Below are 72,089 nucleotides of genomic sequence, written 5' to 3'. Positions count from 1 at the left end.
CCAACAATCATACATCAAAGCACTACTGTGCAGTGTAATGGTGTTTGGAGACTGAGCCTTTGGGAGATAGCTAGGTTGAGATGAGGTTATGAGGGTGTGGCCCTCATGACGGGATGAGCGCCCTTATAAAAAGAGACACCAGAGAGCTTGCACCTCAATCTCTCTCTGCCATGTGAGCACACAGAAAGAAGGCTACCATCTGCAAGCCAGGAAGAAAGCCCTCACCAGAACCCAAGCATACTGGCATCCTGATCTTGGACTTCCAGCCTCCAGAACCATGACAAAATAAGTTTCTGTTGTTTAAGCTACCCAGTCTATGGTATTTTGTTATGGCAGCCCAAGCTAAGACAAAGAGTTTATCAATTTTATTAATATTTTCAAAGTATTAAACTTTGGCTTTGTTTGATTTTCTCTGTTAGTTGCCTTCTACTTCGTTGATTTTTTATATTTGTTATTTCCTTTCTGTACATACATTGAGTTTCATTTGTTCTTTTTTCAAACTTCTTAAGGTGGAAACGTAGATAGTCAATTCTAAATTTTTCTTCTTTTTCTAATATTTATTTTTAATATTTAAGGCAAAAATTTCTCTGTTAGCACTGCTTCAGATACATACCCCAAATTTTAATATTTGTGTTTTCATTTTCATTGATTTTAAACATTTCAAATGTCTCAAAATTCCTTCTTTTACTCATGCATTATTTGTTATTTAATTTCCAAATGTTTGGTATTTTCTAGATATTCATATATCTAGTTTAATTCTGTAGCAGTCAGAGAATATACTCTGTGAGATTTCTATTCCTTGGAATTTATTGAGACATTTCATAGTTCAGCACGTCTTTTCTCAACAAATATTTCACATGCACTTGAAAACAATGTGTATTATGCAGTTGCTAAACTTGGTGTTCTATAAATGTAAGTGAGATCAAATTAGCTGATAATATTCGTTAGATCTTCTATATCCTTACTGATTTTTATTATATACATGCTCTGTCAATTACTCAGTTATTGTAACTATGAATATGGATTTATCATTTTTCCCTTTGGTGTTCTTAATATTGCTTTGTGTATTTTGGATCTCTGTTACTTAGGGAATACACATTTAAGATTGATATCTTCTTTTTTTTTTTCTTTTTTTGAGATGGAGTCTCGCCCAGTTGCCCAGACTGGAGTGCAATGGTGCGATCTCAGCTCACTGCAACCTCCACCTCCTGGGTTCAAATGAATCTCCCTGTCTAGCTGGGATTACTGGCGCCCACCACCACGCCCAGCTAATTTTTTGTATTTTTAGTATAGACGGGGTTTTGCTATGTTAGCCAGGCTGGTCTCAAACTCCTGACCTCAGGCGATGCGCCTGCCTGGGCCTCCCAAAGTGCTGGGATTACTGGTGTGAGCCACTGCGCCTGGCCAAGATTGATGTCTTCCTGATGAAAAGACCCTTTTATTATTTGAAATGTCTTTTTAACTCTGGTAGTTTCCTTGTTTTGAAGTATATTTTGTACAGTAAAGCCACCCCAGCCTCCCTATAATTTAAGTTTGCATTGTATATGTACATTTTCCCGTACTTTTATTTTCAATATGTAGAGTATCTACTTCTATTGACTGTTTATTTTTCCTCCTGATTATGGATCTCATTTTCCTATTTCCTCACGTCTTGTGATGTTTTTACTGAAGGTTAGACATTGCATATAAAAGACTACCCAGGAGTGTTTTGTTTTTGTTTTTTCTAGTGAGTGCAAGTCCTTTTCTCTCTGCCAGGTGGCTGGAATGAGAATCTGATCAGATTTCATCAAGAGTCAGGTTGAGCTGAGACTGAGCTGTAGTGTTCACTAAATTGAGTGCACCACTGATATCTAATGGAAACAAGGACATTTTACTTTGCTCCTTAGCCTAACCTGAATTTTCTATGCTGCCATTGTATAATGGCTAGTTTCTTTGGTTTTACTACTGTTTGAGCCAGAAGCAGGTTGAGACATAGATTTCATATCATTTTGGCTTACCTTGCATCTAACATGGCTCCAAAATCCAAGCACTATGAAATTGTTTAACTGTTTTCCAGCCTTGCCTCCACTGCCACTTTTGCAGTAAAATCAGGGACAGGGGGTGACTGTTGAGCCAAACTCTTTTTGCATTTGGTGGACTTCTAAATTCCAAACCATCTCCAAATCTTTTGGCAGATTTTTCTTAAAGGTACAAAGTCTCTTCATTGATAGAGGCCTGCTTCTCCACCTTCCCACACAGAAATCAGGTACTTTCCCTCAAGTATGAAAGAAGCTGTGGGCTCTCTGCTCACCATCACGCGCAGTAATTCAGCTCATCAAAGCTTACCCTCTCCACTGTTCTTTGGTAATTGCCACAAAAAAAGTATGATTTTCATTTTATCAGGGTTTTTTGTTATTGTTATCATACGAATAATGGTATTTTGCATTCTATATTTTAATTGGAAGCAGAAGCCGTATTGTTGTTTGTAATAGCGAAATATTAGAAATAATCCAAACACCCATCAAGAAAGGGTTTCTAATTAAATGATTACATAATCATATAAAGGAATACTATGAAACTGTGCGAAAGAATGAAGAAACTCTTTGTTCACTTATATAAAAAGATCCCATGATATCTTAAGAAAAGCAAAGTGTAGAATAGTAGGTAAAATATTCTATCTTATGTGCAAAAGGGGGAATAAAAGTCATCGATATTCATGTAGATTCAATTCACATATAGATTCATATCACATTCCTATATCTATAGAAATTCTGGAAAGACACAAAGTAAATTAATAAAAGTTGTTACTTCATTGTAGTTTTTAAAGTTTTTTGAGTCTTAAGACTCAGTTTCCACTTCTGTAGAATGGGATTAAAAATCCTTTCTTTATAGAGCTATGTGATAAAATAAACATAAAGCATTTGGCACACTTCAGGGTAGCAACTTGTGGATTAATGATTAACACAGTCACCTTTGCGCCAGATTACACCCAGAGATTCCTTCATTTATATTTATGTGGTTTTGTGTGTCAGTTATGCAGTCTAACTCAATCATTCAATTATGTTACAGCTGCAACACTCCATTTTTTTCTTTGGTACAGGAGTCGCCCTCTTATCCACTGTTTTACTTTTTGTGGTTCCAGTTACCTGTAGTCAACCACAGTTGGAAAATATGATAGCGTTTTGAGAGAGAGACTGCATCCAAAAAATTGTATTACAATATATTGTTATACAATACATTGTTATAGGTGTTCTATTATTACTTATTGTTAATCTCTTACTATTAAGCTTTACGGTAGGTTTGTATGTATAGGAAAAAACAGATTGTATAGAGGGTTCAGTACCATCTGAGGTTTCAGGCATCACTGGGGCCTCGGAATGTACCCCTCATGGATAATGGGGAACTACTGTAAATTGTAAGCAGAGGCTGTGTCTTTCTAAAGCCCAGCCACCTAATTACCTACGTGCAGTATCACGTAGCCTGTAAGAATAAGTGAATGTTTCCCATCAGATGGTGACTGAGATGACCAATACCATCTTCACCCATGAAAGCTATGTGTACAGCAATAGTCTAATACGCTAAATTCCCCGCCATCATTGATTCATTTCAAAGCCAATAAAGAGACAATATAAACCATTATGTTTACTGCCTCCTCTTTTCCAAAGCATAATTGTTCAATGCATACGTTTGGCATTAAAAGTCTCTATCTGGTTCTTTAAATATGTAACCCATTAAAATGACTGATTCATGATTTCTGAGCATACTACATATCAAAGTATTATTCCTATCCTTTTTTAGATAAATAATTATATTAAGTTAGTAAAAGACCTAACTAAATGTTGCTATTGCTTCTCAGATCACAAAGAGGAGCCCTGGGAACGTCCTTTTCCAAACTGAAATGATGGTCCTAAGCAGCCCATCCACAAATAAATCTCATCAACCTGGGGTTCCTGGGATCAATGGACTGTGAACTTCAGGCACAGCAGAGCTAGGGCTGCTCTTAAGGCCCTGCTGTCTCTCCTCTTAGTAACAACACCATTTCACATGAGGTGACAGTGGTATCTTTTGTTGCCCTGGAAGTGGAATACAACAGTGGCTTTCCAACTTTTCTGTGGCAGAGACCTACAGACAGAAGTACATTTTACACTGGATCCAGGACACACATCAGTCTGAAAGCACACACATGAACCAAATGTTTCCTAAAGCATTACTTATCCTTGCTAATAGCAACACATTCTCATATTCTTTTATACTTCATTTAATTTCATATAAAAAAGAAAAGGAAAGGAAAGAAATCTATTTCTCAGCCCATTAATAAGGTCAGGAGCAGCAACACTAGACTAGAAGAAAAGCTTACCTACCGATTTTTCTGCCACCTCCTGAGTGCGCCCAGTTTTCCGACAAGTCTCAGTGCCATCTACTGTGCGCTCTGGGTATTGCAATTGCTTTTCTTTTTTTTTTTTTTTTTTTTTTTTTTTTAGAATGAGACTAAGTCAGAGAACACAAAGAACTTCTTTCCCCACAGTGGAGATGGCTCTGAAAGCGTTTAAGGAATAGCTTAGATGAGTGGCTAACACATTATCCCAGTTCTGAATTCTAAGACCACAGACTCCATGTCCAGTCCCCAAAGAGAGGCTTTGCAAGCTACAGAATACCCCTCTGACTGGGACCTCAGGAGCCAAACTGACCACATAATTGGTTCTAGAAAGTGAAACGTTTTAATTTGAAACATCCAAATGAGCATTTTGTGAAAAGCTACTGTCGTCCATCAAATACAACACAGCCAGGGAGTCATCGCTCTATTGCACTTGTCAATCCTACGTCTATAGTTTTTTTTTTGCTACAGCAGCTCATGAGTGTTGACTCTATTCTAACTTGTTCCAGAAGCCCTTCAAGATGATAGATAGCACAATATTTTTGTAGCCAGAACTAGAATGTAGAGCTCTTTTTTGCTTCCTTGTGAATGATCCAGAATTTCCATGTTGGCAAGCCACCATAATTTACAGAATTTGCTTTTTATATTCATAGAAGTAAAAAAAAAAAAATACCTATTTAGGGAGTTATAGCTCGATTCATTTCTGACCAAAATGTGCTTTTTGACACAAATACAATTGGAAATGTCTTTGTAATTTCTCCACAGTCTGCCTAGATAATCGTAAAAGAACTGCATGGATATATTTGTAAGAGCACGTGTCCATTCAGCAAAACCAAGGAGATCAACTAATTCTACCATTGCCTTGAAACGGAGACAAATCTAGCAGTTTGAATTTCCCCCAAAAGATTGTATGTGTGAAAATAAGAATAGAATGAGGAAAATTTAAAAGCCTATAATAATTTTAGTCACAACTTGGCAATTAGAATTTTATGAGATGTCTTTAATTTGGAAGCAAAGAACAATTAAATTATTGAAGGCTGGAATTTTTTTTAACTCTTTGAATGGAACAACTGATTTTCCCCAAAAGATTTGACTTTAACAATTTTCAGAAAACATAAGTCAGGGTGTGGTTCAATTACACAGAGAGAAATTGTAGTGAAATAGTCTTCCCTGTGATAATTACCCACAAAGGATCACAGTGGAGCCACTCCTGCATTAAAATTACAGTATCATATGTAAGTTATTATGAATTAACCAGAGATGCCAGGAGCTTGTCAGTTTCCAACTGCTATTTTGAGGAGAGCTAAAGTTTCTCTCTTTTTTTGTCAGTTACTATTATCATTAATATTTCAACAGCAAGGCAAGAAAAGGGAATGTGGTCCATTAACTAATGGCTCTTGAAGAAACACTCAATGAATCCAACTTGCCCTAAAACTGTCAAGTGGTAGGGCAGTCTCTTCACGTCTTGCATCATTTTCTGCCATCACCTACGTGTGATTCGTGAGTCGGAAATTCAACCAAGACATGTTTAATGTATATTTAGGGCATACTTCCCAGCGGGAATTCACGGTGCCGTTCCATCAGGCAGTTGGCAAGCAGTCACTTGAAATATTAAGAAATATGATTTGTCTCACACTGATTTATTCCACAATCGCAACTTCTTTCTTTTGGTTCATTTATAAAACAACTGTCAAATTAAAATGCCAAATAGCTTTAAACATTAGCATTTTCACCTTATAACCTTACAAGTGCATCACTTTAAACATCTGCATAAAAGTTCAGCTCCACGACAATCACCTGGGATTTACCTGCATGGTACTAAGCATATATGTAAAAATATTACTGATAGGTATCTCTGGCACTCTGAAGTGACAAAGTGTAGCCTTCACAGATCCTTGTCAGTTAATCATCAATAATTACCTGGAAAGTGCCCACTTGCCATCATTCAAGATCAACCAGGCAGACACCACAGTGAGTTTTCCATCAAAAAACCTTCTCTATCTGGTCAGTCTCTGCAGGTCAATGAGACAAAGGTGTGTGCTGCACGCAGCAGGACTATCCTAAGCTCCCTGTGTTCTCACCATGGGGCTGGGTGGCTGGGGTGGAGGAACACAGCATTGGGCTTCAGCTTCTCTAGGAACTGGTACATTAAGAGATGAAGACACAAAAGGTGAGAAAATCATGGTTTATTTCCAATGTTTCCATTTCTGTTAAAAGTAATGCTTTCAACAGAAAAAAAAATGCAGCAATGTAAGTGTGTAATTTACAAAATAATTTCAGGATTTCTTTAATCATTAATTTGTGGTGTGATCTGTTAATTGGATTTCTGTCTAAGCTCATTTGTAAATAACTTCAAATATCCAAGCCTTCCCTCACCCTCTTCCCACCTCACCTCTCCTCCTTCTCCTCCCCTACACTGGAAGACACTATGTACACGCATATAATGTCCTGCCCTAGAGGAGTCCTGAGCCTACTTGGGAAGGAAACACCAACTCACAAGAAAAGAGCAGAAATCACACAAAACGGAATAAAAGCAAGCGCTGATCTGTAAGTGAAGACTTAAGTGCTATAGGGCTTCCAGCTACAAATCCTGAAAACACGGAGTGGCTGTGATAATACGACTAGCCAACATCACACAGTAATTTTGCACATAAGGAGAACTAAATCTAAGAAAACAAGGAAAAGAAAGTTGAGCCTATAATCGTGATACAGGCACTAAAATCTCAGGTGACATTTTTCAATGGGGGAAAGTCAGTCAACTTCCGATCTCCAAACCAGAAGATCGTCCCACAATGGTTCTAGAACCTTCCTTCATTCCAACCCAACCAGGACTCCAACAGACTCATTAACAGCACAGCCCTTGAGAAATTAAAGGGAGAACCCACCAACCGGCGCCCCACTCCCCACCCCAAGTCACCTCTGGCTCAACCAAGATGTGCTCAGGCCAAGAAAGCTGCCCCACCCCGCAGGCTTTGCCTGTCATTTTTAACAAGCCGACTCAGCACATCTCTCAGATGGGCCATGCAAGGCTTTTTGCGGCTCTTGGGGCTTTGCCTCTTCATGAGCAGACACTCCCTCTTAGACTAAGACCTGGAGCTGGAAAGTAGGTGGTAACCGCGGTACAAAACTCACGCTCGTCCCTGCAGAAACTGCCTAGGTCGGCCCATGGCCACGGGGCGCCAGTTTTTCAAGGAAAAGTCAATGCTAATAATGGTGGCAATCACGGGAAATCCATTCTGAGGCCAGATCTGACTTGTCAGGATTAATCACCATTTCCACTGAACTTCGAACTGACCTGGGTAAAAACTTGAGCGCGAGGGGACCAGGCTGCACCTCTGACCTGGCTCCCCTCTGCAAAAATCGCGAAGTGGGTGCCCGAGGTGGGGCGGGGGTTGGGGGAGACCTCCCAGGGGTCCCTACCCGGCCTGCTCTGCACATCTTAGTCCCTCACCCGCTTGCGCTGTGCAGATCTGTCTTCTGTCATTTGTACCTCAAGACATCAAAATCCCCAACCAAATGCAAATACTGAGACCTAATAATCTGAGATAAAGCTTCGCGGTATCCAGAAAGCCCCCAGCGGGTGTGCAGTGCAGAGCCAGCCGCCCAGCTGTCTTCCGCAGAATCCTATCAGTTTCCCCCTTTCGTGCTGTGTGCATCGGGCGGGAAGGGGCTTGGCAGATTTTACCTGCCCTCTTTCCTTTCTGAAAAATCTGGGCCTCCTCACCCCAAAACGAGTCACCTCCTTGTAGTTCCCCAGTTGCGAAAAGAGGAGGAAGCTGGCTGGGCCGGGGGCCGCGGGGGGCACCCTCCGCAGATGGCGGGACCCCCCCTGCCGGCCATGGCAAAAGCGAGGCTTGTCTCCCGCACCGCCCCCAACCTTAGTCCTTGGCACATCGTTGAAAGTAACTGAATAAAATCGGAAATTCGAGAAGGTGTTAGTTCGGCTTGGTGAGATTTTGAGGGGAGAAAGAAGCGGGGACTTCGCCAACACCGGCGGCGCCCCCTCCTCGGCCACCGTTAACCCCCATTCCAGAGGGCACCGCCCCGTGGCCCAACCTAGTTCCCCCTGCGGGAGCCTCGCGGGCCCGCGCAGCCTCCGCGACTCGAACAGATCTTCAGTCCTTGGAGGAATGCCTGTTTCTCTAACAATAAAAAATTAAAGAAGCGCTCATAAATGCTAAGTCCTCTCGCACTAGGCGGAGTAGAGAGGACAACGACCACAGCCATCCCTGAACCCCGCCCACTGCACAGCGCCGGAGCCGGGGCCTGGGGCGCCGCTTCTTGGGGGGGTCCCGACGCTCAGCCGCCCCCGCTCCACCCGGGCCGCCAAGGGGCTGGGGGAGGCGGCGCTCGGGATAACCGGGGGGAGACTCAGGGCGCTCGGGGCACTTGGGGAACTCATGGGGGCTCAAAGGAACTCGGAGACTCGGGGCCTCGAAGGAGACTCGGGGGGTTCGGGGCTCTCGGGGGGCGGTCGGAGGTTCGCGGACCCGGGAAGCTCTGAGGGCCCGGAGGCCGGGCGCGCTCCGCCCGCGGCGCCGCCCCCTTCGTAACTTTCCCAGTCTCCGGGGGAAGAGGCGGGGTGTGGGGTGCGGTTAAAAGGCGCCGCGGCGGGAGACAGGTGTTGCGGACTCGCAGCGCCCGCGCGCTCCTTTCCCCGACTCGGAGCCCCTCGGCGGCGCCCGGCCCAGGACCCGCCTAGGAGCGCAGGAGCCCCAGCGCAGAGACCCCAACGCCGAGACCCCCGCCTCGGCCCCGCCGCGCGCTGCCTCCGGACGCAGGTGAGCCCGCCGGCCCCGGACTGCCCGGCCAGGAACCCGGCGCGGGGAGGGACCGCGAGACCCAGAGGGGTTGCCCGGCCGCGTGGGTCTCGGGGAACCGGGGGGCTGGACCAACACACGTCCTCGGGCCGGGGGGCGGGGGCCGCCCTCTGGAGCGGGCGTTTCTGCGGCCGAACTCCGGAGCTGGAATGGGGCGGCCGGGCCGGACTGGCCGCGGCGCGCCGGGGAAGTGGACGCGATGGCACCGCCCGGGGTGCGAGTGGGGCCGGGCGCGCGCGGGAGGGGAAGAAAGCAGGGGCGAGCCGCCAGCGCGAGGTTTGTGGTGTCGCCGATGTCCCTTCGGGGTACTCTAGCGCAGCCGCCTGGCTACTTGACCCGCTGCCACCAAACGTTTTAAATTGACCGAAAGCTTAGCTTCGAAGCAAAGCTCCGTTTCGCCGGTGAAGCAGGAAGCCTCCGCTGCAGGAACTGACCTTTACCTCCTGGAGCGGCTTCTGCAGAAAAAGCGCCCGGGCAGAGGTTTGGGCGGAGTTTGCCTAGAACTAACGCGGAGCCAGCCGACCCCGGCCTACCCCGGGGCCAAGATTTCAGTGGCTTCCCTTTTTCCTAAACACTTAACGAGCGTTTGTTTCCGGGCTGTGCTCCCCGGCTAGAAGGAAAATTTTTAGGACCCTTGTTCGCGAAGAGGTGGTGTGCGGCTGAGACCCGCGTCCTCAGGACGGTTGCATCAGTGCCTCCATCCTGCCCCACTGGAGGAGGAAGGCGGCCGGAACAGCGCTCACCTAACAACTGCTGAGAGCTGGGTTCCGTGGCCATGCAGCTGGGACTGCCTTGAGAAGCGTGGTACGGCCGTGTCCCCATGTGACCTTAGAGTCCCTTTCCAAACTGCTGTGCACAGTCGGTCACAATTTCAGACACTGGTGAGAAGGGTGGAGGAACCCTCTGGGGGCAGCCAGGCAAGGTCGACCACCCATCACCTAAGGGTAGAGAAATTAAGGGGTGAAGAGTCCCTTTTGCCTTTTCTGGAACCTGGTGATCCACCTAGTGTCTTCCCTAAGGAACTGAACCAACTCCTCCGCTAGCCTCTGGCAGCTCTCCAGGCGGTGCAGGGTGGCGTGGGCCCGGTAGGAAGCTGCATGTAACCGCCCAGGGTCGGGAGGCCAGGAGGGCAGCTCCTCCTCTGACTTGAATATTGAAAACAACTTCATCCTGCTTGTGAGCCCCTCTTAACCCATGACCCCCTAGCCCACTGGGGAGTAAATCTTAATTTACTCCTCTTCCTGAAAAAGGATCTTTAAAACAGCTAGCTTCAGCTCAAGCTTTATAAAATAACATAGGGTTTCTTGGAACTGTATTTTTCTCAGCTGATGGTAACTGGACAGGTCTGTAGACGGGTGTATGACCTGGGTTGGGCAGGTGGAAGAGGGCAAAGGATAAACCCCTCCTCCCGCAGCCCCATATTCTTGGCCAGGTGTATTATTGTAAACCAAGAGAGAGTTTACTTCGGGGAGTATCCTGTTTTCCACTCAGTGAGGGCCAGTGAAGAATGTCTAATTCCATAAGATGCTTTTGTTAAAATCGGAATGTTGCTGCCCTCGGTGGTTCTGCTGTTGGGACGGGACTGGCCCGTGCTTTAGCAGGACAACCAGCTCACCTAAGGGCCTCCCAGTCTGGATTATGGGTCAGTGCTGAACCTGGGCTAAAATATTGTTTTTTCCAATGATGTTTGCTTTCCCAAGCTCAGTGAGGCTAAATGTTTCACGGGCCTATGTCAATCTGATGTAACTTTCGTGGCCACCTCTCTCCTGTTAGCCTCTGACCAAGGTGGCACTGGATGGTTTCTGCCTGACCTTGTTGCCCCATGGCAGCGACTGTGGGTCATGAAAGACATTCACTACGAGCCTGCTTCCAGAGTCCATCAGAAAACAGGATACAACTTGCCTAAAATCAGGAGAGGAGGATGCTTTTAAGTAAAAGAAGGAGGAGGATTCACTACCAGCTCTGAAGGGTGCAAAAGAGATGATTCATCCGGATTGTGGAGAGGGTGGAATCTTGTTTAGGAGAGCGTTGGTTGTGGCAGGCAGGGTGTAACTATGAATCAGTGAAGACAGTTCACATCCTGGGATGAAAAGAAGGCCACGGGCTCACAGGAGATTATCCACTGGCCTCTCCACATCCACTTGCAGTAAGGAGTGTGGGACTCCCCCCAAGCTTCAGCGCTGAACTGCAATGCAGTGATGTCGCTTAGTTGGGCCAGTAACAGAGGGAGTTGAATTTTCTGTCATTTTAAAATACTGTGTCTTTTAAGAAACACTTTGAAATTAAAACCACAGCCCACAATTATAATGCACTGTTGCAGCACTTACCAAAACAGATATGCTAACTGAGCTGTCAATGCTAGCCTGGCAGTGAGGCCACCAAGCCATCCACAAAGCCTACACGAAATTCTGTGCTCACAGTGGCTTTTCTCCATGAAGAGGGCATTCCTAACCTCTTCCTTTCATGTAGAAGGAAGCAAAGTCCTTTGTAAAATTTTAACTCGGGTTGCCTCAAGTGTAAACTTCACCACTGGTAACAACAGTTTCACTGCTACATGCCACATCTGTGAAAATTCCTTCAAGACGTTAAGGAAAGTGGCTCAGCAGAGAGACTAGATAGGGGAGCTGTAAGTTACATCTTATCCTCACGGTTCTCCTGTGCTTGGCCTGTCAGCCTTTGAGCAAGGTTGGCCCAAGCTAATATCGGCCCCAGTGTTACAGCCAAAACTTGAGACTGCAAATGGATGCAGCTGTTGAACGCCGAGTAACTTCTGCAGAGTCAGGAAGACCCAAGGAAGCTCTGCAGAGGATGCAGGGGTACGGTCAGAACCCACGAGTGCCTTTCAGCTAACGAGTACTTTATGACACTCCCCAACACAGCAAATTTTTATGATGTGTTTAAAGATTCGGTGAATTACTCAGGTGAACAAGCTACTCTTTATCAGAGAACACCTAAAAACATGTTCAAGAGGGTTTGGGAACTATACATTTAGTCCTACGACAAACTAAGTTGGTTCTGTCTTCACCTGTTTTGGTGCGGTTGTGTAAGAGTTGGTGTTTGCTCAGGAAGAGATTTAAGCATGCTTGCTTACCCAGACTCAGAGAAGTCTCCCTGTTCTGTCCTAACTAGTGATTCCTGTGTTGTGTGCATTCGTCTTTTCCAGAGCAAACCGCCCAGAGTAGAAGATGGATTGGGGCACGCTGCAGACCATCCTGGGGGGTGTGAACAAACACTCCACCAGCATTGGAAAGATCTGGCTCACTGTCCTCTTCATTTTTCGCATTATGATCCTCGTTGTGGCTGCAAAGGAGGTGTGGGGAGATGAGCAGGCCGACTTTGTCTGCAACACCCTGCAGCCAGGCTGCAAGAATGTGTGCTACGATCACTACTTCCCCATCTCCCACATCCGGCTGTGGGCCCTGCAGCTGATCTTCGTGTCCACGCCAGCGCTCCTAGTGGCCATGCACGTGGCCTACCGGAGACATGAGAAGAAGAGGAAGTTCATCAAGGGGGAGATAAAGAGTGAATTTAAGGACATCGAGGAGATCAAAACCCAGAAGGTCCGCATCGAAGGCTCCCTGTGGTGGACCTACACAAGCAGCATCTTCTTCCGGGTCATCTTCGAAGCCGCCTTCATGTACGTCTTCTATGTCATGTACGACGGCTTCTCCATGCAGCGGCTGGTGAAGTGCAATGCCTGGCCTTGTCCCAACACTGTGGACTGCTTTGTGTCTCGGCCCACGGAGAAGACTGTCTTCACAGTGTTCATGATTGCAGTGTCTGGAATTTGCATCCTGCTGAATGTCACTGAATTGTGTTACTTGCTAATTAGATATTGTTCTGGGAAGTCAAAAAAGCCAGTTTAACGCATTGCCCAGTTGTTAGATTAAGAAATAGCATGAGAGGGTTGAGGCAACCTGTGCTCAGCTGTCAAGGCTCAGTCGCCAGCATTTCCCAACACAAAGATTCTGATCTTAAACGCAACCATTTGAAACCCCTGTAGGCCTCACGTGAAACTCCGGATGCCACAATGGAGCTCTGCTCCCCTAAAGCCTCAAAACAAAGGCCTAATTCTATGCCTGTCTTAATTTTCTTTCACTTAAGTTAGTTCCACTGAGACCCCGGGCCGTTAGGGGTTATTGGTGTAAGGTACTTTCATATTTTAAACAGAGGATATCGGCATTTGTTTCTTTCTCTGAGGACAAGAGAAAAAGGCCAGGTTCCACAGAGGACACAGAGAAGGTTTGGGTGTCCTCCTGGGGTTCTTTTTGCCAACTTTCACAACATTAAAGGTGAACATTGGTTCTTTTATTTGCTTTGGAAGTTTTAATCTCTAACAGTGGACAAAGTTACCAGTGCCTTAAACTCTGTTACACTTTTTGTAAGTGAAAACTTTATAGTATGATAGATTATTTTGATGTAAAGATGTTCTGGATACCATTATATGTTCCCCCTGTTTCAGAGGCTCAGATTGTGATATGTAAATGGTATGTCATTCGCTACTATGATTTAATTTGAAATATGGTCTTTTGGTTATGAATACTTTGCAGCACAGCTGAGAGGCTGTCTGTTGTATTCACTGTGGTCGTAGCACCTAACATTGTAGCGTCAATCGAGTGAGACAGACTAGAAGTTCCTAGTGATGGTTTATGATAGCAAATGGCCTCATGTCAAATATTTAGATGTAATTTTGTGTAAGAAATACAGACTGGATGTACCACCCACTACTACCTGTAATGACAGGCCTGTCCAACACATCTCCCTTTTCCATGACTGCGGTAGCCAGCATCGGAAGGAACGCTGATTTAAAGAGGTCACTTGGGAATTTTATTGACACAGTACCATTTAATGGGGAGGACAAAATGGGGCAGGGGAGGGAGAAGTTTCTGTTGTTAAGAACAGATTTGGAAAGACTGGACTCTAAATTCTGTTGATTAAAGATGAGCTTTGTCTACTTCAAAAGTTTGTTTGCTTACCCCTTCAGCCTCCCAATTTTTTAAGTGAAAATATAACTAATAATGTGAAAAGAATAGAAGCTAAGGTTTAGATAAATATTGAGCAGATTTGTAGGAAGATCGAACCTGAATATTGCCATTATGCTTGACATGGTTTCCAAAAAATGGTACTCCACATACTTCAGTGATGGTACGTATTTTCCTGTTGTCAAGAATAGCATTGTAAAAGCATTTTGTAATAATAAAGAATAGCTTTAACGATATACTTATAACTAAAATAATTTTGTAATGTATCAAATACATTTAAAACATTATAATCTCTATAATAATTTAAAATCTAATATAGTTTTAATAGAACAGCAAATTTTAATTTCATCTATCACTTTTTATATAAATATATTAATGTTTTATAGTTCATAACACCAATGGGTAAATTGCCAGGGTGTCTGACCCCATTCTGCCCCAGTTACAGAAAAGCTTCTGTCACCAGAAAGATTGGTGGGGAAGGAAGGGAGGAAGATGATTTCTACCTAACCCCGTGCCCACCTCTACCAGGTTTTTGAGGCATATCAGTCTACAATGTGGTGTGCGGACTGGAAACGTACCTTGGGGAATGCTGAGTTGGCTGGACATGACCCATTTAGCTCCTAGATGAATCCCAGAAGTGGACCTTCAAAATGTCACTCATAGCATGACCTTGGCTCACTGCAACCTCTGCCTCCCAGGCTCAAGCGATCCTCCCACCTCAGCGTCCCAAGTAGCTGGGACCACTGGAGTGTGCCACCACGCTCCACTAATTTTTTCATTTTTTGTAGAAACGAGGTCCCACTATATTGCCCAGTCTGGTCTCGAACTCCTGGGCTCAAGGGATCCCCCTGCCTCAGCCTCCTAAAGTGCAAAGATTACAGGCATGGGCCACCGCACCTGGCCTGAAACTGCTTTTTATTCCTCAGTGCCCACTTCCATGGGAAATAAGCTGGCCAGGTCAGCCTGTCCCCATGGGAGTGACTGCCTGCTACCCCCACAGGCTTCCCTGGCCCTCACAAGCCTCTCCCAGAGACACCACCCACAGTTCTCTTCTTAAATGATACAAGATTTCCTTCCAAGGATTTCAGAGCATTTCACACATCAATAATTAGAAGTATTTTCATAGAGGACCATACACTTTTAAAATGGATTTCAAAGAACAAAAACCAATCAACTATCACCCAGGTAATAGAAAATGGGAAATGGTTTCTACCTGACTTCCAAAATGCTCTGCACATAGACTGTGAAAATAGGACTTTTTAAGCTGGGTGCAGAGGCTTACACCTATAATCCCAACACTTCGGGAGGCTGAGACAAGAGGCTCACTTGAGCCCAGGAGTTCAAAACCAGCCTGGGCAATATAGGGAGACATTGTTTCTACAAAAAATAAAAATGTTAGCCAGGCAGGCGTGGTGAGATGCGCCTGTAGTCTCAGCTACTCAGGAGGCTGAGGTGGGAAGATTGTTTGAACCTGGGAGGTCCATGCTGCAGTGAGCTATGATTGTGCCACTGCACTCCAGCCTAGGCGACAACAAGATCCTGTCTCCAACAACAACAGCATCAAAAAACACAGAACTTTTAAAACAAGTACATTCACGTCTACAAGCTATGTAGATTATTACTCTCAAGCTATTAAAAAACTGAGCCAAAATAATTATGGGCTACTCTGGACCACTTGTAGGAATGGATAGAGAGGTCTGGTCACATGCCTGGATATTAGAGCTTGAGCTCTGAAGATGATAATCCGGGCTATATCTCAAAGCATCAGTCTGCACTCTGTAGGGAGCAAGAAAAAGCCTTGTGGAAGCGGCCTCCCACCCAGCCGAGCCCTCGGCGTGGACAAGCTCTGCTTTTTATGAGCAGTGGGTGCAGCCTCCCTGCTCCCTCCTCCTGTCAAAAGACAGTCACAGCTGGGGTGAGCAGGTTGGGCCCACTTGGGAGGCCCCAAGGAATATGCTGCAGGGGTCGGGCCTAAGCCACCCCCTCGGGTTGGTCTCTGACAACTAGAGAGCAGCTGAGAGGTGGGTAAAAGCTCACTCACTTACCCTGACCTCAGTGTCCTCATCTTAAAATGGGTTTCCTGAATCTTTCCCAAGCTTAGTGGCAATGAAATAAGATAATTTATGTAAACGTTCTCCACATAGTAAAGCACTAAGTAACATATGACTGTCATCTGTTTTCCACTAGACAGATCCCAACCTGGAAGAGTGACGGATGGTATTTCAGATACAAGTGACTCAAGCAAAACTTGATAAACTAGGGGCTGGAAAAAAATGCACATTTACACAAAGCCTGGAGTAACTGCAGCACAGGCAGGTGAGTCTAGCCACATACGCCGGGAGAGGAATGGCTGGGGGCAAATATAGCAGCACAAAAGGATAAGGTGGTGACAGCTATGCGACTCTGCAATTAAAGGTCAACAGAGTAACAAAGAAGGCCATTGACTCATCTGGTCAGGGTCTCTACACTTCCCATACATCTCACCAAATGCTTTTCCCATATTACCTCATTTGCACCTCACAGCAGTGCTCTGAAGTCCTAGGCTGTCAGAGAGTGTTATTCCTGCTGAGGGCAACAGGAAGGCGCTGCTCAGAAGGGTAACAGATCCTGCTCAGAGGCCAACAGCAGCTGGTCCTACCACACGGAGGATGTGGACTGCACTTCTACAATTCTCTAGTGCATTTGATTCCTGAAGCCAATAACAAGCACAGTAGGAACACCCCAACTGCCCCAGTGTTCACAGGGTCCGGGGCAACCCCAACTTGGTGAGACGCTGTTCCATTTCTGCACATGGCTAATGATTCATTTTCCCAGGCAATATTTACTGACTGCTACCAACTGTTAGGGGCTGGGGCCGTAGCTGTGAACAAAACAAAACATCAGACTTCACATTGAAGGAGGCCTACTCTCAACAGATCCCTGTAGGTGGTACCTGCTGCAGGTAATTTAAATGGAGGAAAATAAGACGTCATGAGGGAAACGGGAAATTGCAATGTAACTAACGTAGGGTGGTCAGGGAGGGCCTCTGCTAAGAGATCCGGAGGATACAGGGCAGCAAACCACACAAGTCTCTATGGGAAGCATCCCAGTGAGAGGGAGAGGCCAGGATGCCAAAGAGCCAGGGCGAGAAAGGGGGAGAGGGGGCCAAGGAGGCGTGGCTGGGACAGATGGCGCAGGCCACGCGGGCCGCTCTGAGGAGTCATGGTTTTAAGATGGAACTCTAGCATCTGCTCTCCAGCATTTGTTCTGCCCTCTGGTGGACCCAAAGTCAGTCTATTTTCCCCTTGAGAAAGCTTCGAATAGCTGAGAACAACAGGTCCAGGTTCAGACTTTATCCTCCTGCTCCACAGCCCCACATTCCTTCACACATTCAGCATTAAGCAACTACTGCATACCGCCCTACTAGATATAGGCTGCCTTCAACTTCCCTAAGAAAACACACGCTCTAACAGTCAAGCAGCAGTAACTGTGCTGGGAGACTCCTCCTCAAGGCAGGAACAATATTCCAGTCCACAGTGTCCTCCTAGAAGTCAGATGGCCCCCTGTCCTCAGTGCAGCCCCCGACATGGCTGAGCCATGGAACCACTGTTCTGGACACCACGTTATTGCTCAAGTGACTTAGCTTTTTAACAGCCCTATCACTTTTGCTCATTTCAAAATGAAAAGGCAACCAATGTGATTTTTGTAATTATAGAATATATAAATACATTTTCACTTAAATAATACAGGAGTATACGAAGTCAAAAGTGAAAGTCTCATTTCACTCCCCTGCTTGGAAGTTTCAGTATTAACATCTGGATTACATCCTCCAGTCTCCCCCTGTGCAATTGAATATACTAATACTTATAGACACACAACACATACATGACCATGTTGGTTTGCATTTCTTACATCATTTTTTCTATGATTGTTTCCCATTTAGTAATATGTCTTAGAAATCCTTCTAGGTCTGGCCGGGTGTGGTGGCTCATGCCTGTAATCCCAGCATTTTGAGAGGCCGAGGCAGGTGGATCACTTGAGGTTAGGGGTTCGAGACCAGCCTGGCCAACATGGTGAAACCCCATCTCTACTAAAAAAAATACAAAAGTTAGCTGGGCATGGTGGCGCATGCCTGTGGTCCCAGCTACTTGGGAGACTGAGGCAGGAGAATCTCTTGAATCCAGGAGGTGGAGGTTGCAGTGAGCCAAGACTGCACCATTGCACTCCAGCCTGAGCAACAGAGGGAGACTCCATCTCAAAAAAACAAAACAAACAAGAAAACCCACAAACAAAAACAAAAAGGAAATCCTTTCATGTCAGCATGTATAGGAATTTGTTCTTTTAACAATGTACACTGTCCCATCGAATGTTACTGAACCATCTCCCTGTTAAGAGACAGTAGCATTGTCTCCCATTTTTCACAAAGTCTACCCTTCCCCCCATTTTTCTTTCTTTTTTTTTTTTTTGAGACGGAGTCTCACTCTGTGGCCCAGGTGCCGCCCCCCTCCATTCTTCTAACCTAAATTCAGGGCTTTGCATTTTCCCTGTTACATTTCATCTTGCTGGTTTGGGCTCATCCTTCTGGTCCATCCAGATCTTTTTGAACCCTGTCTTCAGTTTATTAGCAATTCATTCCAACTTTATGTCATCTGTCAGTTTAATGAGCGTGTTTGCTCTATGGTCACTTAAGCCAATAAAAATATTGAATAAGGAATGCCACCAACAATTTCCTGCTAGCTTAACATCAGTTCACTTACCAACATGATTCAAGTTTGGAGTTTTATGGATAAATGTACTTAGCCACATCTCATTCACAAGTTTCCATCTCACAGTAGGGATATTATGGAAGGTTGTCAAGTGTTTTTGCAAAAATACCTAAGGGTATCCATTATTTGATTAGCCATTTCAAAAACACATTTACGGAGATCTTCATTTGGGCAGAGCATGATTCCAGGCCTCTGAAGAACCGAAGATGATTTTGAAAGGAGGTCACAGTGCAGACAACAAGTGTGTATATAAGGTGGTTACTTTACAAAACAGGGCATGGCAAGCTGGACATGACAGACACAGCAAAGTCTCTGAACAGAGTTCGGGCCATGAAATTGTTTCTTTTGGGGGTCTTCAGGAACAATTTCATGAAAGCTAAATCATGAAAGATAGCAGGCTTTTGCCAGGAAAAAAAAAACGAGACTAGTGATTAGTTTGGCGTTTTCGGTTTCTTTGAGAAGCGAAATAATTTATCAAGGACCCTTTTTGCCACTTGATGCTCTAATTGGTTGATAGGTCTCTCAGAAGCCCTTTGTGCAAACTAGAACCTGCAGGGATGTGCAAAGCCTCTCTCTGCTGCCATCTGCTGTCTTACAAGCGGTAACTGCAAGAGGTTGAATCCTCCAATGCCCTGGGGATTCCCATTGCAGGGCAGGGGCACCAGCCTGTGTTAATAACCACCCGAGCAGCCACATGTACCCCTCCACAAAAGTGTCACTGTTTCCATTGCTCTGAGTTTGTATTCCCAATTTGTAGTCTCTGTTAGGGCACTCATAAAAAATATAAAAACAAAAATTCACACAAACGTACACTACTTTCATTCATAAACAACACAATAACCAAACTGAGAACAATATGAGCAAACATCTATAATCTCGTGGTTGTAGTTAGTAGCTTTTTACAGGTCTTTATTTAGGTTTTTCTCAGGTTTCTCTAACTATTCTGTCCCTTGGATTTTGAATTTTACTCTCCAGGACTCTAAATGCTATGACGTGGGATTATTTTTTGACACTCATCCACGAGGGGAAAATCTCTTATTTAGAAAAATGTTTAAATCAACATCTAATATAAACATGGAAGCGCTCTAAAGATTCAGCATCATTTTATTTTACTTCTTTTATATTCTTACGAAGGGAAATCACCTAACATATTTCACTCAAAATTTTCAGGATTTTTACTAATTGTGACATCTACTTTTCAAAAATAAGAAGTAGGTTTGGGAAATTTTGAATCACAATAAATCAGGAAAGCATGATTTTTTTTTTTTTTCGCATTTGCCCTGCCTTTTCCAAAGGAGAGAGATCTCAATGTGAACAGATATTTGTACATCCATGTTCATTGCAGCTCTATTCACAACAGCCAAGAGGTGGAAGGAGCCCAAGTGCCCATCAGTGAATGGATAGAGAAGCAAAATGTAGTCTATCCATGCAATGGAATGTTATTCAGCCTTAAAAAGGAAGGAATTTCTGACACATGCTACAACATGGATGAACCTTGAGGACATCATGCTAAGTTAAATAAGCCAGACACAAAAGGACAAATATGTATAATTCCACTTACTCACAGCAGTCCAATTCATAGAGGCAGAGAATGCAGTGGTTGCCAGGGGCTGGGAGGAGAGGAGACTGGGAGTTGTTTAATGAGTACAGCGTTTCTATTTGGGAAGTTGGCAACGTTCTGGAGACGTGTGGTGGTAATGGTTGCACAGCAGTGTGAATGTACTTAATGCCACTGAACTATACACCTAAAAATAGTTAAGATGGTAAATTTTATGTTATATATGTGTGCACATGTGCATTTACTACAATTTTTAATGAAAAAAGATCTTCTTTTAACACAAGAGACAATGGGTGGGCTGTATTGAAAGACACTGATTGCGATCAAGCATGTTAAGATGTGTTCTGAACTCAGACACACATCAAACCCTGTTAATGTCTCTATCCTATTTTATTAGCACTATAATGCACTAAAATACACTCCTAAGCCCATGCACATTAACCATAAACACTAAACTAAGAGGACAGGTCTGAGCACACAGCGGGGCCTTGCCCTTCCTTGTGAAAAACAATCACATTCAAGTCTGGTCAAGTTATTTAGGGAAGAAGGACCAGAAAATTATTCTGCCTCAAATTCAAATGGCATGCTAGAACTGCCCTTTCCTAATCTCAAAAAAATGTATAGTACTCTCTATAGCTCATACTAGGTAGAATATTATGCATTAAAATTATTCTCCAGAAAAATTAGCTGGGTGTGGTGGAACACACCTGTAGTCCTAGCTACTCAGGAGGCTGAGATGGGAGGATCACCTGAGCCGGGGGAGGTTAAGGCTGCAGTGACTGGACTCCAGTGTGGGAGACAGAGTGAGACTCTGTCTCAAGAAAAGAAAAGTATTCTCAGGAATGGTGATAAAAGGAAGAGGCACCCATGTCAAGCTTTGAAAACCTCACATTTCTCTAAATCTAAATCTCTGTGTGGTTAAGCACCTTGGCAACTTACTTCCCAAAGCTGGTGTGAATTATAATTCATTTAGTAATCTAGTCTAGCAGTTTTCATCCGTATTCCAAACAGAAGCAGAAGTTTTAATAATACTCATCATCTATATCCAGAAGCACATAAGAACTTGGAAGAATTTGTTCTCCCCAGCCAGCAAACTTCTAGTTGTATAAATGGTAGGAAAAATTCAAAGTCACAAAGAGAGAATATTTTCATAGGATTTTCATCCTCCAGAGCCTTTGACAACCTTTGGGTTCCCAAAAACATACTCCAATGCTCTAGGAAGCAGCAAGCAAAATCAGTCCTTATGGGAAACAGGAAATCAGTCCTTATGGGAAACACTTTATTGCTATTATTGTTTTAATGATTTCTTCTTGGCTTACTCTGTTCATTCTGAATGGGAAAATAGCTATGTTTATGGGCCTGGGAGAGTGAAGATGTGGTCACAAAGGAGAAAGAAAGGCTAGAAATTACAAATGTCCAGCACTTTGACTCTATGTGTTAGTTATGTGTGTTCAGAATTTTGTAAAATGACTTAATTTTGTTCATCCAGAGAATAGCACAGGAAAGTCCAGAGGTTTATGAGAAAACTCAGGTGAATTCAAGGATGGCCTAACTGAAAGAACACCACATAATTCCAGACTCACAAACTCAGTCCAGCGAGGCTCCAGGGGAGTTATAAAGTCCTCTGGAACTCGGTTCTTGGCTCTCAGACCTTGCAGGAGAGGACAGCAAAGGAAGGTAAGATAGCTCACATTGACAAGAGTGAGCGAAGGGCGCACTCTTGAAGGGGAGAGAAGTCTCACTTACTGAGGGTGGAGCAAGGAAGGCCCCTAAGCAGAAAGAGAGAGGACAGAGTTTGCTTGCTGGACAATGGGAAGCCCTGGAGTGTTTCGCAGCTGGAAATCCACACAGTCAGAGCTGCACTCCAGAAACATAACCCTGAGGCAGTACAGTAGCATGTGGCCAAATAAATTTGGTGGCAGAAATGGAAAAATACATATTAAATATCTTAACAATAATCATGGGCTTTGTAGCTGCCAATGTCCCCAGGATCCCCTGCCACCAGCCATGGTCAATTCTGCCATGTTTTATGACATTGCTGAGCCCTTAAGCCACATCTCTTTTGAGCTAGTTGCAGACAAAGTTCCAAAGATAGCAGGAAACATTCATGCTGTGAGGTCTGGAGAGAACGGATTTGGCTATAAGGGCTCCTGCTTTCACAGAATTATTCCAGGGCTTATGGGCCAGGGTGGTGACTTCACACGCCATCATGACACCGGTGGCAATTCCATCTATGGGCAGAAATTTGATGATGAGAACTTCATCCTGAAGCATTCAGGTCCTGGCATCTTGTGCATGGCAAATGCTGGACCTGACACAAATGGTTCCCAGGTTTTCATCTGCACTGCCAAAACTGAGTGGTGGGCCAGCAGTCTTTGCAAGATGCAAGGAGGCATGAATATCATGGAAGCCATGGAGCGCTTTGGGTCCAGGAAGAGCAAGACCAGCAAGATCTCCATTGCCAAATGTGGACAACTCCAATAAATTTGACTTGTGTTTCTCTTAATCACCAGAGCATTCCTTCTGTAGCTCAGGAGAGCACACTTCCACCCATTTGTTCATAATATCCTATAATTTTCATGCTCTTGCTGAAGTTTTTGGAGCTTCATTTTCTTATTCTCCTTCATTTCTAGCCAGATTGAAGAGTTAAGTTTATGATTATGAAATAAAAACTAAATAACAAAAAAATCATGACTTGTCAATAGATAAGTTATAAAGGGTGAGAGAGAGAGAGGAAAGACTCCTAGGTGACTACATTTTTATATCTGTTCAGTGGGAAATAAAAACAAGTAAGTCCCCAGACCGGGCACCATGGCTCATGCCTGTAATCTCAGTACTTTGGGAGGCTGAGGTGGGAGAATCACTCAAGCCTAGGAATTTGAGACCAGCCTGGGCAATACAGCGAAACTCCAGCTCTACAAAAATGGGTCCAGAAATCAGTCAGACATGATGTCTCATGCCTGTAGTCCCAGCTACTCAGGAGGCTGAGGTGGGAGGATCACCTGAGCCCAGGGAGATTGAGATTGAGGATGCAGTGAGCCATGATTGCGCCACTGCACTCCAGCCTGGGTGGCAGAGTGAAACCCTCTAAAAAAAAAAAAAAAAAAAAAGCCCCAGGGCAACGCATCTGTGTCATGAGGGGAGAGGATAGGCTGATTTAAAACTTGTTGAGTAGGAGGCAAGAAGCGCTTGCAAGGTGGGAAAATGAAGCAGGCTAGAAAGGCTTGTCTAAAACTCATGCCAAACACAGGCTAGAAATATTCGTGTGGGCTATGTCCTTGCATCCCTGATGGCTGAGGTCACCAGAGGAGGCAAAGTACTCCAGGGAAGGAGCAGGGGGACAGCCGGCATGGAAGACCTTCCAGGGTGCCAGGGCCGAGGAGTAGGGAGGGCCTCGAAGGCGCAGAGGAGGATTCGCCCATGAGGAGTCGGGATGGTCACAGATGTAGACCTGGGCAGAACTGCATGCCTGCGTGCCAGTGGAAGATGCAGCGAGCACTGGCAGGGAGCAGGGACGATCCAGGCGAGGGAGGTCTCGGATAAGGGGGCCTCATTAAGCCAGCTACAGTGGACGACAGCGGCTCCATCCTGCAGGGAAGCTCGCAGGGAGGCCTTATGTGCTAGGGTGGTCACTCATGTGCCCATCCTAGCTGGGGAGCAGGGCGCGGCCGTGTCGTCAGGCCCGACCTGGCAGGGCCGACCAGGCTCAAAGGCGCAGCCCCACGGAAGGGCAGGCGCTGCTGGGCAGCGTGGCCTGGGCACGGTCACGGGGCCTTGGGGTGTTTCGGACAGAGCTCAGCAGCTGCTGCCGCACAAGGGATGAAATCAAAAGTTCTGCTGAGGAGGAGGCACAGCCGCCCTGTTAGGACCTGGGACCACCAGGGAGGTGCCGTAGAATCCGGGCGCGAGTGAGGGAGGCGGCGCGGTGGCCGCGGGGCGAAAAGAAACGGGGCGCACCAGAAGAGAGGGAGGAGTGGGGAGGCGCGGCGCGCGGGCGGCAGGCGACGGTCCCTCCTCACCGCCCGGCTGTGCTCGGGGCCAGGGTCCCGTCTGCGCCCCTGCGGGAGGCGGCGCGGCGCCCACTGTTCTCTGGGCCCGGCCAGGGCTCTCGCTCTCCCCCGGCTCTTCCCGCCAGGGACTTTGCCGCCGGCGCCGCCCTTCACGGCTCCACGATGTGTCCCTGCTTCCGGCACGTGCCCGCGCGAGGGGGCCACATTGGGGCGTGTCTCCAAAGAGGGGGTCTCCGAGGGGAGGGCGGCAACCAGGTGGCATGTAAGACGGAGGCTCCCCAGACCTCCCGTCTCAGCCAGACTTCCCCATGGGGCGCGTACCCGCCCGCTCAGCGTCTTTCCTGAGCCCTGAGCAGCAGTTTCTCAAAGGACTGGAAACATGACAAGACCTTCCCAGATCCCTGTCAGGTGCTTGAACCAGACAAAAGCCAGGTAACTGAACAATGGTCCGGCCTTGTGGCCTGAAAACAGCTGCTCTGAGAGCAGTAGCTGTCTACCCCAGAGCGCATGCAGCGTGCAGTGATTGTTTTGGGCCAGGGTCTCTCGCTCAGTCTCCATCAGAGTTCAGATCGCTTGACATCTTCAGTTTTTACCTTGCTACCAAAAGCATGGTGGTTTTTGTACCTACACACATCTCTGTGTGGCCGAACACCATATTATTCACTGTCACATTAGGCCTGGACCTACTTCGTGCAACCTCAGCTTATCCAGTAGACAGGCCAGCGGAGAGGGACCTGGGGGCCAGGATGAAGGCAGGCCTTTGCAACAACACACGATGCTTTTCGGGGTCCTTCCTGAAGACAGTGATGACCCCAGCAGCTGGAAAACGGGAAGCTCCTCTTCTCAGCTTCATTTGTTCCGTGAGTGAGGCCCTCGGACTGGGGCGGATGGGGCTGGCTTTTCCTGAACATGCAAGGAGCAAACCAGATGAGGCAGTTTCGCACCAGCATTCCCTTTCCAGGATGTCACCTGTGTGGGCCCTCTCTCCTCTTCCTCCTCCAGACACTCTCCTCTTCCTTGGCTAGGAAGCCTCCCTGTGTACCAGGTCTCAGGTAGGCTGAAGCAATTTACAGTCTCTTGAGCTGACTCCACGTGGGAGAAACTATTCACAGCAGAATGAGAGTCACTTGAACAGTGGCTTACTTCAGTTTCTTTCACAACGATTAGGATTCTTAAGATAAAAGATCCCAAAACACGTTTTGTCTTTAAAACAAACAAACACCGTAGAAAACCGTTGTGCCTATTTCTGCAGACGAGAGCCCCACCTCCAGAGGATGGGAGGCAGCCCCGGAGAACTCACTAACAAGTGTTGATTTTGGCTCTGAGCCCTTTTTCAAATTGATAGTGTGATGTAATCAGAGGGTGTGTTTAAAGTCTGGAGCGGATAAAAGGAGACATAGATATCCTGGCACATTGTCATTAACTGTTGCTGCCCAGATTGGAAAGTGGAAAGATAGACCCCTTCAGGAAGACTGTACAGCTCATTGGCAAGCAGTGATTCAAGAAACGTATCATAGCCACCCATCATAATATCTAAGATCTGTAAGCGGTTTTATAGCTTTCACCTGATACCTGCACCTCTATAGTTAATTCTGACAGCCACCCTTGGAGTTTGAAGGTGTTCTTTCAGGTTCACAGATAAAGAAACTGAGTTCAAAGAGATTAACTGACTTCCCCCAAGGTAATACAACCTAGATTAATAACCAACATTTGCATAAGTTTTTAAGTATTCAGATGAATTTTAGAAGATCCCAAGAAAAGAAAGCATTTGGTGGAGTCACTGGCATATGGTAGGCTTCTGAAGATTTCGTTGTCCTTTGGCTTTGCAAATGTTTTCATCTGCCGAACACCATTAAAACAGAGGGCCCCTACCCAGGGCGAACAAAGTACGCTTCAGAGGACCAGACAGCTTGTTCACAGTCAGAGAGCTAACAGAGAGCTAATCGGGTCAGGATTTGAAAGACCTTAGCTTTGTGTGACCTTCAATTTTATCATTCAGTTTGAATATGTGCCCCAGAAAACCTTTATGTAATTCCCTAATATTTCAATAACTAGCATGCAACATACGAGAAGCACATTCTCTGTTTTTAGAATGGTGTCTGGCTGATGACTTTCACAACAGCTCACATGAGAGGGAAGTGTTTTAGCACTCAGACTGAAGGAGAATCCAAAAATCCCACCATTGCAGGGTCAACAGTGCAGGTGTTTGAATTCTGAAAGATGTAAGCCAAGGCAAATAGAAGGAAATGATCTTCCACTAATCCCTGCATTTACTTCCTCCTCTCTGGAGGGGATGGCCACACACACAGAGCCCTGTGCTCTGAGTTCTCATGAAAGGGACACAGCTGGGCTCACTCAGCGTCACCTCGCCCCTGGGGTGTGTCCTGGTTTCAGATCTCAGGCTGGAGTGATTCACGTGTGGCAGGGAGGCCGTCATTAATGAAAATGCGAGGGTGTCGCAGGAGTGTTGATGACTCAGCAGGCCTTTCTACTTCTCTGAGTCAGTGCCCATTGCACCCAAGCCTGGGGCAGAACAGGTTTTCTTAAAAGAGCATGGGGGCCTCATCTTCAACAACCAATTAGGAAGCAGAAAAGCCGTCAGTGAGGAAGGAATAATGACATGTTGGAGCTAAGATGATGGTGCTCAAGCCCGAGAGGCCCAGCCACCTTCCAGATGCCAGGCCTGCATAGACAAGGTGCGTCTCTCCAGCTGAGGCCAGGGGGCAGCGGGGGCACCAAGTACAGGGTGGACCAGACTGCCGGGGCCAGGCCACATGGAGCTTGAAGCCAGAAACAGCCCAGGCCATGAGGCCACGAGGAATTCCCTGGAGTAGGAGGAAAGCATGCCACCGTGCAGGTGCGAGGGTGGGGGATGGCGCTCCATTCCACCTTCGCCCAAGCAGTCAGTGAAATCCAGGAGTCATCAAACCTAAGTTTTGGAAAGAGGTGTCCTGTTCCCTTCCCATGCCACTTAAGCAAACAACACCTCCCAAGAACTTTCCAAGCCCCTCTTAATAGCTGGAGCACAAAAGCAAATATGGCAATTTTTACTGCTGGCAAAAGTGTACATTCAGATAAAAAAGAGACAGAAAAACAACCATCGTGCAATGTAAGGTGTGCCCCGGGGTGGGGGGGGGGGGTGTCCCACCCCTGCTTTCATATTTCTATGAGGATGCCCTGGTCGAATTCCACCTCAGTGTGCCCTCTCTTTCTCTCTCTCTCTCACTCCATCATTTCCTCCTCTCTAGAGGAGGAGAGACATAACTCTTCCATGAGTCTGGGGGATGGAATCGGCCCTTTGAGGCCCGATGCCCTCGGCCCCCCTCTCCAGTGTGGCACTGCCTGAAGGCCTGGGGGTGGTGGGGTGTCCTGGTTCACCCTTGGCTGCAGCCGAAGCTGCAGGTTATGCAGCTTGGGGCAGGTTATGCCACCAAGAAAGAGGCTAACAGCTGTGAGTAGGTAGTTCATTCTATCTAGTTTAGAAAGGGGTATCAAGTCACTTTATCCTGGCTTTTGAAGCTGACATTTTTATTTTTATCTGTCTGTCCTGTCTTATTTCTTGTTTCATTCTGAACTGTGGAGGGGAGCTCAGGGGGTGCCCCCAACCAAACCCCAACATAAACTCCATGAACACACAGGACATCTCGGTGCCCATCAGTGCCAGGTGTCTGTTGAATCTGCATCTGCAGAATCAAGAAAGGAGTGGTTTCCTCTGCCTCAGGTGGCGGGGGAAAGCTCCTTGGTGGAGAGGACGTTTGAAGGAAGCCTTGAGGGACACTGGGTGAGGACGAGTAGAATTCGCTGAGTAGGCAGCAGGGCAGGCCGAGGGTGCCAGCCGGGACCGAGGGTGCAAGTGAGTGTTGAGACTCCCAGCAGCCATGGGGGAGGAAGCCCAGAAGCAATGGAAGTTTCCTAGCCCACAACCCACGCACGTGGGCCCTGAAACGAAGAGAGAATTAACTCATCTTCCCAGAAAGCGCTAGGACCATACAGTACTCCACAGCAACTATACCATTTTACATTTCCACTAACAGTACACAAAGGCTCCAGTTTCTCCACAACCTCATCAGCACTTGTTATTTTTGGTTTATTTGATAGTAGCCATCTTGATGGGTGTGAGGTGGGCTGTCATAGCGGTTTTGATATGCATTTCCCTAAGGATTAGTGATATTGGGCATCTCTTCATGTGCCTATGAGTCATTTGTCTGTCTTTGGAGAAATGTCTACTGAAGTCTTTTGCCCACTTTTGAATCAGCTTGTTTTCTGTTGATACTGTTATTGTTCAGTTTTAGGAGTTCTCTATATATTCCAGATATTAATTCCTTATCAGATATGTGATTTGCAAATATTTTCTCCCATTCCGTGGATTGCTTTCTCACTCTCTTTAGTGTCCTTTGAAGCATAAAAGTTTTTGATTTTCATAAAATCCATTTGTCTATTTTTTCTTTTATTGCCTGTGGCTTTGGTGCCATAACCAAGAAATCATTGCCAAATCCAATGTTGTGAAGTTTTGCCCTTTGTTTTCTTCTACAAGTTGAATTACTTTGGGTCTAACATTGAGGTTTTTTACTCATTTTGAGTTTATTTTTGTATATGGAGGAAGATTAGGGTCCAACTTTATTGTTTTGCATGTGGATATCCAGCTTTCCCCACTATTTGCTGAAAAACTGTCCTTTCCTCATTGAATGGTCTTGGCACCCTTGTGGAAGATGACCATATATGTAAGTGTTTATTTCTGGCCTCTGTGTTGTATTCCATTGGTCTATATGTCTGTCTTTATGCCAGTACTAAACTGTGTTGATTACTATCACTTTGTAGTGTGTTTTGAAATCAGGAAGAGTGAGTCTTTAATTTCGTTCCTCCTTTTCAACGGTGTTTTGGCTATTTGGAGTCTCTTGAGATTCCACTTGAATTATAAAATGGATTTTTCACCCATTATCTTTTGCTCTTGGCCTTAGCTAGTGTTATGTCCCTTGTTTGGGCCTTCCTTTTCCACCTAAAGTCATTCAAAATGCAGCTCAATTCCCACCTCCAATGTTTCCCTGACTATCCCCACCATGTTGATCTCCCTCCCCTGCGCCCCTGTTCACCTATCTCCTGCACCACCCATTGGAGACAGCATCCCACCAACTCTTCTCCCCTGTCCTTACCCTTCGAGCCTCAGCTGAAATGTCACTCATCCTAAAGCAAGGCTTTCTGTTGGGCTTTCTTGTAACACCTTTTCTTTAAAGAACTCACCATGATTAGTAATTAACTTACTTATAAGTTAATTCTTACACACACAGATTCTAAGACACACAATTCTTTCCCATTCTAACACCTCTGAAATAGAGAGCTGTGCTTTACAATTGGCGACATCCGACAACCACAGTCAGGCTTTTACTTCAGTGGTACATACATGGTGATATGTCTTATGATCAATAGTACTTTAGATTCAGTGAAACACAGTACATGTTTTCTTGTGCATTTACCCGTTTAATGCTCATCTTGTTGATTGTAAGTTGAGAGAGGATAGACCCCCAACTCAGCTCACCATCACACCCCAGCGCCTTTGGCATTGTTGATGTGCTCATCGGCCATTTGATGGGTTGATGAATTATAAGTTCATCAATCATATTAATGAACTTATCAACATCAACTCATATTGATGGATTATAAGCTACTAAACACATCACGCTTTCCCAGGAGCCCCGTAATTCCTAGAACAGTGCTACCTGCACTTAGGTGCTTACCCAGTGCATATTTAAGTTAGATAACATCTAGCACTCGGCTGCTCTGTGCTCTCTGGTAGAAATAAAAGGATTAATGATGCCTCATTCTTTTAGAGGAAGAAAGCAAAGTAAGTACTGTCAGGAGAACCCAGTGGTTCCTGCTTTCTTTTCCTTGGCAAACAATAGGCCTGGCCTTTGTAAACTGAAATCTACACACTTCAAATATTTTATTTTGCCTTTGTGGCATCACACAGTGCCTTGGGGACATTACACAGGGGCCATACTAGAAAGTGATGTCAACTTTTTTTCAAGAGGGTTGGTGATCTTATCTGTTAAGAAAATGACACATTTCTACATTCTTAATAGCTGCTAACCACTTATAAACACACTGTCCCTACATATCAAATAAAACAAATCTTGGATAAGCAGGAAATTAAATTTGTCCTCTTGTGAGGGGACATTGAGTTCCTGGTCTGGGCTTGGCAAGGATGAAAACATGGAGGAGGCTCTTGGGCCAGATGAGCACAAGTTCTTCAGCACCTGCCCTGTGCTGACAAAGGGGCCCGAAGGGAGGCAAAAAGAAGCAAGAAGAGGCTTCATAGGAACCAGGCTATTTCATTTCTGTTTGTTTATTCTCTCCCAAACTCAAAAGAGGAGGCCTGTTTTGCAGTTGATTCTTGCACCATTTGAGAAATTCACTCGTTATGTAAATAAATGTTTCTATTCGTAGTAAGTAGCTTTTGCAAAGAAGAGGAAATAATGACATTAGTAGTGAGAGATTTTTTCCCTAATCTCTTGAGGATCAATACCTGTGTAAATTACAATGTAAATGTCACAGCAGTGGCAAATTGCTATACAAGTTTCTAAGTAATAATAACGGATGCCATTTTTGAGCACCAACTATGCACCAGCACTGGTTTAGGCTACTTCATACACTGGGTCATGTTGATTCATCTTCGTAACAATCCTACGTAATCTCCATGTTGTAGCTCATGAAACGGGGGTCAGTGTGGGCAAGCCACTTGCCCCAAGGCAGAGGGCTAATAAGGGCAGACCGGTGATGGAAACTCAGACTTTCTCTCAATTGTCCTGAAGAAATAGGTGTATTCTACTTATCTGGCAACGGTTGCTGGTGGCAGGGAGTCTGCCGGCAGGAACTGGCTGGTCCTGCACCATCTCTGCTCATTCCTCCCATCACAAGGGGTAAGGTTGGGGAGGAAGGAAGAGTGAAAAGGACACTGTGGTGGTGGGGGCTGGTTACTGATGGAGAAGAATCATCAGCGATGGGGACTGAGGGGAGGGAAAGAATAAATGATACCCAGTTACTTGATAAATGACAGAGGTACGTTCTGAGAATTGTGTCATTAGCCAATTTTGTCATTGTGGGAACATCATAGAGTGTATCCGCACAAACCAATGGAATAGCCTACTGCACACCTAAGCTGTGTGGGCTAGCCTATTGCTCCGAGGCCACAAACCTGTACAGCATGTGACTGTACTGATTACTGAAGGCAACTGTAACATAATGGTAAGAATTTGCATATCTAAACATACCAAAGGTATGGTAAAAATATGGCATTATAATCTTATGGTACCACCTTGGATATGCAGTTCATCATTGACAGAAATGTCTTTATGAATGTATTAGGCAAAAGTGAAATTAAAAGGAAAGGATAGGAAAGACAAGTGAGAAGAAAATGTAGCCAGTAGACGCCAAGAAAGAAAACAGCAAAGGAGGAATCAAAAAGGTAATCCATGGCTGGGCATGGTGCCTCATGCCTGTAATCCCAGCACTTTGGGAGGCCGAGGCAGGAAAAGGTAATCCATGGCTGGGCATGGTGCCTCACGCCCGTAATTCCAGCACTTTGGGAGGCCAAGGCAGGAGGATCACTTGAGGCCAGGAATTCAAGACCAGCCTGGCCAACATGCCCATTTCTACGAAAAATTTAAAAATTAGCCAGGTGTGGTGATGCACGCCTGTGGTCACAGCTACTTGAGAGGCTGGGGCAGGAGAATCACTTGAGCCTGGGAGGTTGAGACTGCAATGAGCTGTGTTGGCACCATTGCACTCCAGCCTGCGTGGAAAAAAAAAAAAAAAGTAATCCATGAACAAATCCTGTTCAACCAACACCAAAAGCAGCAGAGCCTCCCAGGCTCAGTTCCTGGGTTCTGTGGCACCATCTCTCAGTCCGTCCTCCCTGTAGGACACAGGTATTTTAAGGAGCTGGAGAAGGGAGCCCAGGGCACATCTAGTCCTCCTCAGTCTTCCTCAGTCCCAGCCTCCCAAGAGTTCACAGGGCTAGTCGCCTCACAGTGTCTCCCACCAGCTGACTCCAAGACGCACCCTTCCCTGCTGCACTTTACATGGATGGCTCGCTTAACAAATTTCCAGCATCCACCAGGTCCTCCAATAGGTTTTATCTAACACTTCTAACATCCAGCCTTAATTTAATCTGAACTCTTCTTCCCTTCCAGGAAGTTACTTCCCATCACCTCATAGATGCATTTCCTGGCCACCTTCTCAGAGACACACTCCACAGACATCCCACCCACCACCTTTGGAAACCACCACATCCTGAAGCCACTTCTTGACAACTCTAGTTGGGTATACGTAATGGGTTTAAGCAAAAGCTGTTCTCCAGGAACTTTTGCCCATAGGTCATAGTTGTCCTTTTGGTGGACATACAAAGCCAGCCTAAACTTTTTGACACACACAAATACATATACATACATACATACACATATGACTGTGTTTACACACACACACACACACACACACAGCTGGTTAAGAGCAAGGGCTTGGGGCCGCAAATTCTTATTAACATCCTGACCCTGCCCCATTCTAGCTGTGTGGCCTTGGGCAAGTTAATTAACCTTCCTGAGCCTCCGTTTCTTCATATGACCCTCCCTGGGCTGCTGTGAGGATTAAGTGAGCTAATATATGTAAGTGTCTTGGCCCAGTGCCAGGCATGTAACCAGTACTCATTAAATGGACAGGGGTCTTCTCTGGTCCTTTCTCTTAGGGAAATATTCCCACTCCCCTCAACCCCTCTTTATAGTTTGTGGTTTTTCAGTCCTCTCTGTATCCTTTTAAATGGGTGATGTTCCATTGTTTAAATAGGTTGGATTTTTCGCTGGACTCTGTCCAAAACTAAACATACTCCTGGAAACGTGGCTGGCACAGCGACAGTGGAGAGCCGCCTCCTCGCTGTGGACACAACCGCCAGCAGTCGATCCACTTCCCTCAACACAGTCATGTCCACACGGGGACCTGGACTGCTGGATTCCTAATCAGTGACACTGAGCTTTTATATAACATCAAAGAGGGATTTGTGCTTATACTTCTTTTTTTTTTTTTTCCTAGTTAATCTTTTTTTTTTTTTAATTATACTTTAGGTTTTAGGGTACATGTGCACAATGTGCAGGTTTGTTACATATGTATCCATGTGCCATGTTGATTTCCTGCACCCATTAACTCGTCATTTAGCATTAGGTATATCTCCTAATGCTGTCCCTCCCCCCCTCCCCCCACCCCACAACAGTCCCCGGAGTGTGATGTTCCCCTTCCTGTGTCCATGAGTTCTCATTGTTCAATTCCCACCTATGAGTGAGAACATGCGGTGTTTGGTTTTTTGTCCTTGCGATAGTTTACTGAGAATGATGTTTTCCAGTTTCATCCATGTCCCTACAAAAGACACGAACTCATCATTTTTTATGGCTGCATAGTATTCCATGGTGTATATGTGCCACATTTTCTTAATCCAGTCTATTGTTGTTGGACATTTGGGTTGGTTCCAACTCTTTGCTATTGTGAATAGTGCCGCAATAAACATACGTGTGCATGTGTCTTTATAGCAGCATGATTTATAGTCCTTTGGGTATATACCCAGTAATGGGATGGCTGGGTCAAATGGTATTTCTAGTTCTAGATCCCTGAGGAATCGCCACACTGACTTCCACAATGGTTGAACTAGTTTACAGTCCCACCAACATGATTATCTCAATAGATGCAGAAAAGGCCTTTGACAAAATTCAACAACTCTTCATGCTAAAAACTCTCAATAAATTAGGTATTGTTGGGATGTATCTCAAAATAATAAGAGCTGTCTACGACAAACCCACAGCCAATATCATACTGTATGGGCAAAAACTGGAAGCATTCCCTCTGAAAACTGGCACAAGACAGGGATGCCCTCTCTCACCGCTCCTATTCAACATAGTGCTGGAAGTTCTGGCCAGAGCAATCAGGCAGGAGAAGGAAATAAAGGGTATTCAATTAGGAAAAGAGGAAGTCAAATTGTCCCTGTTTGCAGATGACATGATTGTATATCTAGAAAATCCCATTGTCTCAGCCCCAAATCTCCTTAAGCTGATTAGCAACTTCAGCAAAGTCTCAGGATACAAAATCAATGTACAAAAATCACAAGCATTCTTCTACACCAATCACAGACAAACAGAGAACCAAATCATGAGTGAACTCCCATTCACAATTGCTTCAAAGAGAATAAAATACCTAGGAATCCAACTTACAAGGGATGTGAAGGACCTCTTCAAGGAGAACTACAAACCACTGCTCAATGAAATAAAAGAGGATACAAACAAATGGAAGAACATTCCATGCTCATGGGTTGGAAGAATCAATATCGTGAAAATGGCCATACTGCCCAAGGTAATTTATAGATTCAATGCCATCCCCATCAAGCTACCAATGACTTTCTTCAAAGAATTGGAAAAAACTACTTTAAAGTTCATATGGAACCAAAAAAGAGCCCGCATTGCCAAGTCAATCCTAAGCCAAAAGAACAAAGCTGGAGGCATCACGCTACCTGACTTTAAACTATACTACAAGGCTACAGTAACCAAAACAGCATGGTACTGGTACCACAACAGAGACATAGATCAATGGAACAGAACAGAGCCCTCAGAAATGATGCCGCATATCTACAACTATCTGATCTTTGACAAACCTGACAAAAACAAGAAATGGGGAAAGGATTCCCTATTTAATAAATGGTGCTGGGAAAACTGGCTAGCCATATGTAGAAAGCTGAAACTGGATCCCTTCCTTACACCTTATACAAAAATGAATTCAAGATGGATTAAAGGCTTATACTTCTTAAAAGGCATGTTTCTGTGGTTTGACTGTCCTCCTAGCCTGACAGAGTCTGAGCCTCCTCAGGCAGCCTCAGGGGTTGGGATAGAGTGGAGGATTCAGGCAAGAATGCCAACCCTGGCTCCAGGCCTGGGACCCACTGGCCTGGGGAAAGGAGTGGCTGCCCCGTCTTGAGACAGCCGAAAACTGTGTCCCCAGGACTGTTGGTTTCATAAAAGCAAGTATCTAAGGAGGCCAAATTTACAGGGGATCACAGAACACTTGGGTACGGGCTTGCTGTGGGTGTCATCAGGGAAGTGGGGGACGGCAGGAGGGATGTAGCCCAGTACGCAGATGAAGACAGGTGATCATCCGCTGGGCCACACATGGCAGGGATATGGGCAGAGTGGGCTTGGCTGGCCCCAGGCTCCAAAGCTGCCCAGCCCCCGCTGAAGGTGAGGGCTCAGCTGGTGGGAATGTCACCTTCCAGGTGATTGGCTGGCTCCAAAGGCCTTTGCCTGATCTCCAGGAGTTTGGAAGGGAGAGGCCACATTCCAAATCCAGCTTGAAAAGTGCTCTGTATCACCCTCAGCACTGAGGGAGCCACAGGAGGCACAGGGTCGGGGGCAGCCCTGACCTGGTGGCCGCACCCGCCAGGTCCCGAGAGACAGCCCATCTCACACACATTTGAAAACACATGCCAGGGAGCACACGGCTAAACAAATCGCACTGAACGCCAGGAAGGACAGAGGGGCTGGAATGCAAAACACCTCCTGAAAAATAAATCTCTGCTGGGGAACATTTCGAAGTTTTGCCTTAATCGTGCAGGTTGCCCTCCTGTTCTTCTCACTTTACGACTTCAGCCTGAGACACACTGACCACCTTCCACCAAAGCAGACCATGCTCTTGAATAAGTCATATATCCTTTCTCTACTTGGTTTCTTTAATTTTTTTTCTTTTCTTTTTGTAAGACAGGGTCTCACTCTGCCACCTAGGCTAGAGTGCAGTGGCAGGATCATAGCTCACTGCAGCCTCAAAATCCTAGGCTCAAAGCAATCCTCCCACCTTAGCCTCCCCAGCAGCTGGGGCTATGGAGCATGTTACTGCATTCAGCTAACTTTTTTTATGTTTTGTAGAGACAGGGTCTTGCTTTGTTGCCCAGGCTTGTCTCAAACTCCTGGCCTCAAGCAATCCTCCTGCCTCCACCTCTCAAAGCGCTGGGATTACAGGCATGCGCCACCACACACTACCTGTTTTCTTAATTTTTAAAATGACAGTAATGATATTAACACCACCCTGGAAGATTACTTCCTCAGAAGAAATGATAAAGCATCACCTTTTCCCTCCCAATTTTCATGAAAATAAACTCCTTCAGCTTCTGAATACCACCAAATTTAAATTCCATCGTTTGAGATCCTCAGGCAAGGCAAATTCTCAGACCCTGTGAGGCTCACCAGGGGGCAAGGAGCTCTTCTTGTACCTAGGGGTGGTGATGAGTGGGTCATCTTGCCCAGTCAGGCTGGGCACAGGCATGGTGGTCCTCCAGGACTGTGGCCCATTCCCTCAGAACCACAGGCTGATGACTTCACATCACTGATGTTAGCCCTTTCTAGATGTTACCACGACTTTTACTGATTTATAGATGACTAAGTTCTTTTCCTAGTCAACCTCAGAAGTCTCACAGTGCTACACAGAAAGAACTAGGTTGATACCTGCAAGGTCAGAGCCCAAACTCCCATAAGCTATTTACCAGCTGTGACAGACGTCTGCAAACCATTTCACCTCCCCATCTCTCAATGTATTCCTCTGTGAAATGGGAAATGATTCCTGCCCTTCCCTCCTCACACGTTTGTTTTGAGGCTCAAATAAGATCAAGCACTTTGAAAATGTTAAAACACCAAGCAGTGGTGAAGGGTTATATTATTATTATCAGAAACAAGTCTGTTCTCAGCCAAGGCTGTCTTTATTTCTGAAGTACATGAAATATCAGGACAAGGCTTGTTCTACCTGATGATAACTGTCAATAACTGAGCAGACAAGGACTCTGACACTCTTGCTTGTCTATGGTTTATCAGTGGTTCTCCTACCTGCTTTAGGAATCACACTGACCCTCTTCCACACAAGGAGATCTAATTTTCTAATTCGGCTCCTGCCTAAGTGCTTTTTTTTTTTTTTTTTTTTTTTTTTTGTCTCGCTCTGGCTGGAGTACAGTGGCACGATCTCGGCTCACTGCAACCTCCACCTCCCAGGCTTAAGTGATCGTCTCACCTCAGCCTCTTGAGTAGCTGGGACTACAGGCATGCGCCGCCATGCCTGGCTAATTTTTGTATTTTTTGTAGACACGGGGTTTTTCCATGTTGCCCAGGCTGGTCTTGAACTCCTGAGCTCAAGCAGTCTCCCAAATTGCTGGGATTACAGGCGTGAGCCACCACGCCCAGTCCCAAGTGCTCTTTCTCGCCCTGCACCCTGCTGTCCTCAATCGCGTCGATGCACACTTCCTGAGCCCCGGCCCCATGGCTACTCTTTCTCCATAGCACCCTGCTCCTCCTGCCTTCTCTGGGCAGTTTTTCCAGTTTGGTTTTCCCAGCCCTTCTGACTAGCCAAGCAAGGATTTATGGATACTTATAAAACATACATCAAAAGAAAGGAAGAACAGCATCAAAGGGACTTTCCAGCAGATTAATCTGAAATGTCTGGATACAACACACAACTTTCACCAAAGAGGATTTAGTTAATATGCTCTAAATGCTCCTGTCAGTTGGATATAATCATTTGTGCAAGAATAATGCAATTCTTAAAGTATTCATGAAATTGTATGCTGCCATAACAAGATTAATCAAGTCTGATTTATTTACCTTACAGTCATGATGTTTTCAAAGCAAACTCCCATGGGAGATGGAATCTCAAATTATTGGATTTAACTCTCTGCAAGAAAGAGAAAAGATTCTTTACAATTCATACCACATTGCTAAACAAATGTTCTCATCCTAGCATTCTGGTTTGAAATTTTTTGCAACTTAAAATTTCTATGAAAATCCTATCTCAGTGTAATCCTCTATTCAGCCTAGTAGTTCTAGAAAGTCTGTACTTCTGACTACTTGCACTGATATCTCTGCCACCCTCCATTCTGACTACCCAATTTTCTGGAACTAAATAAATTATCCGACGAGAGTTGGATACAGGTTGTATTAACTGCACAGCCCAGAAAATTTCCACAGGGGACATTTCCAAGACCTGCAGAGCCCATATGAGACATGAAAATCTCATTTTTCCACATGCGAGATAAGAAATAAACAGTGCTTGTTTATATTTTTCTCCCAATTGCAATCACTTCATAGAAATTATCCCATGGATTTTATTTTATTTTATTTATTTTTATTCTATTTTATTTTATTTTTGAGACAGGGCCTTGCTCGGTCACTCAGGCTGGAGTGCAGTGGCATGGCTCACTGCAGCCTCGACCTCCCAGGCTCAAGCAATCCTTCTACTTCAGCCTCCTGAGTAGCTGGGACTACAGGCACGAGCCACCTTGCCAGGTTAATTTTTTAATATTTTTGTGGAGACTGGATGGGCGGTTGGGGTACGGGAGCATCTCACTGTATTGCCCAGGCTGGTCTCGAACTCCTGGGCTCAAGCAATCCTCCTGCCTTGGCCTCTAAAAGTGCTGGAATTACAGGCATGATCCACCACACCTGCTGTCTGTTAATTAATACTTTGTAATTCAGAAACAACAGATTGTAAAATCCTCCTGTGGACAAAAATTGGCACAGAGCTGGGCGCAATGAATTCTCTGAGTAGAGAAAGTGGAACTTTCCCATCCTTCAACACCCAGCCCAAGGCCTTGTATGAGGAGAAGTTCAATAAATAAAAGCTGGATTGTTGGAATTCTTTTTTTTTCGAGATAGAGTTTTGCTCTTGTTGCCCAGGCTGGAGTGCAGTAGCACGATCTCAGCTCACCGCAACCTCCACCTCCCAGGTTCAAGCAATTCTCCTGCCTCTGCCTCCCAAATAGCTGGGATTACAGGTGTGCACCACCATGCCCGGCTAAGTTTTTGTATTTTTAGTAGAAACAGGGTTTCATCGTGTTGGCCAAGCTGGTCTCGAACTCCTGACCTCGGGGATCCACCTGCCTCGGCCTCCTAAAGTGCTGGGATTACAGGCATAAGCCACCACACCCAGCTGGATTCATTTTTTTAAGTGCTATTAGAGCTATTTATAGCCCACAGAGTAACTGAAATACTATACATTGTCAATCAGCATAGTAAGTAAGGAATAGTACGGTCTATACAAGTCATTTTGTTTTGTTTTGTTTTTGTTTTTGTTTTTTTGTTTTTGTTCTGAGATGGAGTCTTGCTCTGTCACCCAGGCTGGAGTACAGTGGTGCAGTCTCAGCTCACTGCAACCTCCGCTTCCCCAGTTCAAGTGATTCTCCTGCCTCAGCCTCCTGAGTAGCTGGGATTACAGGCAGGTGCTGCCACACATGGCTAATTTTTGTAGTTTTAGTAGCAACGGGGTTTCACCACGTTGGCTAGGCTGGTTTCAAGCTCCCGACCTCAAGTGATCTGCCTGCCTCGGCCTCCCAAAGTGCTGGGATTACAGATGTGAGCCACCGTGCCTGGCTTATACAAGTAATTGTAAACGAAAAGGAAAAAATGGAGATACAGTTTTTTCATGCATCTTAAACTTTGGTGCTTAAAAGCACCATTAAATTCTGCTTTCACATGAACACACACAAGATGACCACGTTTGCTCTGGGCTGCTGCGTATAGGAAGGACATACACATTCAACAAATATTTGTTGAACTTCCATTCTGTACACAAAGCACAAAGAAAGATTCGTTCACAGTCCGTGTGGGTACTGGAAAGCAGTTCCAGCCCTGCCTGCCAGGGGGCACCCCAGGCAAGCACATCTCAGTGGCTGCTAGAAAGTCAGTGAATTGAGGCTGAGTCTCTCCACACCCAAGTGTTAGGCGTTCTAGGCTCAGAGAGAGACAATGACAATGCGGGCAATTCTCTCTTCACTGTGTCCCTTTCTTTGCTAGAAATGTTATTAGAATATGGAAATGTGACATTCAGCACTAATCAGTTTGACATATGAATATAGCTATACACATATTTCTCCCTGAAATTGGCCTAAATACTCTTTCTTGGAACCAAATGAGAAGCAAACAACCTTTCCAACTAAACATTAAACCATAAGATGAACATCTTAGTTGTCTACCTAGAAATTGTACAGTATGACAAGTGTAAAGAAACTGCTAGCTTCTTAGTTTTGCTGGTCTTTACACAATACCATTTTAAAAATTGTTTTACGGTAGTAAAATATACATAACCTTTAATCTACCATTTAACCTTTCTTAATGTGTACAGTTCTGCGGCATTAGGTACATTCACATTGTTATGCAACCATTACCATCATCTGCTTCCAAAACTATTTCTATTTTCCCAAACTAAAACTCCGTACCTATGAAACTATATCTTCCCATTTCCCACTGCCCCAGCTGCTGGTAACCACACTTCTACTTTGTTTCTATGATTTTGACTGCTGTAGGTACCTCATGTAAATGGAATCATGCAGTATTTGTGACTTTTGTGACTGGCTTATTTCATTTAGCATAATGTACTCAAGGTTCATCCACGTTGCAGCATGTGATGGAGCTCTCCTCCCTTTTTAAGGCTGAATAATATTCCACTGTAGGTATGCAATACATTTTGTTTATCCATTCATCCATTGATGGACACCTTTTGGCTATAGTAAATAATGCTTGTATGAACACAGGTGTAAAATATTTGTTTGAATTACATCATATGATTTAAAATCTATATTTTAATAAAAATTTTAAAATTATTACAATATTATATTTCCATTTTTATCCTCAGAATACCAATAATAGCATTTGGCAAACAGACTACAAATATTAACAATTTCTAGGGCTTTTGTGATCAACAACAACAACAAAAAAGAAACTATTCTTGTGCTTCTCAGAGAAAATGTTTTAAATGAGAAAAATATTCAAGTATTTTAAGACCTTCAAAGGTAGCATTTTTCAATTAAAAATTAAAAACTAAGTCTCCGTAACTACTACCTACTCCATACATACACCGCAAAGTTCCCAAAGGGAGAAGATATTTTAGATGCGCCTTTAGGAGCTTAGTTTTCCCTCCTTGGGATAACTTCAAATTCAGATCTCAGCAGAACAAATGCATTTTTCAGGGCAAGCCGACTGCTAATCCGAGTAGATCTAAACGCTAATGAAGGCAACCGACGGAAGCTGCTCCATGAAGACATGAAAACTATCAGACTTCATTTTGCCACATTCCTGGAATAAACTTATTACTCATAAAGGTGATTTTGAAGCCATTTCAGCTTGTAGAATGATCACCAAAATGCAGTCCACCGATATTTGTTAATATCCCAGGCTGGTCAAGCCCCAGTCCAGACCTTGGGGGACGGGGAGGGGACCCGCGGCCTTTCTAGACTGTGCCCAGACAACAGACAAGCACGCGATGCCGCCCTCGCTCCGCGGCCTTCCGCGGTAGGCGTCCCTCTCAAGCGTGGTAAAACCACCCCGAAGGGAACAGAAAACGTTAAAATCTTCGCTGGGCGCCAGCAGGCAGGTTAGGCCTCGACCTGGCATCTCGTCTCCAGGACCAGACGGAGCGAGTGACCCGCGGGGACACCTTCTCGGTCACTTCGAGCGCAATAAAACAAGTTTTTAAAAAATAAGCATCCGTGTGCCTGCCGGCTAAATTAAGTGTGTCTGACGAGAAGCAGGATGGCGGCCGCTATTTATAACCTCCCGCCCCGCCCGGGCGCCGCTCCTCGACAGCACCCCACGCTGTGCCCGGCGGCGCTTCCGCGGGGACTCCCTGCTCGGTGGTCCCCGCCCCGCCCCGCGCCAGCCGTCCGGAACCCGCGTCCCCAGGCGGCTGCAGGCGGGCGAGACCTAGGTGCCCGACGCCCACGCGCCTCCGGCTGTGGGAGCGCCCGGAGAGCAGCTACCTCGCTGGGCCTGCGAAGACCAGGACAGGCGCGAGCGGAGCGCGGGCTGGCGCATCTGCGTGCGGTGGGCGCCACCCAAGCGGGTCGGGCCCGCCCCAAGAGCCTTCGGCTTTCCTCTCACGTCCCGCGCGGGCGTGCCCCGGAGTGTGTGGGCGGCAGGGAAGAGGCCCCGCGTCCACATCCCGAGGGCCCGCGCAGGTGCGGGATGCGGGTGCAGGCGCTAGGCATGGGCGTGCGCGTGGGCTAGGATGTGGAATGCGGACGCGGGGGAGTGCTGTGGCTGCGCGGACAGGGTAGGGATGCGGGGGCGGTAGGTGTGCGCGCTGGGAAGCGCGCGGGGCGGGGCTGTTCGGAGGCGGCGGGGGCGTGGCGCGGCGTCCTGGGCTGCAGCGTGGGGGCGCGGGCGCAGCGGACACTGGGGCTGCAGGGATGGCGTCCAGGGCGGGGAGGTCGGGCCCTGGCGCGGGGCGCACGCGTGAAGCGGCACCGCACGTGTGAAAGGAATTCTTTTCAGAGCGGCCGGGAGCCCTGCTCGGGAGGAACGCACCCGGGTCGCCGCCGCGGCAGAGCGGGGTAAGGCGGGCCGGGCGCCCCGGAGGCCAGGCGCAGGGGCCGAGGGCAGCGCGGGGCGGGGACGGGCGGGTTGGCGGCGCAGCGGAGCTCCCGGGCGAGCCCAGCGGGCTGCGACTGCCGAGCTGGGAAGCCGAGCCCCGGCACGTGTGCGGCTCCCAGCCCCCTAGGATTCTTTCAAGATTCTTCAAAAAGTTTTGGGGAGCTCGGGAAATTTGTGAGAAACTTTTGGAATAATTGATCCTCCTCCTTTGCTCCTGGAGGTCTGGAGAGCAGCGCCTGGTTTGGCTTCCCTTGATGGACAGTCTAAGGCCGAGTTTAAGTTGTTTTCCTGGGGTTGTTTTCCCCCTCGGGTGGAGGAAGCCGGGTTGTCCCGGACCGTCAGGCTGTAGGGCTCCTAGCGATACTGAAATGCTTGAAAACTCTAAGCAGCTGTCACCGCGCCAGCTAACGGCGCGCACCCAGCCGTCCGCGGGCATTCAGCATCGCCGTGCTCCCAAAGTCCAGTTGGGATTGTTTAGAAACAAGGTTCGCTCGCCTACATTCTTTTCAGAAACTTTTTAAAACTTTTTATTTTTAAGAAACACTGTAGCTATTAATGCCACGACCAAATTTCTCGACCTGTATGTTTGTTATGATGTGTTCAAGTATAAAGAATTTGCAGAGGAGTGGAAAAGCACCGTCCGAGCCCCTTCCCGTAGGAGACTTGAGAAAACCAACGGCAGTGACGCGGCTGCATTTGCTTTGTTGCTGACTCCACACTAGTGAGCAAAATTCATCCTACCATGTAGAGTTCTTGGTTCGTGAATATGTGACTGCAACTTTAGAACTCCAGTTTTTATTTTATCAAGATGTGTCCAAAACATGCCATTTAAAAACGATTCTATACAAACAGCTGACAAGCGAATTATGGCTCTCATCACCCAGGAATTCAAAACCATGGTGATTTATGATGTGTGCATCACTTCACTGGCGGTCCATCCATGTGCAAGACAAACATTAAAAGATTAAAGAGGAAAAAAGAGGGGTTTATTTTCCAAATATCAGTGTGTTCAAGGTAAACATCAGCTAGTTTGGCACAGATTCCACCTGCTCAGCAGTTTGGTTCATACTGAGATAAGCATCTCATAAGGGCAATGCATGTGTTGCTGTAGTGGAAAGTAATTCACGAAACGGTACTATAACAAATCAGACAATAGTGTTTCTTAACCAGGAACTGTTAACTGGCTGAAAGCTGTCTTAAAAAAATGGCGGGTAACGAAATTTTTTGCCAATAAGGAAAATATTTTTGACCCAGTTTTCTTGAATGTTACCTACATTTTAACTTATTATATTCATTTCTCTTAGCTAAAATAACGTGTACACACTACATTTGAATGAAAAGTTATATACGTTTATCGCAGCCTTTTTTTTTTTTTTTTTTTTGAGATGGAGTCTCGCTCTGTCACCCAGGCTGGAGTGCAGTGGTGCGATCTGGGCTCACTGCAACTTCCCGAGTAGCTGGGACTGCAGGCGCCTACCACCATGCCTTCTTCCTCCCTCCGCTGGATGGTAGCTATTCCCAGTACTATGTAGTACTTATATTTTGATCTGTTTTTTGCCACTCTGCCTCTTTCATAGATTGCAAATGAATCTCCTGAGATTGAGGACAGAATCTTAATTGTTTTGCTGTCTTCAGTGTGTGGCACAGTGCCACACACAATAGGTAATAATGTTTTATAATAATAAATGTTTACTGAATTGAGGAGGGAAAAAATCCAATACATGTGACAACAGCATATATGTCTCTAAAAAACAGCAGTATGTTTTTGCAATTTCTGTATAATGCTTAAAGGTAATAAAAGAATAATAAAGTTTCATCTTAATTTTCGTTCCTACAGTGGTGGAAAATTCGTCATGATAACTAGGTTGGTACTCTACTGCTTGCTTTTTTTCTTTCTTTTTTTTTTTTTTTTTTTTTGAGATAGAGTTTCACTGTTGTCCAGGCTGGAGTGCAATGGCACAATGGCACAGTCTTGGCTCATTGCAAGTTCCGCCTTCCAGTTGAAGCGATTCTCCTTCCTCAGCCTCACTTGTAGCTGGGACTACAGGCATGCGCCACCACGCCGGCTAATTTTTGTATTTTTAGTAGAGACACAGTTTCACCATGTTGGACAGGCTGGTCTCAAACTCCTGACCTCAGGTGATCCACCCACCTCGGCCTCCCAAAGTGCTGGAATTACAGGCGTGAGCCACTGCGCCCGGCCTACTGCCTGCTTTTTTAAAACTCCTTTACGTCTCCAAAAGTAATGGTTGATGTGAATAGTTTCCACACTCTTATGTGTTTTATTTAATTTGAAGAATTGGTTTGCTTTAAATTTACTGTTAACAAACTAATGATACTAGATATAAAAATTATTTAGCTTTTTACATTTAGACCACCTGATTATCTCCAGGGATTATTGCTTATTTATTCCTGAAACTCCATTTCCTGTTGATTTTAAAATGAATCTTTTATTCTAGAACATAGAAGCAGTTTCTGGTTATATATCAGTAGAAGTAGATTTGAGTAAGAAAAGTGAAATCATACTAATACTATAGAAATTATTTCTGCAAAAAAATAGAAAATATTTTGACAGATGTAATTTTTATCAGTAATATCAGTGGAATAATAAAATACCATAATTATCAGGTTGTGGGATTTTGTTCACTAAGCAAGAGTAAAAGTATCTGAATTTACTTTAAAAAGATAATTCTGGCTGGGTGTGGTGGCTCCATGCCTATAATCCCAGCACTTTTTGGGAGGCTGAGGCAGGAGGATCTCTTGAGCCCAGGAGTTTGAGACCAGCCCAGGCAATATAGTGAGATACAGTCACTACAAAATATTTTTTATAAAATTAGCCCAGTGTGGTGGTACAAACCTATAGTCCCAGCTACTCAGGAGGCTGAGGCAGGAGGATCATTTGAGCCCAAGAGATTGAGGCTGCAGTAAGCCATAAGTGTGACAGAAAAAAAAAAAAGATAATTCAAATTTGTGATGAAGTAATTGGGCTGTCCTTAGCATATCAGTAATATTTAACCATTTTTATAAAAGATAAAAATGCCCCCCTTGAGACAGTCTGGACTGGAAGAAAAAAGTGAAAGCTTAAAATGTACTCCAGCCCACGTTTCTAAACATATGTATTCCAGTATGTTAGAATATAATAAAATGCAAAAGGCATGTAATGCATAATGTCATAAGCTGAACAGTCTGCCTGCTGCATCGCCCATGAAGTGGTGTGGGAGGGGAAGGGAAGTTGGGCCAGGAGTTGGAGGTTGGGCACTTCTGTGCTGGTGTCAGCACTGTGGGCTGTGCAACTTTAGGCAAGTCTCAGGACCCTCTCTGAGCCTCCATTTCCCAGTTTGTAAAATAAGGAGCATAAACTAGACCGCTTTTAAGGTTAATCCCATGCCAAAATGCTAAGATTCCGTATTTCTTCTGTGGATAATGAGTAAGGTTCCTGAAGGATGTCATTTGGATTTATACGAGGAAATTGCCTTTTAACTGACCGCACTGTGTTTATGAGGTCAGTGTTTGGTCTTCTGTTCAGATGTCATGACTTGTGTTTTAGACATGACAAAAGCCTGTTCTGATCGCTGCTATGCTGAAGCACCCCTGTAACTTTCTCAATTACTTACCCTTGCCCCAAGCCACCCCTCAGAAAGTGGGGTACTGGTGAGTTCAATTTAACCTTAAGGAAGTCACTTTTTTTCATTATTCAATTTTTAAAACTTTGAGGACTAAAACATTGAAGGAAATACATTAACACATCACTAAAATGTCTAAATAAATGTTTGGATAAGTAAATAATTTCAGTGGAATTCTTAAATGGTTCACAGAAGTTATTAAAACTTACAATACCCTGGCCGGGCGCGGTGGCTCACGCCTGTAATCTCAGCACTTTGGGAGGCCGAGACGGGCGGATCATGAGGTCAGGAGATTGAGACCATCTTGGCTAACACGGTGAAACCCCGTTTCTACTAAAAATACAAAAAATTAGCCGGGTGTGTTGGCGGGTGCCTGTAGTCCCAGCTACTCGGGAGGCTGAGGCAGGAGAATGGCGTGAACCCAGGAGGCGGAGCTTGCAGTGAGCTGAGATCGCACCACTGCACTCCAACCTGGGGGACACAGCGAGACTCCGTCTCAAAAAAAAAAAAAACTTACAATGCCCTTTAATAATTGGCAGAAGAAACCAAAGGGCTCCACTGGGAGATGGAGCTGGGAGGTCTCTGGAGGGTTGAAAGGAGCGCCAGTGGGGCGTGAACAGTCTTGGCAGGCAGTTGTTTCTAATTACGCTGCAACTCTCTGCATTTTCCTGTCAATTGAATTGAAACTAAACCAGCTGTTAATTTTCTAGCTTAATGTTAGAACTCCTTGTGGAAATGGTGCTTTGGTGCTGATTTCTAGAGGGAATATTTATTTTATTCAAGTATTTCAAGAAGAAAGACTGTAGATAGTATATTTTAAATTTTGCCATTCTCGAGTATAAAATATTGAAGACAATTTTTTTAATTAACACAGCTGTTTTAATTACTTCCAGTTTAAAATTAGCTCTCACTATGGCCAGGTTTGGTGGCTCATGCCTATGATCTCAACACTTTGGGAGGCTGGGGTGCACAGATCACCTGAGGTCAGGAGTTCAAGACCAGCCTGGCCAACATGGTGAAACCAGAAATATTTTTGTATTTTCTACCAAAAATACAAAAACTGGGTAGGTGTGGTGACACACGCCTGTAATCCCAGCTACTTGGGAGGATGAGGCCCGAGAATTGCTTGAACCTAGGAGGCAGAGGTTGTAGTGAGCCAAGGTCATGCCACTGCACTCCAGCCAGGGAGTGCAGTGAGACTCTGTCATGAAATAAAATAAAATGCCCTCACTAAGGTTTTAAGTTATAAAAGGTAAAAAAAGATTAGTTCCTCCCTTTGACTAGAGATGAAAACTGTTCACTGGCTGGGCGCGGTGGCTCACGCTTGTAATCCCAGCACTTTGGGAGGCCGAGGCGGGCGGATCACGACGTCAGGAGATCGAGACCACGGTGAAACCCCGTCTCTACTAAAAAAATACAAAAAATTAGCCGGGCGCGGTGGCGGGCGCCTGTAGTCCCAGCTACTTGGAGAGGCTGAGGCAGGAGAATGGCGTGAACCCGGGAGGCGGAGCTTGCAGTGAGCCGAGATTGCGCCACTGCACTCCAGCCTGGGTGACAGAGCGAGACTCCGTCTCAAAAAAAAAAAAAAAAAGAAAACTGTTCACCATATTTACTTTAGCCAAATAAAGATTTAAGAGCATATGACTTTTCAGGTATGCATAAAAGATTGAAATCCCCACATGAAAGAGAAAATAAGAGAAATAATAATACATAGATGGCAGACACTGTTGTACATGCTTTCCATACATTCTTATTTCATAAGTACATTTAAAATATAAAAATGTATAATCCTAGCAATGACTTAGAACTATTAAAGAAGTTGAAAAATTAAATTTATAATATTCCTAAATCAGTTGGCTCTGGATGAGAGTAATGTTTCCTGCTACAGCATTAGATTATTGAAACATTAAGAATAGAGCCCATGTATCTCTGCATGTAAATTAGAGATGGAAACCCCTGGAACTATACAATAACCACATAACTTTGAGATAAAGGATACTCTTAAATTGTATATGTGTATTTTATAGTAATGCCAACAAATACTAAAATCTTTATTATCTATTGAAAAGATCGATAGGACTCCTATAGATTTATTCTATATATTATGAATATGGCATACAAAATAGGACAAGGGAGAAAATAAAATAACTGTCATTTTTAAAAGCATATCAAAGTTGGTTCATTAACAAAAGATAAACTAGCAAGACTAATATTTTTAAATCCCCAAATAAACAATATTTGGAACCAAACAAAGGAATTTGACTACAAACACCATAGAGTTTCAAAATCATAAGAAAATGCCATGAATAATTTTATGCCAACAAATTTGAAACATAAAGTGGAAAATTTTCTAAAAAATGTAAGTGACCAAATTTGACGTAGTAAACAGTAAACCTACATATGTTAGTAACAGTTAATGAAATTAAATTTGTAATTAAGTCTTCCCTTCTACCCCCCTAAAAAAAAAGACATTAGTCCCAAACTCTTCTATAGGAGATTCTTATGTGAGCTTATTCAGATAATTTTAAAATTTTCAGGTTAAAATAACTTTCATACCAAAATCTGATGATAGGACAGAAAAGCTGAAACCAGTCTTAAATATGAACATATAAGAATCCAAAATAAAGTAGTAGCAAATTGAATGTGCTAGGATATTAAAAATAAAATCATTGATAGGCATGGTGGCTCACACTTGTAATCCCAGCACTTTGGGAGTCTGAGGCAGGAGGATGACTTGAGGCCAGGAGTTTGAGACCAGCCCTGGCAATATAGTGAGACCCCATCTTCACAAAATAAAAATGAAAATAAAAATTAGTCGGTCATGGTGGTGCTTGCCGGTAGTCTCAGCTACCTGGGAAACTGAGGCAGGAGGATTGCTTGAGCCCAGTAGTTCAAAGTTACAGTGAGCTGTAATCATGCCACTGTATTCCATCCTGAGTGACAGAGCAAGGCCTCGTCTCAAAAAAATAAGGTAATTAAATCATAACAAAGAAGACTTACCCTCTTTAGTGATTAACATCTAAAAACTCACAATAGATGGAGGAAAAAAGTGTTGCATTACATCCAGTAGTCATTCATAGTTTAAAAAATAAAAACAGAACAAACCTTTTAGCAAAGAAAGACTGGAAGGAAGTGTCTTTAGTCTGATAAAAATTAAAACATCGTGCTCAATGATAAAACTCTAAAAGCATTTGTATTAAAGTCAGAAACAAGAAAAGATGTTACCACACCATATTATGCTAGAAGTCCTGGCCAGCAAAGGGAAAACAAGAAAAAGAAACAACAGGAATTAGAATTAGGAAAGGAAGGGACAAATTTATCTTTAAGAGTAGATTATTCCTATGTCCACACAGAAAATCCAAAAGAATCTATTAGAACTAGAAAAGCCTTTGTAGCAGGTTGCTGGATACAATATCAATATACAAAAAGAATGTTCCTAAGTACTAATAACAATCAACCAGAAAATTTTAAAAACTCTTCAGAACAACTGTAAAGAAGTATCAAGGGATAAATCTAACAGATGTGTAAGACCTTCAGGGACAGCATCCTAAGGCTCAGGGCATTAAAGAAGTGTCATAGCAGTGGAGCCATTGCACTTGCTAGTGGGAAACGAGTGTACAGAAGGAAATCTGATTCATCTCTAAACTTAATGCATTTCCAATCCAAACCCTATCTTGGATTTTTGTCGGTCTTGGAAAACTATACCTAAGTTTCCTGTGTTAGAAGTAAAAAGCCAAAAATTGTCGAAAGACACATTTGGAGAACAAGGTTGGGGGACTTGTCCTACCAGATACCAAGTGCTGTATATCTAGAACTGTTGCCATTGGGTGTCCTGCTGGTGTGGTTAACAGGGGTAGCCTTCTGTCATTTTCTTCCGGAGATGAAAACTAATATCATGTTCTCTCAGTGTGAAACTTCAGAGATTCAGGATTTTCCTCTTCCATGCTGGTCTGTGTGATTGAACTGTGGCACTAAATTAGAAGTGACACTAAACCAGCTTTTAAAGGCCTGCTTTTCTTTTTTATTTATTTATTTATTTATTATTATTACACTTTAAGTTCTTGGGTACATGTGCACAATGTGCAGGTTTGTTACATATGTATACATGTGCCACGTTGGTGTGCTGCACCTGTTAACTTGTCATTTACATTAGGTATATCTCCTAATGCTATCCCTTCCCCCTCCGGCCACCCCACAACAGGCCTCAGTGTGTGATGTTCCCCACCCTGTGTCCAAGTGTTCTCATTGTTCAATTCTCACCTATGAGTGAGAACATGCGGTGTTTGGTTTTCTGTCCTTGCAATAGTTTGCTCAGAATGATGGTTTCTAGCTTCATCCATGTCCCTACAAGGGACATGAACTCATCCCTTTTTATGGCTGCATAGTATTCCATGGTGTATATGTGCCACATTTTCTTAACCCAGTCTATCATTGATAGACATTTGGGTTGGTTCCAAGTCTTTGCTACTGTGAATAGTGCTGCAATAAACATACGTGTGCTTGTGTCTTTATAGCAGCATGATTTATAATCTAAAGACCTGCTTTTCATCTTGCTTGAACAGTGCTAAATGTTGAAGTCAGCCATATAGAGTACAAGAAAAGGTCTTTTGTTCCTTTTGTTATTTTGACAAGTTTGTTTTGAATTCTATCTTTTTTAAAAAGTCAGATCAGAGCTATGAAAAGGGTAGGACAATGTACCAAACACCATAGGCTAGGTCTTGTGGCATCTGGAAATTATAGTCTTTAGGTGCAAAAGTTTGACATAGGCAAGGAATGAAAGAGGCTAATGGAAGACAGTCTTTCCGGTGGCTGAAAAGATGACTAGCTAGATTAGCCCATTTTCATCGTATAATATTTGTGACTAGTTCAGCCCACCATGCCCTCTTAGAAATGTGCTTAAACCAGGGATGCAAAAATGAGCATCTGAACCACCATTGCCCTGTACCAAACCCTCACAGACGTTACTAGTTAAACATAGAACTCTTTCTGGGTAAGCCTACTTGTGACCCTCAAAATCCTACTCATCAGTGTTCCAGGCAATCACAAACACTTAATACAAAATTAATTTAGCTAGCTTTACTCCATATTATATTACCTCTAATTTGTAAACCAAGTAACAGTGTTGTAAATTGTCAGTATAGACTAGGCATGGTAGCTCTCATCTGTACCGGCACTTTGGGAGACCAAGGCAGGCAGATCACCTGAGGTCAGGAGTTCCAGCCCAGCTTGGTCAACAGACAAAACCCTGTCTCTACTAAAAATACAAAAATCAGCCGGGTATGATGGTGGGTGCCTGTAGTCCCAGCTACTCATGAGGCTGAGGCACAACAATCACCTGAACCCACAAGACAGGTTGCAGTGAGCCGAGATTGTACCACTGCACTCCAGCCTGGGCAACAGAGCGAGACCCTGGCACAAAAAAAAAAAAAATTTTTTTTAATTGTCAGTATGATGTTATGAGCGGGAATCAAGTATGGTACAAATTATACCTTTTGACTGTGACTGTATTCCAGAGTCTTAACTAAAACTTGCGCTTGGTGGTGATCAGCTCCTCTGCAGGTGCCCCTCCCGTCTGTGCTCACCCTCTGGATGCTGTTACACTCCTGGGCTTTATTGTCACCCCCGTTTCCTCCTCCTCTGCCCTTCAGTGATCTAAATCCAGGGCCACTTGGTGACACCTCCCAGATGTGCACCTCCAGCCTCCACACTCACACATCTCAGGCATTTTAAACTTAACATGTCCCAGACAATTCATGATCGCCATATTCTTCCCCAAACCTGGACCTCCTCTGGTCTCCCCATCTTGGTAAAAGGCAGTTCCATTCCTCCAGTTCCGAGCACCAGTGCTGATGCCCTCCCCACACCAGCCCAGGGGCATGCGGGCCTTTTCTCACACCTCGACTGCTCACATCATTTCTCTGGATTGTGTCCAGCCTCCTTCCTGGATGCCGTGTATTTGCCCCTGCCCCCATAGACTGTCCTAGGGTGGCCCTGTGAGCATGGCTACTCTTCTGTTCCATCCCTCCAGTACTTTCCCAGCGCACTGAAGTGAGAGCCCGGGTTCTCTTCCCATCTGCTGTGGCCTGTCTGCCTCCCCTGCCTCAGCTTGCCGAGCTCAAGTAATCCCATCCTCTCTGTCCCTTGAGCCCACGAGGGATGCCCCTAACTGAGAGCCCCTTCTGGCCTGGATCACTCTGCCCTCATACCTGAGGCCCCCATGTCCTGGAGCCCCAGTCTGCTCTGGCCTGTGCACCCCCACTGATGCTCCTCCGCAGCTTTCCGCTTCTCCAGGGCATCAGGGGGTCTGACACATGGAACTTCTCTCATGTTGCGTGACTTCCCACCAGCATGGGGGCTGCACTGGGACAGGAGCCCCTGTGTTTTGTTCCATGCCATCCTGGGGCTGGAGATGTCCCTTTGGGGAGCAGGCCTCAGCAGCCCTTGTTGACCGCCTGCATCTCCTGTACCTGCAGAGGAATGGGTTGTGGGGTTGGGGGGCAGGAGCTGATCTCTTCCACATCCTCTTCAGTCCTTGCTATCAAGCTTCCTTATCTCCTGGAGGGCTGAGTCCTGCTCTTGCCTGAGGAGGTGACCTCCTCGTTGACCCCACTGACAAGAGTCTTGTCAGCACTCTGGAGACCTTCTGCCCACGCCTGCCCTCACTGACTGCCTCCTGGCCTGAAGGAGCCACCTTGCTCCCCCCCCCCCCCCCCCCCCAACCCCCCCCCCCCCCCCTGATGTCCACCACCCACACCGCCCCATCTGAGGTACCTCTGCTGGGCCCCGGGCCCCACTTTTGTTGCCCATGCTCTCTCCTTCCCTGATGTTCTTGATGTACTGAGAACAGATGGAAGCCGATGGCACCCCCCATCTGCACTGCATTGACCCCTCCCCCAGGACAGGACACTTGAGGACCACAGTGGTCTCCTTCCTTCCTGTGAGGTGGACAGGCCTTTCCCCACTGCATCCTTTGGGCCCTCTGAAGGGCACTGACGCAGAGTCACCCCTGTCTCAGAGGCCCCAGCTGAGCACCGCGGGCCCTGGCTCTCCAGCTTCACCCATCGGAGGCAAGTGGCTGTCACAGCTGTGCCAGGCTCTGCGGGGCCTCAGGGGGCCTTCGCGCTCCAGCCCTGCCTGGGATCACATCGAGGGTCCCACGTTGTCTTGAGAGGTGGGAGGTCACTGCTTGTATTCCCGAGGTCAGAATTCTCTAAATGAACTTTCTCAGAAGACTAAGGGAAAACAGAACAGAGTTAAAAGGATAAAACAACTTCAAAGCACACCTTCCAAAAACCTAACACAATCTAAGCCTGTGGCCTTCTCTGGGGGTGCTCGTCAGGCACAGACCGAGGGCGCCTTCCCCCACAGTGTCCAGGACGCGGTCCTCCCGGCCCAGTCTTAGTCCCCACACTGCCAGACCACCTTCACACACACACACACACACACACACACACACACACACACACACACACACCCCAGGAGCAGTGGTCTCCTGCCTGCCTCTTATCTCTGTTCTTTGCTCCGTGGTCCTGCCTGAGAGGGGAAGCTGCAGTGCAGACCCTCTTCCTGACCCCTCCAGCCCCATGCCGCCAGCTGCCTCCTGATTGTCTTCGTTCCTGTCTCCACCACTGCTTTCACAGCCACCCCCTTGCCTTTCTTCCAGCTCAGGTCAGCACTTGCCCCAACTTCTTCCTCTTTAAACGGTGCCATCATTTTCCCAGTCACCAGGCTTAGCCTCTGGTTCATAGCTTTTTTATTCCCTGACTCTAGTCAGACGCTGCGTTCTGCTTTATTTTTGTCTTTAGAATGTGTCTCTTTGCTGTCCCTTCTTTTTTCCATTCGACTGCCTGTCACCCAGCCCAGGCCTTGGACACTCACTCCGAGATTACCGCGCTCTTCCTGAGGCCCTGCCTCATTCGTGAAGAGCACTTCCAGCCTGTCGCTCCCTCTCAACATTGTTGAGGGGCTCTCACTCTTTCATCCATCTGTCCCGCAAGTGTGTATTGAACATCTGCTATGTGCAGAGTATGGCCACAGCCTCGCTCTGCTGTGCAGAAGCCGCCTTTTAAAATCACTGCTTCCAACCCACAACCCCTGTTCCCACCTTCATGGAAACATTGCTCTCTTCTGGAAATGCATTCCCTTCTCCCACCTCTTATCCAAAACTGCAGCTCCTAATCCCAGCTGAGATCCCACTTTTCCGGGAATGCCCATTTTAGTATGATACGAATATTCCTTTTCTCTGAAATCCCCTTGCATGTATATATTATGTAGCTCCCTAATTTGCTGAATTTTTCCATCTCCACAAATAGATTTTTAACATAGAGACTATTCCTTAAACTATTTCTTTCTCTTTTTTTTAAGAGACAGGGTTTTGCTCTGTTACTCAGACTGGAACGCAGTGGCACAATCACGGCTCACTACAGCCTCAACTTCCCTGGCTCAATTGATCCTCCCACCACAGCCTCCCACGTAGCTGGGACTATAGACATGCACCACCACACTCAGCTAATTTTTTGTACAGAGGAAGTATCATTATGTTGCCCAGGCTGTCCCTGAACTCCTGGGCTCAAGAGATCCTCCTTCTTGGCCTCCCAAAGTGCAGAGATTACAGGTGTGAGCTACTGCACCGAGATCATTCCTTAAACTTCTTGTGTGGCCAACAAAACCTGTGGCCCAGAATTGAGAGCAAGACTGTCACTGAGGAAATAGCCATTGATTTATCTGAGGGAAAATGCAATGGATCTTGAAGGCCAAGGGGAAAACAATTTACTGTTGAAAGGAAAATGTGGCCGGGCGCGGTGGCTCACGCTTGTAATCCCAGCACTTTGGGAGGCCGAGGCAGGCGGATCACGAGGTCAGGAGATCGAGACCACGGTGAAACCCCGTCTCTACTAAAAATACAAAAAAAATTAGCCGGGCGTGGTGGCGGGCGCTTGTAGACCCAGCTACTCGGAGAGGCTGAGGCAGGAGAATGACGTAAACCCAGGAGGCGGAGCTTGCAGTGAGCCAAGATTGCGCCACTGCACTCCAGCCTGGGCGACAGAGCGAGACTCCGTCTCAAAAAAAAAAAAAAAAAAAAAAAAAGAAAGGAAAATGTAACTTTTCAAAGACTATGGAAGCAGCGTCATAAATTTTGAAACATAAGACCTGTTTGTTATTCAGACGGTTAAGAATCAAGGTTTTCACTGAGACAGAACCAAAAAGATTAAGGGCCATCTCATGAGAGATCATAAACACCCTGCCACCCAGTGCTGTGTAACCCCACCCCCACAGTTTTTAGGTCAGTTCTCTAAAAAGGGCTCAACAACGTGGGCTGTGGTATTCTGTCATTAGGTCGCATGCACCTTGCAAGGTTAAGCGATCACACTGGGGGCCTCCCCGTGGGTGATAAGCGAAAGCCCGTCTTTTCCTCTGCCCAGCGGTGCTCAGGACACATGGTTCAGCAGTGCCTTGCCTGACCTCAGCCTCCATCAATCCTGGCATACCTTCTCTCATCCTCTGTCTGTACTTAGCACAGAAGAGTCTTTCTGTGACACATGTGGAAGTCTCTGCTGATTTCACTATCTAGTGATATTAGGAATATGATTACAAAGTGATATCAGGCTGGGCGCGGTGGCTCACACCTGTAATCTCAGCACTGTGGGAGGCCAAGGTGGGCGGATCACTTGAGGCCAGGAGTTCCAGACCAGCCTGGGCAACATCGCAAGACCTCGTCTCTACAAAAAAATTAAAATTAGCCCCGCATGGTGGTGCACGCCTGTAGTCCCAGCTACTTGGTAGGCTGAGGTGGGAGAATCACCTGAGCTCTGGGAATTTGAGGCTGCAGTGAGCTATGATCCGTGCCACTGCACCTTAGCCTGGGTGACAGAGTGAGACTCTGTCTCAAAAAAAGAAAAAAACCATAGTATTGGTAAAATGCCTCCAGAGCCTCTGCATGTCATCCAGAGCCAACTAAAGTCTGACGGTGAAGGGAGGTGGATACTACATCTGCTGGGGAGGCTTCCACGCAGGTCTGATCAGGATCCAGTTGTCACTCTCCCAGAAAGATTGTCTGTCTTCTGGTTAAATTTTCATTTATTCATGCATGTGTTTTACAAAACAAAACCCAAACTGTGAAGTGTAGTCGTGAGGCTCAGGTGAGTGATGGGGACACGGACAGCCTTGCCCTTGCTCACTTAGAGTCTGTTGGAGAAACTGCTTTCTCCAAACACTGCGCCTGATATGGGAGATTGCCAGGCAGGAAGATGGAATCCACCCTAAACTCTCGGTGATCCCATAGTCATTATCCTCTGACATTGGGCTAAGCGTGCAAAGTGTATTGTATCTGTTTGTGTGCTTACTACAGACACGATTAAAGCAATGAACGGAGTAGAAACCACAATGAAACAACAATGAAAAAGGAGTCAGCTGATTTTTTCAAAAGCTACGACTGCGAAAAATGAAAGCTATGGTCATTTATCTTTTATGATGAGCAATGTGATATGTTGTCACAGAAAATGCAGAGAACTGTGAAAAGAAAAATCACCCCATTCTCAGAAGCACCACTGTTAACATTTCAGTATCATTCTTCCTTTTTCTGTGTCCATGTAAGAGAGTGTATAAAATAGCTGGTATCAGACTGTTGTGTTGTCCTAAGTTCTTGTCATTTATCATAGCATCAGTAATTTTTCATGTCATTAATGTTCTCAAAAATTACATCTAATGGCTACTTTATATTTTAGTAGTTATAAATGAACCATAGCTTTTCATTTTTACCAGGCTTTATTTCATAAAGCATTTAAGATAGTGTATCAGTTAGGGATTCTTTTTCACCTGCAAGCAACAGGAAACCTAATTGGAACAAATGAGATTCTCCCCTCACATAAGAAATCTGGAGGTGGCTGATGGGGCTGATTCGGCAGTTCCACAGTTCACAGCAGGTGCCCTACGACTCTCTAACCAATCCTCCATGCTTATTGATCATGCTTGCCAGGTGGCTGCCCAGCTCCAGCATCACATCTGTACTGTACGTGGAAAAGAAAGGGAAAGGACAGCACAAGTACCACCTGCCCTTTTCTTAGAAAACCAGAGCTTTCCCAGACATTCCCCAGCAGACATCTTACACCTCACTGGACAGAACTGCCTTTTCTATTCACCGCCAGCCACAAGGGAGGATGAAGAAGCAAACATTTCCCTTCCCAGTCACATTAGAGTCAGGCAAGAGAGAGAAGGATGGGAGTAGGAGCTGGATTGGCCAGAGCACGGTGTCAGCCACGGCCAGCCAGCACTGCTCAGGGAACTGTTCATCCTCTATCAGACATTTGTTTCCAGTCATTCCTTATGGGTAACATCACAATATGCCATGCACACACATTTATCCAAGTCTCTGATTATTTCCTTAGTAGGATGTCCTGGAAGTAGAATTAGAGGTCAAAGGTATTGTTAGGTTCATGTCTCTCATTCTTTTCCAGAAAGATCCACACAGATCCCTGGTGTGCTACCACACGCAGTGCCTGAATGCAGGATGCTCCTGTTTGGGACACACTGTGTCATCCTGTCTCTGGGACACAGCCTTGGCCCCTGATGAGGCACAAGCAAGGGTCTGGCTGGTGGCTGGTCATCATTCTTGTAGGTTGCACTCAGAGGTCACAAGGCTCTTCCAAGGGCATATATTCCAGTGTTTTGCAGCCCCTGGGCCTAAAGGATCTGGAGCAGGCTGAGCCGCTGTGGTCAGCTTCCCCATCCTATCGTCTGGTTTACCATTTGAATAAGTAGTTACTTGTCCCCGTGTTTCTCAACAGGTGCACGATAGGCATTTGGGGTGGGACAGTTCTTTCCCATGAGGTCACCCCAAACACGGCAGAACATTTTGCCTCCACTGGCCCCACAGGGAAACGCCAGCAGCATTGTCCAGTCTGTGACGGGCAGCAGACCCCTCCCTCATGGTGCTCTGTGCCATCAGCCCTGTGTGGGGAGCCAGCCAGGCCCCTGTCCCAGCACCTTGTGTAGACTGCTTTTTAGCAAGAACTGCTGGAGCAAGTATGAGGCTGCTGGAAGGGGTATGAGCTACCCACAGCGACCTCTCCTCAGAAGCCTCTGGAAAGCACATTACCCCGCTACTCTGCCTGTAGACAGGGAACAGGAAAGGATGCCCGTGCCAGCCTCGCCCTCAGAGCCAGGCCTAGGGGAAGGGCACAGGGGGCAGGTGTTCTCTAGAGCCCAGAGGCTGCTCTTGCCCAGGAAAGCTTGGCAGGTGGGGCTGTGGGAGGATGGAGGGAGCCTGCTGGAGCGGGATGGGGAGGGGGATGTTGGGAAGAGGTGACAGCCATTAAACCAGGGCATGGCAAGGGGGAGAGAGAACCCAGGGCACCGGTGTAGGCCTGAGGTGGCCACCCCTGAGGGGACTGTGTAGGCAAGGGGCAGGTCAGCAGGCAGTGGCTGGACGGGGCGGGGCTTTAGGTTGGAGAAACAGCATGTACAGAGGCCTAAAGGTGGAGTTTCAGGCTTCAGCGTGTCTGGGCGCAGGTGCTGATGGGTCTTGCATGCTGTCTTGGTTTTGTCCTGTGCAGTGTCTGCCCAGACGCCTGGGCAGGTAGGGGCATAGATGCCATTGGGGGCCTGGTCCCAGCCCAGAGGGACACTTGGAGGAGAAGCAGGAAGTGACCTCAAATGGTTCCCAGACATCCTTCCTGGGGGTGACTGGGTGGTTTCAAGTGCGGTAATTAAGTTTATAAAGTAAAACATCCTACCTCCTTAGAACACAAGAAAAGATGCCAGCCACAACGGGAGATGAGAGGCTGGGAGGATGCGTGAGTAGTCAGCTTTCTCTAAGAGCTCCAGGGGCCCAAGCAAAACGTTGAGAGTTTGTTCTAAGGGAGAGTTAACATTCGTCTGTTTTTTTAGATTGTTAATGAGTAGAGTTTTCTTTTGTTGATTTGCCTTTGAACCAATTCATAAAAATTAATATTTAAAAAAAATTTTTTTTGAGATGGACTGTTGCTCTGTCATCCAGGCTGGAGTACAGTGGCATGATCTCAGCCCACTGCAGCCTCGGTTCAAGCGATTCTCTGCCCTCAGCCTCCCAAGTAGCTGGGACTACAGGCACGCTCCACCATGCCTGGCTAATTTATGTATTATTAGTAGAGATGAGGTTTCACCATGTGGGCCAGGCTATTCTCAAACTCCTGACCTCAAGTGATCCTTCTGCCTTAGCCTCCCCCAAAGTGCAGGGATTACAGGCGTGAGCCACCGCACCCAGCCTGAAATATTTTAAAATTGAAAATGACAAGTGTTTTCTTTGGTTCCACTGGAGACTGTGTCCTCACAGCTGAGACTGCTTTCCTCACTGCAAAGCATGGAGCTGTCTTTCTGTTTCCGTTCCCAGCATCCAGCCTGTTGGGGCAGCAGCGACACGGGATGCCATCTCATCTTCATCCCGTGTCTGTGGGCACTGCTGCTTTCTTAGCAGGCTGGCGGTCTCACCTCCCTCCATCCCTGTTGTACACAGACTGAGAGAGGAAGCTACCTGCCTGGGGATGTTTACCTAACACTTGCTGAGTTGGGCCTGGGGATGGGCCTGCAGCTGGTACCACCCCCTCCTTGGGCTGCCTTCTTTGGAGTCACACTTCTGGGGCAGGTGGGGCTGGTGAGCCCTGCCCAACACCCATGGGCACTCTGACCCAGAGGATCCATGCCATCTCCCACACTGGTTGGGCTCCACTCACTTGCACCCTGACTGAGTCTGGGCGTGCTGTTTCTACCCCCAGACATCTGGGTAGCCACAAGTGCTGTTGGGTGATGGCCACTGAAGGCCCAGCTCTGCTCAGCTGGCCCCTGGTTCTGACAGGATCCTCAAGCTTGGTTCACCCCAAGTGCTTCCTCTGCCCCCATCCAGCACCCCTCCAGCTCTGCCTAGAATCCAGTGTGGGCACTCGGTCAGGTGAGGTGATTTCAGGTGGTCATCAGTGGATGCTGAATAATGTGTGAGAAGATCATTCCCTTATCAATTGTTTCTACCCTAATAGTGGCCTTGGAGAAGAACTTGGTTTGATACTAGTCTGTTTAACACCTCTCCAATACTCCTCATCTTCCTCTTTGCAACAAAGAGAGTTTACACCCAGAGCTTTTGGCAAGCAATATCCCATAGAATGTATCAGCTTCATTGTCATCAAGGAATTTATTCTTTTTTAAAAAGGGGGAGTAAGGCTTTATTTCCTTACTTCCAAAATAAAGCTGACTGAGTTGGAATATACTTACTCTTAAAGCTACCATCCATTGAAGGTGTTAGTGCCAATTTTCCATTGACAGTAGTAATGTAAACTTTCCTAGTTTAGATAAATTTAAGCATAAAGAGTTGATGTGAAAACAGAAAAAGCAAATAGTAGAAGAGGTATCAGATTAACGTGGCAGAAGTTCTGAAGGTGGCATGGGCATGGGGATGGCAGCAATTTGGGAAGAGGTTGTTCTAATCCCACCTGAACAGAAAGGTCATGATTCAGAATTGGCCGAAGTGGCCGCAGAGCCCCAGAGCTCCTGTAGGGTCAGCCTCAGGGAAAGGACTTGGGCAGTCTGGAGGCCAGCGGAGGCCATTTTCTCTTCTGGCTCTGGCTTCTTCCTCTGAAATGAAGAGTTTAACCTGTGGTTCCTCATGGACGCTTGCACTTGTGTAGTGCCTGCTCGCCCAGGTCCTGGGGAGCTGCGATGCCTGCCCTGTGGAGAAGCTGCCCATCAGCCCCATCCCAGTACCATCCAGTCCGCTGCCGCCGCCCATGGGTGCGGACCCGGCACTCAGCCGTTGCAGCCCGGTGTTCATGAGCATTTTCCTCTTACAGGTTAGGAATCTGAAGCAATGGGCGACTGGAGCTTTCTGGGAAGACTCTTAGAAAATGCACAGGAGCACTCCACGGTCATCGGCAAGGTTTGGCTGACCGTGCTGTTCATCTTCCGCATCTTGGTGCTGGGGGCCGCGGCGGAGGACGTGTGGGGTGATGAGCAGTCAGACTTCACCTGCAACACCCAGCAGCCGGGCTGCGAGAACGTCTGCTACGACAGGGCCTTCCCCATCTCCCACATCCGCTTCTGGGCGCTGCAGATCATCTTCGTGTCCACGCCCACCCTCATCTACCTGGGCCACGTGCTGCACATCGTGCGCATGGAAGAGAAGAAGAAAGAGAGGGAGGAGGAGGAGGAGCAGCTGAAGAGAGAGAGCCCCAGCCCCAGGGAGCCGCCGCAGGACAATCCCTCGTCGCGGGAGGACCGCGGCAGGGTGCGCATGGCCGGGGCGCTGCTGCGGACCTACGTCTTCAACATCATCTTCAAGACGTTGTTCGAGGTGGGCTTCATCGCCGGCCAGTACTTTCTGTACGGCTTCGAGCTGAAGCCGCTCTACCGCTGCGACCGCTGGCCCTGCCCCAACACGGTGGACTGCTTCATCTCCAGGCCCACGGAGAAGACCATCTTCATCATCTTCATGCTGGCGGTGGCCTGCGCGTCCCTGCTGCTCAACGTGCTGGAGATCTACCACCTGGGCTGGAAGAAGCTCAAGCAGGGCGTGACCAGCCGCCTCGGCCCGGACGCCTCCGAGGCCCCGGTGGGGACGGCCGATCCCCCCTCCCTGTCCCCCAGCTCCCGGCCCCCCGCCGTTGCCATCGGGTTCCCGCCCTACTATACGCACGCCGCTGCGCCCCTGGGACAGGCCCGTGCCGTGGGCTACCCCGGGGCGCCGCCGCCAGCTGCGGACTTCAAAATGCTAGCCCTGACCGAGGCGCGCGGAAAGGGCCAGTCCGCCAAGCTGTACAACGGCCACCACCACCTGCTGATGACTGAGCAGAACTGGGTCAACCAGGCGGCGGAGCAGCAGCCCCCGGCGCTCAAGGCCTACCCGGCAGCGTCCACACCCGCAGCCCCCAGCCCCGTCGGCAGCAGCTCCCCGCCACTCGCGCACGAGGCCGAGGCGGGCGCGGCGCCCCTGCTGCTGGATGGGAGCGGCAGCAGTCTGGAGGGGAGCGCCCTGGCAGGGACCCCCGAGGAGGAGGAGCAGGCCGTGACCACCGCGGCCCAGATGCACCAGCCGCCCTTGCTCCTCGGAGACCCAGGTCGGGCCAGCAGGGCCAGCAGCGGGCGGGCCAGACCGGAGGACTTGGCCATCTAGTGCCCGGGTGCCTGCCTCCAGACAGCTGCGTAGTGATCTTCTTCTTAGAAACCAAAACCAAAGTGCACTTCCCACCAGCAGATAGAACCTGAAAGTGAGCGACTGGAGTCCCAGGAGGTGGACGATGGAGGAGAGATCAGGTTTCCGTGTTCAATGCTTGCTGTTCTTAGCACTGTGAGTTACAGCGGGGATAACTCCCACTTTCTGAGTTTGGGGGTGGCGGGGACAAGGGTTGTGGGCCTCTAAGAGCTTCACAGCAGCCCAGAAGTCTGGTCGCTGAGGGCTGTCTCTGGGGGTAACTGTTCTGTGGTGGTAAAGCAACAGGTATCCTGCAGTCCCTTCAGCTCCGGGGCAATTGGATTTGCTATTCTTAAGCTCTCCAGAGCCTCTGGGCAGCCCAGAGGGTCATAGAGGCACTTAGCTCTATCTCTGTTTGATACTTTTAACTTAGAGTTGAATTTCATTTGGGATATTTGCCAAACTGCACTAAAAAAAGATTTACAGCAAGTCCATGTAGTGTCATTTGAGTTTCCAAAATTGCATGTGAAGCACAGGATATCAAGCTTTAGGCTTCATGACAAGTGACAAAGAGCAGTTACCCTCCAGAGGCAGGCTCAGTGGGCAAGGGCCCCAGAGGTTGCCGGCAGAGGGCAGGTGGAGTTGCAGCCACACCTGAGGCCATTTTTAAACAGTTGAGGAAATTGACATAAAAGTGTGTCGGGTATGCCGTAGGTATTTATTTTCTAAATGATTATTTTGTGCTTTGAATGGTACAGCTATGCCTATTTTCTCCCACTTTCTTTCAGGAAAAATGAAAGAAAAATAGTGTTTTTCTTTCTTTAAATACTGTTAGAATGATTACTGACCAAGACAGTGCTAATTTGTCCTAATGCATGCTAGTAAAGATTTTAAACTTTCTTTTAAAAGAAATTCTTTAATTTCATGAGTCACCTAATTATAATGAGAATGTATTATATAAAACAAAAGCAGGGGAAAGTTTTAAGTACATTCAAATGGAAGTTCTGAAGATTTTGAATGGGAAGTGAAAAGTGAACTACTATTGCCAGGAAAATTATTTATACAGATGAATCTATGACAATCTACACTTTAAAAAAGTACAGAATAAAACACTTCAAGCTTCCTAATCATTCTTTGTGGGCAGCCTGTTTGCTTTCTCCAGTGTAAATAATATAAGTGTCTGGGGATCCCTGCCTGGGGGCGGGCGCGTGCTCATGCAGGCTGTATGCCCCATTCTCCCTCCACACCAGAGCTGTGCTGACAGGGAAGGCTATTTATGTGTGTGGGCATGGCTGGAATATGGCAGAATTTTCTGTCCTGCACACACAGCTGTGGTATCTTGGTCACCATTTGTTTATAAAATGAATGATGGTCATGTTGAGCCTGTTTCTACTCACACTTTTCACTTCCAACTTCTACTGAGTATCATTAGCCCTTGTTCAGCAAGACCAATGTAATACATTTCTTTTTATAAATTAACTTCTCGATGATGCATTTGGGACCACACTCCAAACATACTTTCTGTTTTCTATCATAAAGGGTGCTCCACTAACAATCTGATGAAAGGAATGCAATTTCCAACTCTCAGATTCTTGCATGCAACTAGTTTTTCATGTCAGTCAAACACAAAGAATTTGTTAGTACATTCTGCTTACTGTAGGATGCACTGGACAGGCTCCTAGGCTTGAAAAATGCTAACTTTTCCATACAGCTCCTCAGAGATTTTCTCAACCAGATTGAGAAAGACAGCAATTAGCCCTTTGGAAAACTGTGAGTGACTTTCTCACTTCTGTCCAGGCTGGTACATAACTACAGCCATTCTAGATGCATAACTTCTCTCCAAAGTTAACTCATTACATGCAGTGTATGCCATAGGCCTAGGGCAGCAGGACTTAGTTCTCGTGAGTGATAAGGGCTGCTAGAAGATCCTAGTGTGAGAAGCATTCTGATAAAAAGCTTTGGCCATTTTAGAAAATGCAATAGCAATCATCCCAGAGCACAAGTACAGCTCAAGTACAAGTGGATGTGAATACTTGGTTCTTTAAGTTCTACCATAATAAATGTTCATAACGGTAACAAGCTTCTTGTTTACCCACAATTTGATTTTGAGTGGGGTTGGAGATGAGTATGAGAACTCAAATTGTATTTAGTTTTTACATTTTAAAATTGAATTTAGTCACAATATGTTTATGGAAATGCCAGTATTGTACCACTGACCATAGTCTAGTGGATCCATTTAGAGTGGATAGGAGTGTAGAATTAGATTCACCTACTTGAAAATCACTAATCTATAAAGAAGTGAGGTTTTGCAGTAGAACAGTGCCTGTGGTGTTTTTTCAGGTTAGCATACTGATTTCAGTTCATGTAAGAAATGAAAGCATGTCTTACATCCTTTTGCTCTTTGAGATATCCATGATTCTAAAGACTGGATCCTTCTCTCTCGGGCAGTGTGGAATTGTTCTCTACTCAACTAGTCCTTTAAGACATTGAAACGTGCAATAAAAATAGAAATTGCCTCTCTCTGTGGGCAAGATTCCAGACCTTTTTTTTTCTAGCCTGGAAATTTCACTGAAACTATTTTACTCTTGATTTATTAGAAAGTTTTAAAAAAATCTCTAAGCCTATTTTAAAACTTAAATGCTATACCTATAGCATTTGAGTGTTATATTTACATACATGGTTTTTAAGCTGCTGTATACAATTACTTCTTATATCCCTGTTTTTATAAAATGTTAAACATCACTATAGTTACAGTACCAAAAAACATTTTTTAAATTCTAAAACTATTTCTTATATTATCACTCACTTTGTCCTTTTTAAACTTTTAATGGCTATTCTTGTATTTTTTAAATAAAATCGACACCAATAAATCCTTAAATTTACAAAAGAAAAATAGCAAGCCAGCAAGTCTCTCATTTATCCTGGATTTCTTTGGCTCTGGACAAGTAAGTGGATAGATCATAGAATTCCTACACAAGAATACCTAGAATAATAACTATGAATATAATTTAAACAACACTTTACAAAAAATTAACCCAATAGGGTTTAGGTCTCCTTTCACCTTAGGCTTTTTAAAAAGTATTATTAACACTGTCTTTAATTATTTTGTATTACTGAATAAACTCCTTTTTTCTGAATTTTTTGAACTTCTGATATTTGTAACACTAATTCGTGAATCTCCACCAAAATAAATACTTACAGAGAGTATTGCGTGATTTAAGAGAGTAAATGTGTTTTCCAAAGATGAATAGAGTCCTGCCACCATCACCACCCACCCCTACAAATTGAGGATATCCTAAATAACCTTTAATATAACATATGGACATTGGACATTTAAGGTCAGGGAAGGCACTTTTCTTCCTAATTTTATATTACAGTGCAAATCTTGGGTTGACTCACTCTAAGGTTTCTGACTGCCCAAAAGATTTTTTCCCCTTTACATTACAGAACATCATAACAAGGCAAACAAGTTAGGGATTTGAGTAACACTCAGAGCAACAAACTGTTTCCAGAAAGCACCATATTTGAAGCTGTTTGGTGTGTAAATGTTCATTTAGCTCATATATTTACAAAACTCTTACTAAAACTTAATTTTTATGCCATAACAGTGTCTTTCCTGGATTACATTGTAACTGGAAGTAAACATTTTCTAAAATAATAAAAGCGGCCTTAAGTTTAAACCACTAGTTCTGCAGTTGGTTGTTTTCATTGGCAGACTCCCTAAGCAGGTATTCAAAATCACACTTTTTGTTATCTTAGATATAATAAGGAGGAAGACCTTTTTTCCTAACAGAAGCAATTTGAGAAGTCACTGCAGGGGCCGTCCCCTCTCTCACAGGCTTTCCCCAGAGTAAAAACACACATTCTCCCAGGTTCAAGCATTGCTGATGCCTGCAGTGAGTTCTTCTGAAGAAATAATATAAAAGTTCACCTTCTTCCTGTCTCGTTAAGTCCCGCCTTGAGCAGCGTTCTCTTAAGCTTCATGGGGCTTCAGGAGAGAGAGAGATCTTTGCTTTAGGAGGTTGGAGTTTGTGGTTCTTGGGAGGCTCTCCCGCATGGAATTCTATGTAAGGGGCCCGCTGTATCTACCTCTGTGACACTGCTGGCAACACTGGAATGCGTCTGATTTTCAGTGCGTGATAAGGAACGCATTTCCCAACTGCAGCGTTCCTGCTTTATGAACCCAGGTGTGAGATGATTTCCAGGGACACAGTATAACACAAAGCAGCCGACCTGGGGCCTTGGAAAGCTCTCAAAGCTCCACACCCAAAACTCAAAACTCAGCTCCTCCAAACACAAATTGGTGGGAGTTTCCCATATTGCAGACAAGTGCAAACACCTGTGGTGATGGACAGTTTGGGGAAGACAGTCGCGGCCTGTGGAGGGAAATGTTAAACAGTCCCAGGCCGCAGCCTGTGGGTCCCTTGCTCACTGCGGGCCAAGGCGGCCTGGACCCTGGGGACAGTGCGCGGGTGGCACTGACGAGAGGAGAGGGGCCGTGGTAAGAAGGCACGAGTGCAGCCTGGGCAACACAAGGAGATCTCGTCTCTTAAAAAAAAAAAAAACAAAAAAAAACAGGCCGGGCGCGGTGGCCCTCGCCTTTAATCCCAGCTACTTGGGAGGCTGAGTGGGAGGGTCGCTTGAGCCTAGGAGTTCCAGGCTGCAGTGAGCCACGATGGCGCCACTGCACTCCAGCCTGGACGACAGAGCAAGACCCTGTCTTAAAAAAAAAAAAAAAAAAAAGCGTGGACACACGGATCAGGACCGTTTCCCTCGGGCGAGGGTGGCGAGGAAACGGCGCAGACCTGAGCCTGAGCCTGGGTTGGCTGGGCCGCTGCGCAGGGCGCTGGCACACCTGGGAACAAGTGCGCTCCGCAAAGCGCGGCGGGAGGCCCCGGAGGGACGCCAGGGAACCACAGCGCCTGCTGCTGGCGCCACAAAACCCAGGCTGGCTGAGCGTAGAAAGAGATGCTTTCTGTGGGCTTTATCGTCTGCACGGTCCTATCCATTAGAAGGGAGTCTCCTCACCAGGAACCCGTAACGATCCTGTACGGTGGACAGTTCCACGCCCGAGTCCAGGTGAGCTGCTTTGGTCATGGACAAGGGGCTGAATCCTGCACCTCTCTTCTCCCACAGCGTGACTTTGGGAAAGTTATCTAACGTCTTTGACTTTATAGATGAGTTTTCTTGTCTGAAAAATTGAAATAAAGTTGCAAGGAGTAAATAAGAATGAACTTAAAATGCTTTGCCTAGTCCTTAACCCATAGTGATGCTTAATAAACGCAAGCCTCAGGGTAAATAAAAATAATCCGCTGGCTGACCAAAATTTTCATCTGCCTACCCATTTTTATGGTTTACCTTTATTTCAAAACAAAACAGTTTTAGGCCAATTGGCTCACGCCTATAATCGCAACACTTTGGGAGGCTGAGGAAGGAGCGTTGCTTGAGGCCTGGCGTTTGAGGCCAGTCTGGACAATATAGTGAGACACCCCTCTCTACAAATAATAATAATAATAAAATTAAAATTAGACGGGCAGGCCAGGTGCAGTGGCTTATGCCTGTAATCCCAGCACTTTGGGATGCCGAGGCAGGTGGGTCACCTGAGGTCAAGAGTTCAAGACCAGCCTGGCCAACATGGTGAAACCCCGTTTCTACTAAAAATACAAAAATTAGCTGGGTGTGGTGACGCACGCCTGTAATCCCAGCTACTCTGGAGGCTGAGGTGGGAGAATTGCTTGAACCCGGGAGGCAGAGGTTGCAGTGAGCCAAGATCGCACCACTGCACTCAGCCTGGGCGACAAGAGTGAAACTCTGTCTCAAAAAAAATAAGTAAGGGCCGGGCGCAGTGGCTCATGCCTGTAATCCCAGCAATTTGGGAGGCTGAGGTGGGTGGATCACCTGAGGTCAAGAGTTCCAGACCAGCCTGACCAACATGAGGAAATCCCGTCTTTACTAAAAATACAAAAAATTAGCCAGACGTGGTGGTAGGTGCCTGTAATCCCAGCTACTTGAGAGACTGAAGCAGGAGAATTGCTTGAACCAAGGAGGCAGAGGTTGCAGTGAGCCAAGATCATGCCACTGCACTCCAGCCTGGGCAACAAGAACGAAACTCTGTCTCAAAAAGATAAAAAATTTAAAAATAAATAAATAAATAAATAAAAATTAGTTGGGCATAATGGCGCTCACATGTGGTCCCAGCTGCTTGGAAAGCTGAGGCAGGAGCACTGCTTGAGCCCAGGAATTCAAGGCTGTAGTGAGCTGTGATTGTGCCACTGCACTCCAGCCTGGGCGACAGAGCAAAAAAAAAAAAAAAAATTATATATACAATAGAATATTATACAGCTTTAAAAAGGAAGGAAATTCTGACACATGCTACAACATGGATGAAATTTGAGGACTTTATGCTGAGTGAAATAAGCCAGACACCAAAGAGCAAACACAATACAATTCCACCTGTACAAGATACCTAGAGTGGTCACACTCATAAAGAAAGAAACTAGAACGGAGGCCACTAGGGGCTGTGGGGAGGGGAAGGGAGAGTTGCTTCCTGGGGACAGTTTCAGTTTGGGAAGATGGAAAACTTCTGGAAAAGGATGGTGGTGATGGTTGCACAACAGTGTGAATGTGTTCAATGACCCAGAACTGTACACCTAAAAATGGTTAAAATGGCAAATTTCGTGTTATGTGTATTTTACCACAATTAGAATTTTAAAATATATAGATTCAAGAGGCCCATAAGAATCCCATTTCAAATTGAACTAAAATATATACGGAAAATGGCACACTGCCTATGCATACAGCTTGGCAGATCTTAACATACCTAGAGCAAGAGACAGAAAATGGCTTCCTCCCCAAAGCTGCCCTCTTTGTCCCATTTATGTCACAACTGCCCACCCTTTCTCTTGTCATTATTCACGCTAAAATTCCTCAGAGAAAAGAAGCAGACCTTTGGGATGGGAGTTATGGGGGTGGAGGGGTTCGAAGGGCAGGTGTGGGAGGGGAGGCGCAGAAGAAGGCAAGTGGCCTGGGTACAGTGACCCTCGGCTGTCCTCATCCTGGCGCTTGGTCCTGTGTCAGTTCGACAAGTCCTGAACTCACCACAGAACACTGTTATTGGCCCTGATGTGAATCTTCTTTGAACCATTTTATGAGTTTTCATTATTTTTCTAGTGAGAAAAACAAAAGGTTTATAGTTCTTTTAAACAAAAAAAATCTAGGCCGGGTGCAGTGGCTCATGCCTATAATTCCAGCACTTTGGGAGGCTGAGGTAGGCAGATCGCTTGAGCTCAGGAGTTCAAGACCAGCCTGGGCAACATGGCGAAACCCCATCTCTACAAAAAATACAAAAATTAGCTGGGTGTGATGGGGCATGCCTGTAATCCCAGCTGCTTGGTGGCTGAGCAGGAGGTTTGACTTGAGCCTAGAGGTCGAGACTGCAGGGAGCCATCTTCATGTCATTGCACTCCAGCCTGGGTGACAGAGTGATACCTTGTCTCAAAATTTAAAAAAAGGCCAGGCACAGTGGCTCACACCTGTAATCCCAACACTTTGGGAGGCCAAGGTGGGTGGATCACAAGCTCAGAGATCAAAACCATCCTGGCCAAAATGGTGAAACCCTGTCTCTACTAAAAATACAAAATTTAGCTGGGCGTGGTGGCACGTGCCTGTAGTCCCAGCTACTCTGGAGGCTGAGGCAGGAGAATTGCTTGAACCTGGGAGAGGGAGGCTGCAGTGAGCTGAGATCATGCCATTGCACTCCAGCCTGTGTGACAGAGCGAAACTCCATCTCAAAAATAAATAAATAAATAAATAAATACAAAAATCTCTCCCAAAGGCAGTTTCTATGGATTTTTCAAAATAAATTGCTTTCGTCTTGGGAAGCAGTTTCATCACAAAAAGCCATGCAGGTCCCTGGGCTTGGAGGGCTGGCTGCCCCACTGGGGTCCACCCTAGAAGGCCCCACACTCAGCTGGGTGTCCACTTCCAGAGGTTAATGTGTTTGCTAGGAAAAAGAAAAAACGATAATGCTTTCTTTCATTTCCCCAAAGAAAGTGTGTGCCCACTTTTCCTAGTTTCTAGGCCAACAGACAACACATCTGTGGGTGCTAGAGGTGGCACCAGGGCAGAACCTAGGGCACCTGTTTGTCACTCTCAGTCACTGCCACCTAATGGAACTAAAAATCATGTCACAGGGTTGCCTGAAGGGAGGATGTTAATGAATGTGTTCACTGCATTCTCAGATGTTAAGACCTATCCAATCATAAAAATCACCATTAAACACCATAAAATTACAAAAAAAGCATAGTGTCATGAATATTAAGGGAGTCCCACACTTTGGAACCAGTAAGGTGTTGACCTAGGTCTGTCACGTACTAGTTGAGTGACTTCTATACAGTTTCCCTCTTTGGGCCTCAGTTTCCCCTTGGTGAAATGGAGATGACACCCCAGTCACTCTAAGGAGTAAGAATCCTTAATGATGTCAGAATCAAATTGATACTATTCCAAGATGAGGCCAAGGGGGAGGGGGCCCCAGACTCCGCTCAGCTCCCTTCACGTTGGGGATGTCAGTGACTAATAGTTTGTCCCCACACACTCCCAGTGGACCAGGCTCATGAAGGGGACCAGATCTGTGAAAGAAAACCAGCAGCAGCACCCATAGTTACTGAAGGGCTATTCACAACAGCAAAAAGGTGGAAGCGACCCAATGTCCATCCACAGATGAGTGGAGAAACGACATGTGATCTATCCATACAATAAATAGAGTCAGCCTTAAAAAGGAAGGAAATTCTGACACATATATACCTAATGCTAAATGATGAGTTAATGAGTGCAGCACACCAACATGGCACATGGATAATATGTAACAAACGTGCACATTGTGCACATATACCCTAAAACTTAAAGTGTAATAATAATAAAATAAATTTAAAAAAAAGAAATTCTGACACGTGCCACATCGATGAGCCTTGAAGACATGTTACAAGTGAAATAAGCCAGGCACAAAAGGACAGAGACTATATGATTCCCATTCATGAAGTATCTGGAGGGGTCAAATTCATAGAACAGAAAGCAGAATGGTAGTTGCCAGGGGCTGGGTGGAGGGGCAAGGTGGGGGAGTGTTTAATGGGGCAGAGTTTCAGGCTGGGGAGATGGAAGAGTTCTGAAGATGGATGGTGATGATGGCTGCTCAACAGTGTGAATGCACTTAATGTTGGCAAATTTTATGTTATATGTTTTGATTCTGTTTACCACAATCAAAAATTTTTTAAATAAAAATAGAAATTGTTAAAAAAAAAAAAAAGGAAATGAGCTATAGTTTCTTTGCACCTCAGAGCCAGTGGGAATGAGGCTGCCATGCTACTATGTTTGTGCTACCTTGGAGGCACTGAGGACATAATAACTCTTATTTTTTTGTCAGCTTGGCTGGT

The 72,089-nt window shown here is 45.9% G+C and overlaps 2 protein-coding genes across 2 annotated transcripts; both read left to right on the top strand.

Annotated features, from left to right (window-relative positions):
• Positions 1-12,359: 12,359 nt before the first annotated feature.
• GJB2 (gap junction protein beta 2) lies at positions 12,360-14,151 on the top strand. The gene has a single exon (XM_032150694.2). The coding sequence runs from the start codon at positions 12,360-12,362 to the stop codon at positions 13,038-13,040; it is 681 nt and encodes a 226-aa protein (XP_032006585.1). The 3' UTR covers positions 13,041-14,151.
• Positions 14,152-42,687: 28,536 nt separating this feature from the next.
• On the top strand, positions 42,688-66,341 carry GJA3 (gap junction protein alpha 3). The gene is made up of 2 exons (XM_032149171.1): positions 42,688-42,848; positions 61,325-66,341. Exon 2 carries the CDS (start codon positions 61,342-61,344, stop codon positions 62,641-62,643), a length of 1,302 nt encoding a protein of 433 aa, XP_032005062.1. The 5' UTR covers positions 42,688-42,848; positions 61,325-61,341; the 3' UTR covers positions 62,644-66,341.
• The last annotated feature ends 5,748 nt before the right edge of the window (positions 66,342-72,089 follow it).

The sequence above is a fragment of the Hylobates moloch genome, unplaced genomic scaffold, assembly GCF_009828535.3.
Source record: "Hylobates moloch isolate HMO894 unplaced genomic scaffold, HMol_V3 SCAFFOLD_4, whole genome shotgun sequence".
NCBI classification, from domain to species: domain Eukaryota; kingdom Metazoa; phylum Chordata; class Mammalia; order Primates; family Hylobatidae; genus Hylobates; species Hylobates moloch.
This window is presented reverse-complemented; position numbering and strand designations above follow the sequence as displayed.

What these genes read in the sequence shown, in the direction of transcription:
- GJB2 (XM_032150694.2), top strand. Translation starts at nt 12,360, where the DNA reads ATGGATTGGGGCACGCTGCAGACCATCCTGGGGGGTGTGAACAAACAC.
- GJA3 (XM_032149171.1), top strand. Translation starts at nt 61,342, where the DNA reads ATGGGCGACTGGAGCTTTCTGGGAAGACTCTTAGAAAATGCACAGGAG.